The sequence below is a fragment of the Podarcis bocagei genome (assembly GCF_964188305.1).
Source record: "Podarcis bocagei genome assembly, chromosome: 1".
Classification (NCBI taxonomy): Eukaryota; Metazoa; Chordata; class Lepidosauria; order Squamata; family Lacertidae; genus Podarcis; species Podarcis bocagei.
Genome location: NC_138125.1, coordinates 36986953 through 37059041, shown reverse-complemented (window position 1 = coordinate 37059041; position 72089 = coordinate 36986953). Strand labels below are relative to the sequence as shown.

At 41.6% G+C, this 72089-nt stretch overlaps 1 protein-coding gene across 2 annotated transcripts; it reads left to right on the top strand.

Annotated features, from left to right (window-relative positions):
• The first annotated feature begins 12580 nt into the window (after positions 1-12580).
• On the top strand, positions 12581-48809 carry ARHGAP5 (Rho GTPase activating protein 5). Of its 2 annotated transcripts, none has more exons than XM_081207828.1 (7): positions 12581-12718; positions 30058-33932; positions 37058-37205; positions 41897-41974; positions 43799-43930; positions 46039-46144; positions 46927-48809. In XM_081207828.1, the coding sequence occupies exons 2-7, from the start codon at positions 30231-30233 to the stop codon at positions 47255-47257; spliced, it is 4497 nt and encodes a 1498-aa protein (XP_081063954.1). In that variant the 5' UTR covers positions 12581-12718; positions 30058-30230; the 3' UTR covers positions 47258-48809. The 2 variants fall into 2 exon arrangements, with proteins under 2 accessions (XP_081063954.1, XP_081063953.1); XM_081207827.1 differs by lacking the exon at positions 12581-12718 and adding an exon at positions 12982-13136.
• Positions 48810-72089: the final 23280 nt, after the last annotated feature.

Below are 72089 nucleotides of genomic sequence, written 5' to 3'. Positions count from 1 at the left end.
TGGGAATTTTAATGTAAATTATTACCAAAAGAATAATTTGCTTCAAAATAATTTTGTCAAAGGAAGAAACTTAACTGGACTTTGCATCTTGATGTAAAGCTAAAGTCTCTATGCAGTGGTTTAAATTCGTACATTTAAACATCACAGAAAGTTTCCAGCCACATCATTTTTGGATGTCACTGGCCATGTACAGTAACAGAGCGCAACAGTGGTGGCATGTTGGCCGGACCATTGGGAAGAAGCTGGGAAAGCGGTCTGAATGTTAACTGATGCTAAGGAAAGAGGGGGGTTTGCCCTGCCCCTTGTTGGGTTGAATTGCTGCTATAAAGATGAATGTATTGCCCAAAATGCTGTTTTTGTTTCAGACCCTACAGATTGTGGATAAGGTGGAGTGTTTCAGGAGGTGGCAGAGAGACATCTATAAATTTGTCTGGCAGGGCAAAAAGCCCAGAATAAAATTTAAAATATTAACTGATGCTAAGGAAAGAGGGGGGTTTGCCCTGCCAGACTTAAGGTTGTATTATGAATCAGCAGCGTTCTGCTGGCTGAAAGATTGGCTGCTTCTTGAGAACACTGATATCTTGGATTTGGAGGGGTTTAACAATGCTTTTGGATGGCATGCATATTTGTGGTACGACAAGGTAAAAGTCCATAGAGCTTTTAAGAACCATATTGTCAGGAAGGCAGTGTTTAATGTCTGGATAAAATACAAAGACTTACTAGAAAATAAGACCCCAAGGTGGTTGTCACCAATGGAAGCTAAGGCTCAGAAAAGACTCAATATGGAGGCCAAATGGCCGAAATATTGGGAAATATTAGAAAAAGATGGAGATACTTGGAGATTGCAGAGTTTTGAGAAATTAAAGGACAAAGTGCGAGATTGGTTACACTATGCTCAGATCAGGGAGGTTTTCAATCTGGACAAAAAAATAGGTTTCCAGGTGGAAAAATCAAAATTAGAAACAGAACTGTTAGAACCTAAGACCAAGGTACTTTCAAAAATGTACAACTTGCTGTTAAAATGGAACACTCAAGATGAAACGGTTAAATCAGCTATGATAAAATGGGCACAGGACATTGGGTACAATATTATGTTTGCTGACTGGGAAAGGTTATGGACCACCGGTGTGAGGTTCATGGCATGTAATGCCTTGAAAGAAAACATTATGAAAATGATATATAGGTGGTACATGACCCCAGTCAAGCTTGCAAAAATATACCATTTGCCAGACAATAAATGTTGGAAATGTAAGGGAACTGAAGGAACATTCTTTCACCTCTGGTGGACTTGCCCAAGGGTTAAGGCTTTCTGGGAAATGATCTATAATGAGTTTTAAAAGGTATTTAAGTATACCTTCCCTAAGAAACCAGAGGCCTTCCTTCTGGGCATTGTCGGCCAAAGGGTGCTAAAGAAGGAACAAACTTTCTTTATGTATGCAACAACAGCATCAAGAATACTCATCGCAAAACATTGGAAGACTCAAGATTTGCCCACTCTGGAAGAATGGCAGATGCAACTGATAGACTATATGGAATTGGCAGAAATGACTGGCAGAATCCGAGACTTGGGAGAAGAGACAGTGGAAGAGGACTGGAAAAAGTTTAAGGACTATTTACAAAAATATTGTAAACTGTATGAATGTTAAGAAGATGCAGGATAGAAAACAACATGGCATCAGTAATTTAGTTGAAAGAAGTATGAAAATAAGTGATATATAAGAACAAAGATGAAATTTTGATTAATATTATGTCAAATTTAAACATCTAAGTATTTGATAAAAATATTTAAAATTGGAGACATAATAGTTGAAAACTATAAAATAAGAGTCGAAAGAAGGTGATGAATTGCTGTTTATAACTTTATAACTGGGAACGCAGGGAAGGGAGATGTGAGGAAGTCCGAAAGGTTATGGAAATATGGTTTTTTGACACTTGATTATGTTGTATCTTTTTTATTCTGTGTTAACTTTTTTGCTTTTTGCTTTTTTGTTTGCTCTATGTTGGTGATGGTGTTTTATGTGTCTGGTGATCTATTGTTTAAAACCTCTAATAAATATCTTTTTTAAAAAAATGAATGTTCTCTTTGTACAGCAGAATTCTATGATTGCTTGGGAAAATTGAATCTGGCTAAATGGAGCGGGATTTAACTCCAAGCAAATACACATAGGATCGCAGCATGTATTCCAACACATTCTGATCAATTACCAGGCAAGTCTGAAAACGTTACATCCCTTGAAACCCAGGACGTGAAGTTCATGTCATTACATCAGCCTACACTTCAGCAATTCCTGGGACGGAGTCTGGGCTGTGGAAACTCCCTTCCCACACTTGAAGCAGCCTCAAATTGGGGAAGAAAGACTTGCTGTGGCAGAAAGTCTGAAAAGTGAAAATGGAACAAGTTATACATGCGTGGGACTGTTCCCTTGCTTTATAGAAGTGCTGATTGGGGAAAGAATATCTGATTTAATCTAGGCATTTCATCAAAGACAAAACCAATGTTTTGCACATTTTACCTTTTTTTTCCGTTTTCCGGGGAACTGAGAGGCCGGAGGGGAGGGAGAGAGAGTTACTCATTCCATGACCTATCAGGGAGAAACAGAAAGAATGCTGAACATCTGGCCAGCTCCAGCACTTCTCCACTTAAAAAGAATAGTGATGCCTCCATGCTGGGCAGCATGCTTTTGGTCTTATGGCCAGGCATTTTCTAAGGCCTCCAAGCTTCTTAAATAAAGATATGATGTAATGGTGCCTAAAACGCTTAATAGCTCAATCCTAAACACATTTAGTTGGAAAGCAGTCCCGCTGAGTGCAGTGGAGCCGCCTTCCAAATTATTGTGGTCTGGCAGCCTAGCAGACAGAGAGAACCTGTGCTCAGGTTATGCTCACGTGCGAGACAGGACCACTTCCACAACTCCATGCATCACTGAAGCACAACACTCTGCTGAAGAGGAAGAAATGATCAGCATAGCAATACTGTTGAGCTGCCAAGACTCCACCAGCTCAAGGGGCAAATCAGCCAGACTTGGGTTGTGGCAAGGAAGTAGCATAGTTAAAAGTCTCTGCGCACACAGGGCTGGTTCTGCCTCTAATGACAGCATGTTAATCCTGTAAAGGATAGAACATTGTTTTAACATTTCCAAACAAATGGACGGCTTGAGTCCCGAGTTGCCCTTTTGTGAACGTGTTATGTACCGAGTTGAATAGGATCCAAAATGCAAGAGTCTGATTGTCCCTAGAACAATAGGATCCAAAATGCAGCAGTCTGATTGGTCCTAGAACAATAGGATTCAGAATGCAGAAGTCTGATTGGTTCTAGAACAATGCAGCAGTATGATTGGTCCGCAGGAGCCACCCAATCCAGCTCCAGGTGGAAGTGAATCCACAACCTGATTGGCCTACAGGAGAATCCCGGAATCAGCCAGTCACATGCAGCCCATTGTGTAAATAATGTATATAAAGCAGATATTGTGGGGGAACTTTCATTCCTCCTCACCACTAGGAGCTGAATAAAGAGCATGAAATCCACTCTCAACCCCGAGTATATTTCAGAACAGAAGAAGTTCTTCTGTTCAAGGAATGGGCACCAGCCCAATAGATGCTTCCATTGGTGGGAGGTGGAGGAAATTTCTGCTAATTCCCCCTGCAGCCCCCATGTTGCTCTGGAGGGTTCCCTGCAGAAGATTTTTGGAGGAATGGGGACTGCAGGGCTCAAGGGATGTTAGGGTCCAAGCTCTTGAAGATTCCTACACATTCCCTCTCATCCTTCTCCACCCAAGTTGGCTGCATTGGAGTATAAGATTGGCCTCTCCTCTGGAGGAGGACCAGCAGGAAGGGAGGGGTCCCCAATATTCAACGTATTTCTGACCCTTTCCTTCTGGTTACTGTAGGTATGATGAGCCAAAATCAAGTGGAGTGGAGCAGGGAAAATTGATATGTTTTGAGGCAGTAACCACTGGAAACTGGGAATTATCCTAATGAACATAAGGGCCTGTGGCTGAATGGTATAAAAGAAGTTGACGATACAAACCCTTTGAATTTTGGACCTCGTATGTGAAAGTGGTACTATTCCACTGAGCTATGATTCCACATTACTTCCCTTGGAGCTGGGCTATATATCTGAAGTCCTTCCATAAAGGAACAGGGAGGGAGAGAAGTGAGTGTGTGGGATAGGGACTTGGTCCCTGGGAGACTATAATACAGAGATTCTGCCTCTGGATTCTCAATGCAGGCCTCAGATCTGTAGCAGTTTGTGCAGGTAGGAAGGTGTTTCGGTCTCCTTTCTGGCAGCATGGTTGTGCATTGTGTCAGTGTGTATTTTTGGTTAGATGATAGCAGGAGGTTCCTCGGCTGTTGCTGTGCATTGAGGCCAGTGCTTTCTGTGTGTGGCAATTACATGTATTGTTGGTGTGCAATGCTGTGATTAATTGGTGGTACCAGGTTTGCCAGATGCTACATTAGCTTTGGTTTCAATAGCTTTTGTTGTACCGTTAACTTTGCTACTGATTGGGCAGAAGATCATAACTAGGATTGTGATGCTGCTGTGATATGATAGGGAAACTAAGGTGACGTTTAGCCTTCTCCTTAGCTCCAAAATGTGAAATTGCAAAATTTAACCTTGAAAAATCATTCCAATTATGGTCAAATTGATTTAATTTCAATTGAAAAGAGATAAGTGAAAATGGTATGTTTGCTAATTCAGGGAATTTTGATGTTGTTTAGTCCATAAACATGCAGTTTACTGAGAGATCCTGCTCAGTTCAGTGGTGCAGATTCCACAAAGTCCTGTTGCAAGTGGAGCACCTCAATATCAGCGAAGAAAATCCTCATGTTGTTTTTCTCAGTGCTCCAAAACAACCCCTCACATAAAACATGCAACCCTTAACCTATTGAATAGCTGATTGTGTAACTTTTTATTATTAAAAAAAAAAAACACCACAGGAAAATACTCAAATCAAACTTATATTAACATATTTGTGTGTGTGTGTGTGTGTGTGTGTGTGTGTGTGTGTGTATTCTTTTTATGTCTGGCAAACTTCCAGCTGCCAACAAATTCTCATAAATTCTAAAGATCCCCCTTCAAGTTTATGCAGATTTTTAATCCACAAAGTGTGTGTCAAATTGAGGAATTTTTGTCACCATGGACGCTTACTAATGTTAGATACACTTGTTGCTGCTTCATATTGTTTGCAATCATCTTCACTAGTGTCAAAATATTTTTCACCACTTCTGCCAAGACGTTTCGCACCTTTCCCTTTTAGAAAGAGAAATCTATTGTAGCCTTAAAATAACCAGGAATTTGCTTTCTCTCTCTCCCCCATTTTCCATACTCTCGAATATCCCTGAGGCATCTGGCGCTGAAGTGTTCTGGCACCGTCCAATTATTTTACAAAAAGCCATCATAGAAATAATCTCCTCCCCAACCTCTCCCCTCGGTGCTGCCCCAAGCAGATCAATGCATTTCAAAGCAGAATGGCTTGAGAGCAGTGAGGGAAGGAGGAGCATGAATGGTAACAGGCGCAGCACCAGTCAGCCTCCTCCTTCATGCTCTATCTCCAAGACTTTTTGCTGGCATCTGCCTCTCACAAGCCCCTTTTGTGTTCATGTGATAAATCTAATCTCCCCTCTAGCAGCTCCCATAGTGCCTCATTGATTGATTCAATAACAAATGAAAGGTTTATTTACAAAGCTTTCTGCCTCTGAGACTATTCTCTCTATAAAAATTAGTACACCTAGCATATTTATGAGTTTGCATCCAAATAATTGCAGGTCTCCGCAAGAGGCCTTTGCAAGGTTTTGGTAAAGATGCATGACTCTGCTGATATATGAGTGATCTAACGTTGGGTGAGCAAATGTCTTACATGCATACAACTTTACTGTGCTCAAGGATCTTCCTGTTCCCAGATTACAAGGCTGTTGCTGTTGGGATTTCCTTATGCTAACACGACTGCAAGGTCTCCAGTTTAATTGATATTAATGCATCGTCACTGCCACACCCGTGTTTGGCTTGCACGTCTATTCCTTTTCAGGGTAATGAGGCTACATGAAATGAAAAGTCCTTCCCACAGGTGTGCCTCTGTTTTCCTGTTCTTAGCCCTCACACAGCAAATTGGCATTGCTAAGACTGAATGCGAATGCAATTCTCTCCTCAACCCAGTGCCTCTGCTGCTGCTAAAATGCTATCTGTACATGGCCGCAGGCATGTATTGGATAGTGCCCATGCTGTCACTGACGAAAGACACAACGTGCACTTGCCATGCCTGTACATCTCTGGTATATAAAAGGAGTTTTAAGATTTGATTTTAAACTGGTTTAGTTCTTCATATAGTTCTTTGAAAGAAAGCTGCTATTGCAAGCTAGGCTACCACTCCCCCCTCCCGCAGCAGCGCCCCACCATTTCCATAGGTTTTTTGTTTTTTACTTCTGTTTCTCCCCACCTATACCCCCAATAGCAAGGCTATCTCCTTCGCCTCCATCACTTTGAACAGTTTTAACACAATTGCTGTAAGATCAAAGCTACAGCTATGGTAGTGTTTTGGGAAAAGGGATTATCTGTACAAGCCCTGCTTAGGGGGCAGGAGGGCATTACACAATCGTAAAGGGCCATTCTAGTTCCTGTAAAATTTACAAAATCTGAATGACAAATGTGTAATAACTTCTCCAATTTAATTCTTTCGTGTATTGGCTGGATATGTCATAACATTTGGCAGCCTGCCCACAGGAAGTTGTTTTACGTTCCCAAGGGCTTAGCATGAGGAATGGAGTGCTACTTCTGTGGGGCTGGCTGAGTCCAATTGCGTTTTCACCAAGTGGTTGGAAAGAATGCTTCGGATGCCCCGTGAACTATTAGCATATGCTTAGATGCAGCTGTATCTGGAAAGTAGGGCTGTAAATCTCCATGTGATCACTCTTATGTCCTCAACACACACCTTTTCTCGGAAGCCTTTGGATCATTCCCCAATTCCGTATTGTAACTAAGCCAAAGTATGTGTAGCTGAGGTAATTCCTCCCCTGCCGACCTATCCATGCCTCTGTTTCTTTCCTTCCTCCATTTATATGCTTCCTGGGGGAGAGATCTGTTGAGCCTGTTGTTGTTTTTTGTCAAGTGCCATGTGCATAGATATCACTACATAAATAAAGAAAATAATCCTCTGCTCAATAGATCTGGTAGAAGCTTAGTACAGTGCTACCTCTGGTTATGTACTTAATTCGTTCCGGAGGTCCGTTCTTAACCTGAAACTGTTCTTAACCTGAAGCACCACTTTAGCTAATGGGGCCTCCTGCTGCCGCCACGCCGCCAGAGCACGATTTCTGTTCTCATCCTGAAGCAAAGTTCTTAACCCGAGGTACTATTTCTGGGTTAGCGGAGTCTGTAACCTGAAGCGTATGTAACCTGAGGTACCACAGTAGCACACAATCGAGGAACTCCATCAAGAGCTCTGACTGGCAGCAGAATCTAGTCTAGACAGAGTCGTAAAATAATTGAATGGTTCTGTTACTTCATATTCTGGGCTTTGATAGCAGAGACCTCTAATAAGTGGTGGAATACCAGCATGAGGTCAGTAATACAGTTTTGCTGCAACCATAATCCATGCCTGAGAATCAGCAGTACAGGTGAACTTTTCTTTATACCATTTAGCATTTTGTCTGAACCTCCATAAAACTGAAGTTGCTTTTTTCAGACACTTTCTTTCCATCCTTTCATTTTCTGTGTTGAAGTGTGCCTCCACACCACTGATGCCTAAATAAGGTTACAGCCATGGGTTTTATCTGAGCAAATATTGACTCTTCTTCTAGAAAGATTAATGATGGAGAAAGAGTGATCATCATTCTGTTATCACAGTTGCCAAAATCATTGTGAAGCAGTACATTGGAAAAGTAAATCATTCAGTGATTAAATGATGGCAGTGATCTTCTCTTGTAAATCACTGTTATGAAGCAAGGTGTATATTGCATATTTTCCTGTGCTATAAATGGTGAAAGGTATTCTCCTGACCTATGCCCTCAACAGTGTTAGGTCAAAATATGAGAAAGATAACTTTATTCAAAAAATTCAGCACCTTACAGTCTGATCTGGAGCTCTGCTGGGTCAGATCAAAGGCCTATCTAGTCCAGTATTCTGTTCTTGCAGTGTCCAACCAGAAGCCGCCAAGCAGGGCCTGAGTGTAACCACGCTCCCCTTTTATGATAGCCAGCTACTGCTATTAAGAGACATACTACCTCTGACAAGTGATGGACACTAATCATGGATAGCCTTATCCTCTACAAATTTGTCTAATTTCCTTTTAAAACCAAGTTGGTGGCAATCATATCTTATGGGAACAAATTTCAAGCTGTACGAAGTACTGAATCAGCCAACATTCAGCTTTATTGGCAGCTTTTTCTTAGTATTATGAGGGGTCCCTATGTACTTTTTCCACAACATGTAGAATCTTGTACACCTGTATCATTTTACTTTTCCCTCTAAACTAAATGCCACAACCTTTCCTTATAATTGAATTGTTCCTGTCTCATGATCATTTAGCTTGCCCTTTTCTGAACCTTTTCTGACTCTACAATATTTTTTGAGGAGACCAGAACTGCATACAGTATTCCAAGTGGAGCTGTACCATAGATAACGGTGTTATGATATAGGTAGTTTTATGGGGATGCGGGTGGTGCTGTGGTCTAAACCACTGAGGTTTGAATCCACACAACAGGGTGATCTCCCATTGCTCTCTCCCAGCTTCTGCCAACCTGGCAGTTTGAAAGCACAACAGTGTGAGTAGATAAATAGGTACTGCTGCGGCAGGAAGGTAAACGGTGTTTTGTGTGCTCTAGCACTTGTCACAGTGTCCCATTGTGCCAGAGGTGGTTGAGTCATGCTGGCCACATGACCCAGAAAGCTGTCTGTGGACAAGTGCCAGATCCCTTGGCCTGAGAAGCGAGATGAGCACCGCACACCAGTCACCTTTGACTGGACTTAACCATCCGGGGTCTTTTATCTTTAACTTCCCATAGGAAGTTTTATTTTCAATCCCTTTTCTAATGATCCCTAGCACGACATTATACTTTTTCAAAGCTGCCACACACTGGGTTGGCATCTTCATTTATCTGTCCTCTATGAACCGACAGTCTTTTTCCTAGTCAGCCTTCACATCCAAGTAGTGTATGTTTATTTATTTTTTATTTATTTTTTTGCCCTATTGCATTGTGCACCCTTTTCACTTGCTTACATTGAATTGCATTTACCACTTTACTAAGAGAACTTTATGGAGTTCTTCACCAGCAAGCTTGGCTACATCACTAGTCATCTCTAGCTCTAGATTGTGAATAAGCAAGCTAAAAAGCATGGATCCCAATACTATTCATTTGGGAAGTCCATCTAAAATATGTGCTACTAAGATTATTCTTGGACCTTTGCATCTTTCAACCTATCTAGTCAAGATCCTATAATATGCTCTCATATGGTCAGTGTTGGCCATTCAAATTGTATTCTCTCCTTGGTGTTCAGGGGCCTTTCCCCATAGATTGGAAGAGCAGTGAAGGAACTCGGGGCCCACCGTAATAATGCTGGGAGAATGCCAAGGTGACATTGTAGATCAATCCCATCAATATTGCATTGATTTCCCTACACACTGCAGAGAAGGGTATCATTGCACATAACACTTTGATGTTGTGGGGTGGTGTCTGCATGGCTGTGGATTGTGATCACTGTTTTCTCTGTGGAGATATGCCCTGATGTTAGCTCCATGTGTCTGGAGTTGCCAATTGAATTTTTGGCAAACATCCTTTCATGGGAGCAAATGCTACCAGTATTCTATAGTATTCCATCCTCTCCCTTCCAGCCTTGCCTGTCTCCTACACGGCAACTAAGGCCTTGCCCATTGCACTTGAGTAGCTTGTACCCAGCTAGTTATACTTCCACACCTCCATCATGTGCAATGCTGGCACTGACTAGGTAGCACCAGTTCCAGAGATAATTATCCTATCCCACTGGTGCACCCCTGGATTTAATTGTTTACATTATTTGTATCTCATACCTTCAAGAGAACACTCTTCCTGCAGCAACTTACAATTAAAATGAAAATACAAAGTAAATAAATCAAAAACAGTAGAACAAACAGGTAAAGGACACAGCCCATGCAACTGAAGGAAGCACAATAGAATAACATTGGTGTTACAAATAATGGATAGGGAATTTCAAATTTATTCTGCACCATCTTTGAAGCACATTAAATAAACACATTAATCTAATTTTAATTATGACTGCTGTTGCAAACATTTCACCATGAATTGTCACATCTTTCTCAGAGACAGGGTGGTCCTACCATTAGGCAGAATGAGGCAGCAATTATGCATGTCATGAAATGTCAGCAAATTGTTAATTTGTTATTACTGCATTTTTACTGGTGGTGGGGGCAGTAACATCAGGAAACATCTCCACTTACATACCTCTAGTATTTTTTTGCCCTAGGTTCCAAAATAATGCGGCTGGGTACTGTCACTTACCCTTCACAGAACTACAATTCCCAGCACCCTTAACACACTTCAGTTCCCATGATTCTTTGTGGGAGGGAAATGTACTTTCAATGCATGGTATGTAAGCAGCTGGTGGAGGGGACAGGGTGCCATGTGCTATTTTGCCTCTGGCAGCAAAGGGAACAACACATATTTCCCATTGATCAGTTTTATTTCAATAATCTAATGGCGATTTAGCAAAAGAAATCTGCAAGTGAAGGTGTTTTGTATTGGTTTCTCTGTTCATACATAGTTGATACATATCAACTCCACTTCCTTGAATCCAGAACTAAGATGTGTATACACAGGACTCTAGTATCCAATGCACTTATTATTATATTGTAGTTCCAATAATGCTGGGTGGTGGAGGGACTTTTTAAAGAATTTTTCTTCCATCTCTCCCTGGGAAACAAGCTGACAACACCAACCATCTAGTTGAAGGAGAACTTTGCATGCTACTCTCTGGCACGCAGGAAGACCTGTTGCTTATAAATGTACATTTAATGTATTTGAACATTCTGTCATGTTAAATATTATCTGCACATGAGAAGTTAGTGTGTCAGGAGAAGGCTAGGCTGAAACACTCTCCATGGAATGCAGTTATTCCACCTAATATTCTATTTCTGATCTTCAGGAGACAGTGTCAGTGCTTATGTAGCCAAAACAACACTATGGCAACACAAGGGGGATTGACAGACTCTGAGGAACGACAAGGTTTGCAGAAGTACAAAAAACATAAGCAGGAAAACCCTAAGGTAGAACCCTCCCCCCCCCAACTGAGCATGCATGCTCAGTGAGCATGAAATGTAGAGTAACTGTGGGTGGCGGGTGGGAATGTAATAGCATGTCAAGAAAATGAAAGAGGAAGAAACACAAATATAAAATGGGAAGAAAGAACTCTCTCACTGTTTGGATAGGTTACTGTGGTTCACAGACAGAAGTTTTTTGTTTTTTTTTAATGGCCACAAGAAAGGAAGTGAAAGCCAATGCATAGAAATCAGCGGAGAAATCCAAGAATTTAATGTGCAAGAAAATTTACAAATTAATTGTTATCTGCCTAGGAACCATATACTCTCAGTGGGAGATTAGTGGCCAAGTAGGTGTTACTTGTATTAGACATGGCATTGGGCTCCAGAATTAATTGGAAGTTTGTGGGTGGCAAATGCCTACAGGGCAACACAGGGGGCTTTCCCTGTTGCTCTCCTTGCAAGTTAAATCACACATACTGTACAGTCTTGGGGCACGCAGTTTCAGAACAGAACTGCTTAAGAATGCACACATCCTGGCCACCTGGTACCACATGGCACACTGCTGACTCTATGGGCGTAATCTAGGGGGGGCAGGTGCCCCCCAAATAACAAAATCATTAAAAATATAAAGCTGAGGTTATGCCCCCCTCAATCCTGGCTATGCCCATGGCTGACTCCACCTCCTCTTCCTGCCAGGTTAATATGCCACCCCCCATAAAGGAGGGGAGCTGCCAGAGGGCACTTTGCCCAAAGTCCTCATACACTTGTTGCTAACCTTTCTCGGGCTCAGCTCAAATGGGAAGGTTCAACTCCCCTTTCCATTTTGGTTACAGTTTATCGGCTAGCCTTGTTTAAGTCACTTCTCTCGTTGCAGTTGCTGTCCTGAACCCTTGGGTGGATGGCTAGATTAATAATAATAAAAAAGGTATTAATTCGGAGCAACTGGAGTTTCAAGTATGGAGTTTTAGTTAACTGCCCACTTGGATTTTTCTCTCTTCTCTTCAGTCGCGGGCACATTTCGCAGGCGATGTGATCGCCCACTCCGTCCCTTAAAAAGAGCCGAGGATGCCACCACAGGTTTTCCAAGGACCACGGCTAGGGGCACAAAGCGCGCGCGCGGTGTGTGTGCATGTCCCAAAATGTTCCTTCTTCACTTCCACACACTCCTTTAAAAATCCCAGGGGCTGAGGAGGGGACTATGGACCGCCTCCTTTCTCCCTTCCTCCTCCTCCTGACGGCGCTTTCGGCCAGCAGAAGGGAAAGGGAAGAAGGAAAACACAGACACACACACACATACAACCCGGCCAGGCTCGCGCCCGAGAGGCTGCTGTGTCGCGCGCATGGCGGCGGCAGCGGCGGTGGCGCGTGGGCAGGGCTTCACCGGAGGAGCCTCGCGACGTCCGCCCCGTGGAAGGAACGGAAACGTTTCTCTCTACACAAGGTCCTTCTGCCGCGCACGCGCAAAAGCCCGGGTAAGGCCTCGGGGGCGCGCGCGCTGAGCCGCGGCAGCGGGGCGAGAACTGGGAGGAGGGGGGAGGGAGGGAAAGGCAGGGAAAAGCTGCTGAGGTAAAGTTAGAGGTGGGGGCGGGGGAAACAAGGGCGCGAGGGAAGGAGGGGGGGCGGCGGCGGCGGAGCGTAAGCGCGGGCGGGCGGGCGAGCGGCTCCGTCGGCGAAGCCAGTGCCGGGGAGGCTCGGCCGCCGCCATTACTAAGCCCAGATCACCGGGGAGGGAGGGAGGGAGGAGGAGGGAAGAGGAGGAGGAGAGATGGGGCCAGGCCGCCGGGAGTTCTTCTGAGGGAGCTGCGGGTCCGGGAAAGGGACGACGACGACGAGCCGCCGGCGCTAAGCGAGAGTCCCGGGAATGGTGCCGCGGGAGAGCCGGAGACTGAGGTGAGGAGGAAGAAACCGCTCCTCCTTCCCAACTCCCACCCCCCCCTCCCCACACACAACTACACCCAGCCCCATCAGCTGCCGCACCGCCGCCGTCGCCGCCAGCAGCAGCGCTGGGGCTCGGGAGTCGGGGCGGTTGCTACTGCTGCTGCTGCAGCCGCCGGAGAGGTGGAGGCTGCCGCCAGTTCCGAGGAGGGATGGGGCCGCCGCCAGCAGCAGCAGCAGGAACTGCTGAGTGAGTGAGTGAACTGGGAAGACCGGAGCTGCCTTTTCTTTTCTCCTTCCTCGCTTCCTTCCTTCCTGCCTCGTCCGAGTCTGCTCCATACCTACACACCCCGCGGAGGAGGAGGGGGAGGGGAAATAGCCGGACGCCTCCCCTGCTTGCTTGCTTTGGTCCCAGACAGGTGATGAAGGCCTGAGCCGGCGGGGAGGATCGGAGCCTGCTCTACCAGGCTCTGGTGGTGGTGGCGGCGGCGGCTGCTGCCAGCTGGTCACGGCCCCCCCCCCAGCGAGGGAGGAGGAGATGAGGCGGCAAGGAAAGGGGCAACCTACCTCCTCCTTTCTTTCTTTCTCTGTCTGACCCCCCCTTCCATTATTTCTGCTTTTTTAAAAATAATAATAACCGTAGGTCTTCCGTTCTTGCCTTTCTCTCCAGCACCCCACCCCCCGTTTCTCTTCTTTCTGGTCGTCTCTCTCTTTCTCCCTCTTCCTCCCCCCCCCCCATCTCGTCATAGCAAACTTTCCTCTCAGGCGCGAGTGGCCTGCTCCTCTTCCCCCTCCAACCCATCCCAACTCCATAGGGTGGATAGGAGGACTTTTGGAAACGACGGTAGGAGGCGGGGGCTGAGTGTGTTGCTGGTTGCAGTTCTTTCGTGTTCTTTCTTTCCTCTGTAAAAACCAAAAAACAAAAAAAAAACCCACCCCCCACCCCGGATTTCCTCTTGTCAAGGAAAAGCTCTAGATGGGAGTCTGGGAGTGACAGTTCGACGTGGGAAAGATGCACAATAACTTCAGTGGGAGGGAGAAGAGAAGGGGAAAGTGTGGAAACCTTCCCATATGTCCTTTTGTGCATGAGGTTTTTCAGCAACTCCAGTGCCGCAGATTTGCCCGAAAAGTAGGTGGGAAATGTTTTAAATCCAGACTAAAAATAGGCCAGTGGGTGGGTGTGCATGTTAAGTTTAGGCTTTTGGAGATAATTAGTGTATTTTCCCCCTTGCTTAGATACTGCAATTGGCAGAGATTTCTTAAGTCTACGCTGCACAATAAAAAAGGCAGTACAATTGATCCAAACATTTGTGGATCAATTGCGCATTCATTTTAGCTGCCTGTTTAGACAGTTTTCATTGAAAGGAATTATGGAATTCATATTTGTGATCACCATTTAAAAATGAATGGAGAGTTCATAATAGAATCTCTCTGGCATGGCCAACTATGTATTTTTTTACAACCGAGTATATGTATTTATTTTCTTTTATGTAGTATATATTTGTTGCAGAATATTAACGATTTTAGTCCACAAGTTTTTAATTGGTAAAGTTCGTTGTGAGTACCTTATAAAGACTATTGCCTGTGAAAGTTAGTGCCATGATACATCACTTATAGTGCAAGCCTAAGCATGGTTTCTACAAAGTCCCATTGAGTTAAAAAAATCTTAAGAATGCTTGGGATTGCTCCCTTGTAATGCAATCCTGTAATGTTTACTCAGAAGTCACACTAAATTCAATGGAACTTACTTTCAGGCAAGTATGTGTAGGTTTGTAGCCTTCAACTCTTAAAATGCTACTCTGTCATATGCCCCAAATTTGGAGTAAACACTAGTTAATTCTAAGCTTCACTAGTTAATTCTAACTTAATGTTAAAAATCATTAGCTGTTTGGCATGTAATGAGCTAAGTAAATGGTTATTATGAGTGATAATTAATCGTGTTCATTCACTAGCAGAGTGGACTTCCGCTTGTGCAAGAGGACCTATTCCTCCCCTCCCTCCTGCAGCCCTCTGCTCACTATCAAAATCCACTTCCAGAATTGAGGAGCAGATTGAAGAAAGTGGGGCTGTTGGGGAGAGGAAGAGGTCTCGCTGCATTAGTGATCTACCTGGGCAACATTAGATTTCACATTTTTAGAGGAAATAGTTGTTTTTACATATACATACATATATAAGTATGATTTAAAGCTTAATCCAGGTATTCAGCCTTCATTTGTGGATTGGTTTGCAAATGCTATTTACAACTTGCAAGACCATTTTAGCATTTTTCTTTGTACAAGATTTTCCTTCTGTGAGTTCTAGTAAGGTAAAGGTAAAGGGACCCCTGATCATTAGGTCCAGTCGTGACCGACTCTGGGGTTGCGGCGCTCATCTCGCTCTATGGGCCGAGGGAGCCGGCGTTTGTCCGCAGACAGCTTCCGGGTCATGTGGCCAGCACCGCTTCTGGCGAACCAGAGCAGCACACGGAAACACCGTTTACCTTCCCGCCAGAGCGGTTCCTATTTATCTACTTGCACTTTGATGTGCTTTCGAACTGCTAGGTTGGCAGGAGCTGGGACCGAGCAACGGGAGCTCACCCCGTCACAGGGATTCGAACCGCCGACCTTCTTATCGGCAAGTCCTAGGCTCTGTGGTTTAACCCACAGCGCCACCTGTTTCCCTGTGAGTTCTAGTAGAGTAGTGCAAATACAACCATTCAGCATCTTAAATATGTTTCAAGAATTTATTCAATCTCCAGGTTGTAAAATTTTATTGAATTCTTTTGCTTCTTTTCTGTTTATAACTCATCACATCTTTCCCCCCACTGAGCCTATTTTAATCAGTAATAATATACTCTGTAGTCCATAAACCACTAACTTCAGAACAGTTTAGCGAAAGACCTGTATTGAAGATTCAGTATTGTTATTTCTAGATGAGTTCTTTATTTTTAGTTTGCTAATAGTCTAGTGTGACTTTTTAACAGATCATGATCTTAAGGAATGTAATAAGATTTCACTCCCTAAGCATGTGCATGTTTTATATATAATGTACATGTACACACACATACACACAAAGCTTCATCAAAAAGTTCTTAAATAGTTGTTCTGGTGTATTTACTAAGGATTTGTTGCATTGCTTCTCTGATGCTATTGGAAGTCTGTACACTTTATGGAACACTGGTATAAGTAAAGTTTGTGATGGGTTTGTGAAACACCTTGGAACCTTGCTGTTCATGTTCACTTCTAATATCTGTTTCATTAGAAGATAGGTTTGAAATAGTCAGGCTTACCAAAATTTATTTAATATTATCAAATGAGCTGGCCCATTATTTAAGTTAGCTGGTGTTTGTAATATGAGGTGTTTAATATTTATAACTTAGTTGGTTGCCTTAATTATTTTAAACCCTAACTTTATGAAAGGAGAAGGAAATAACTACTTTGATTCTTTGTATATTTGACAACTATGTATATATATCCACAGTAAATCAAATGACACAACAAATTTCTCCAGGGAGTACTTATATTGTTGGAAAGACTTTGACAATGTGTTATGAAATATTTAATAGGACAATGTGCTCAAACATTTTACATTGGCAATATGTAGTCATTGAAACTGATAATATTTATTTTGAAAATCTACTTTTAATCCAAATAATTCATTTGTTGATTTTTATTTTTTTACTTGATATAAGCAAAACATTTGAAACTATACTAATTGTCAGTATCTTTGAACATATGGACTGCTTATTTTAAGAGTTGATTCAAACTTTTAAAAAGCAAAAAAACTCCCATAATATTTGCACAACACTATTAATCATGTGTGGCTCACACATGATTAAGTGACCTGGTTTCCCTGCATTAGATATGGAAGCAATAGTTGGGAAAGGATTGAGTCTTTTCCACTGTGAATCTGCTGTACAAATATTTTGAAGCTTAGAAACTGAGTAATGAAATCTGTAACCTGTTGAGGTCACAGAAGTCAGTGTGTGAGCTTGAGTATTTTGTCTTTTTGGGGCATTCTGCACTGTAGACTTGTCAGGATTTTACTTCCCAGCATGTTGTTAGGCTTTCTCCTTGCTACTTCCAACTTTCATCAATATCTAGTGTGAAGAAGGATATGATTATTCTTGCTAGGCTTAGGTGGAAGGTTGGAAAAAGCAAGAGCAACTCAAACAGAGGGGGTTTTTTTTAGTTGTTTTTAAACCCAAAGCCTGATAAGTGAAAGATGAGACTACCCCCTCCTAAATTCTCTGTGGAAAAACACATGGAGTAGGGTAGGCTGGGTTCTCATGCCAGACACAAAATTTCTCCCTTCAAGTTACCTTCATTGCAGGGGAAAGTTTGAAAAGAGTGAGGGGCTGTCTCATCTTGTGCAGTGCATTCAGAAAATGGATGAGCAGCCAGCAAATTACCAGTAGTGGTTAGCCCTGATGGACCTGGGAACAACATTTTGGATCCCAACATTACTGTGTACAAACATATTTAGTCATATATGTGCTCATGAACTGCTCATGAATTGCAGCAGTTACTGCAGTTCATTAACTTTGGCTGTGGTCTGCATCATTAGTTAACTCTGACTCTGTTCTGCATGTACTTGCTGTCAAAAACTGTGTCTGTACACTAGGTGTGTTCAGACATTTGCCTCAACAGGTGAATGCTGTATGTGTAGATAGAGAGCAAGGGCATGCAAACCCTGCTCCCAGTGTTCCAGCAGCCCTTGGTGCTCTGTTTCTATCTTCCTCCATGTTAAATGGGCAAGATATGTGAGGATTTCTTTTTAGGCTTGCTTAAATGCCTTGCATGAATAAGGATCCTGCTTTACCAGGCTCCCTCATAGTGTGAGATATTCTTCTTGCATTTAAACAAATGTGAATATAAGCCCACAGACCTCCACACAGGGAAGAAAATACGAAGAGCCCTACTTGATCAGGTCAAAGGCCCATGAATGCATTTGTTAATGATAGACATTTTATTATGCTTGATGGCAATTATGTTCAATGTGTACATACTGCTTAGGCCAGGGGTTAGGAACCTGTCACCTTTCAGATGTGCAGGACTCCGATCAGCCCTAGCCAACATGACCAAAGGTCAGGGCTGATCAAAGCAATGTCTGGAGGGTGACAGGTTCCCCATCTCTGATTTAGGCCCTTCACACCTATAAGCCTTGGGCTTCTCATATCAGAAATACGCTACATTCTTGGTGGGAGTCAGCATCCTGCAGCACCTTTCTTCTCCCTGCTTCTTATTCCCCTACCAACTCTCTGTGATAGGAGGACACCAAATAGAAATAGAGAAGGGTGGCAAGAAAAGTCCCCTGCTCTACAGCTCTTGACCCAGACACAGTATGCTGTGTAGTGGGCCTGTTTGGCTCTGTCATCCTGTCATCTTCTTAACCAGCACAAGTTCTAGGAGTGGGATGGGATGGGGGCTTGCACAGTGGAAGGCAGCCACAGCTGATTACTAAGGAAATGGAATATGTTACAGTCAAATCTTACATCAGGTATAGCCAGCATTTCCTTAAATCACACATAAAGTGATTTATGTGTGTGACTAACTCCCCACCTTTCCCTGTTCTGGCTGTGAGGCATCACCACTTGTTGGCAAAGATGTGGAAGTGCCAATGCGTGGCCTGGGTTCCCACTGGGTCATATCATTCGTTAGTCTCTCTGCTGCCTCCCCCCACCCCACTCCTCCATGTATGAGCCTAGAGAGCTCCTCTCTGGCTGGGGGAAAGAGCTTTCCTCAAGGGGAAGAATCCAGGAAATGATAAAAAAGCAACAAGGAAGAAGAGGCAGTGGGGCGGGGGGAGGGAGTTGAAGGCTGGCAGGTCCTAGAGATGAGAAGAAAAGGGTTGGAATGGACCTTTGGATGGGTGGATGGGATCCTAGCAGAGGGCTAGAGGAATAAGGAAAACAAAAGGGTTCCTTGCCACTCTTGCAGGAACGACAGATGTTCTGCTGTGGAGTTGAACTTGCACAAACTAAATAAACACATAATGCCACTCAGCCGTATTGCTGGTGGGGGTATGGTGTTGTCCATAGGTGTCACGAGCAAGGATTCACAATGTAACACTGGGGGAATGCTTCATTGCTGTGCAAACAGGAGGAACGAAACTACATGACCCAGCATGCAGCGAAGCCAAGAACCCAGCTTCCATCAAGGGTTTTTTTCTTTTTGCGATCGGGGTGGTGGGGAGACTGTAATCCCAAGCTACTCAAACAGGCAACTGGGAATCAGTAGTAAAAGCCCTAGATGATTTTATGGCTATATCCACAACTTAAAAGTTGCATTCTTCCTTTCAATGGAAACCTGACAACTATATTTTGATGTAGGGAGATTTTGATTAAGACAGAGGCCTGTTGGATCAGACCAAAGACGCAACTAGTCCAGCATACTGTTCTGATAGTGGCCAACCAGACGCCTATGGGAAGTCTGCAGGCAAGAGAGCACTCTCCCTATTTTTCAGTTTTCAGGAATTAGTATTCAAAGGAACACTGCTTCTGACCGTGGAGGTAGACCATGGTCATCATTGATAGCTCTATTCTCCATGAATTGGTCTAATATTTTAAAACTGCCAAAATTGGTGGCCATCACTTAATCTCATTGGAGTGAATCCATAGTGCTTCTTTGAAGAAGTATTTTCTTAGTTCTGTCTTGAATGTTTCAACTTTCACCTTCATAGGATGGCCCCAGGTTCTAGTATTAGAATCATGCATAATTTTAAACACCTTTATTAAGTCTATTACTTAGGAGTCTTTGGTGAGGCGCTTTATCAAAAGCTTTTTGAAAGTCTTAAGTACAGTACACAGTATCAATGGGCTCACTGCTGTCTATAGAACTCTAAAAATGATGCAGAGCTTTTCCTTGCAGAAGCCATCCTAGTTCTGCTTTAGCATGACTTGTTCTTTGATATGCCTGGTAACTCTATAATTATGCTTTACATATTTGTTTCTTGGAACAGATGTTAAGATACCTGGATTGTAATTTCCTGCATCCTCTTTTATAAAAAGAGTTAAATTATACACTCTTCAGTCCTCTGGTGTGGAGGCTGATATAGGGGACAAGTCACATATTTTTGTTAGAAGATCAGCAATTTCACATTTGAGTTCTTTAAGGTGAATGCCATTCAGACATGGTGATTTGTAAGTTTGTAATTTAACATTAAGGCCAGGAACATGTATATTGTCACCACCCTTGGCCTCAGTTCTTCGGATTCCATTCCTATAAAAAGTTAGTTGAGGCACAGAGATCTGTCCTCCATCTTCTGCTGTGAGGACTGTTGCAAAGAATTCATTCAGCTTCTCTGCAGAGAATTAAGCATTAAGAGTTGATGCAGTTGGGTTTGTTAGGGATGGGACTTGCATGTGTGCCCTTGTCTATTGATACAGAGTTTGCATGCCTGAACGTGGCTGTTGTTTCATTTGAAAACTGAATGTTTGAAATACCCAGCAGCTCAAATATGGGTCATTCATCTTAGAATAAAAGAGTAGCTTCTGATTAAGCTATCCGGTTAAATATTGTGGTGCTTGATTCAGAGGAAGTTAGTCACGTTTTAGTTTTATTAAAATCAATGGGACAAGTTAGTTATAACAAACTTAAACACCATTGATTTCTGTGAGACTAAACCATGACCCAATTTAATCTGGGTCTAGCCATTCATATTCTCCCTGTTAAGCCAATAAAACTTTATTTAATACAAAGCAAAAATCATCAGCATATTTATAAATGCAAAATGCCTGTTTCCCAAACTGCATTTTTTGACACTAGAACTCTGCTATCAATCATGTTAATGCCTGAAAAAGTTAACATGGATCGGTCAGTATTTGTGGTCTGCTTGAATAAAACATACAGTAATGTCTTAGTATGTAGATCTACATCTTGGGTTAAGAAGGAATCTGGTTAGTCTTCTTCACAGCTAACATTGCTGCTGATATAATGATTAACTGTGGTTAAGCTTGGTAGGGAAAAATTGTTCTTCAGAAGAGTAGGATAAGTGAAACAGCATGCAGTTCTGCAGTTTCCTTCCAATTGCTTAGGCTTCATTAAGCACCATATTTGCAATAGCTGTATACCTGAGTCCTTGTACCTGGTTGCTAACTTATACCTAGGAATTATTTAGTGGCATCTAAGGTGTTTTTTTTAAAAAAAATATCAGTGTTGGTGAACAATTAATGTCACTCTGATTGATAAATTCTAAGAAATTATTCCCTATTTTACTCAGTAAGTAATGCATAGGAGGAAGATGGTTAGTGAAGTATGTGATCATTTCAACAATTTATATTCTTGGCTTCTTTCTAGCATGGTTGCCACAGGGCCACTTAAATACTGGCTCCTTGCTGCTGCTTTGCTCCTTCGCTTGTGCAGCTGGCGAAACAAACCAAGAAAGTTGGCTTGCAAATCTTCTTTAGAAGCCATTAACCATAATTCCTGCTACTCATGTAACAGGAAGCTCTGGTTAACTCTGGCCTCCTAGTCTGCTTTGCAGCTTGTGTGAAGAGAAAAGCTGCAGCAAAGGGGCAGGTAGCAGGGCTTTGATTGTCTGAGTGCAGCTTTAATGTACAAGTTTTTCACTTGCTCATGGTGGTCTTTGCATGAATTTACATTTATGGGTGGAATTCAGTGTCACACTCTTCCAGCCTTTCTGCCTATGCAAGCAACATCACAGCTTTCCAGATGGAAGGATCCTACTCTCCTCCCCTTGCATGCAGTTCTCGGGGTTCTGACCTCCCCCGAGGAACTGGGCAATTAGTATTCATATATCACACTTCTTTTCTTGTGAAGGTGATGTTGCCCTAAGTTTTATATGGTCAGTTTAAAATATGGCTAGAGTTTGGTTAGAAAACAATTTTTGCATCAGCTATCATATTCAGATAATTGTTGCAACTCTCATCAACTTGCAGTATATCATAAGGAAAGGGGGGATTTTTTAATTAGTGACTGAATTATCTATGACAATTAATTTCTTTAGATTTCTACAGGTCACCTTGGATGGAGGATCAGTAACTTTTTTTCAGAAGGATTCAATCAATAAAGGCTCCTAAGGAAACTGGCCTTTGGAAAGCCTTTGACCTGTTCTCAGTGGATGCTGCTTCCTTGCTAACTATGATTGTGCTCATATGCTCATCCTACATTACTAACAACTGAGACTTATTTTAGAGACCTTGAATGTCAGGAGTTGGGAATTTAACAAGTGGCTTCTGTAAAACTCCATTGGCAACCAAGACGACAAATTCTAGTGTAGCATCTCCTGTTAATGAGCAAAGTGACATTCTCACCAAACTAGCTAAGTTACAGTCCAGGTTGATCCAAATACAACAGCATGGGCAACAAAATGTTGATGAAACAATTGATAATCAAGCCTTTCGCCCATAAACTGTTTCTCCAAAATGTATGGTTAGAAAGAGGGCTACCAGAGGAAATTTTAAGTGTATAGATGCAGAGCTGCAAACTCAACCCCCCTTGGGATATGATAAGGTGAGGGACAATCCTGCCCTAAATCATGTGGATGAATCTTGCACCACTTTCACTAGGTTTCAGGTATCGGATGATTCTGCCTCCCACTTGTTGTTGTTTAGTCGTGTCCGACTCTTCGTGACCCCATGGACCAGAGCACGCTAGGCACTGCAATCCTATAAAACAGCCCACAATGTTTGGTAGCCCCTTCCCAAATTTACAGATGAGGCAGATCAGGGGGTTACAGGGAGAAGAAGAGGTGGGGAAAGGTCAGTTTCATGACCTTGCCCTTCTGCTCGCATAACATTAGATACACTCATATGGGTTTAAAAGCTAGTGACATTAATAACTGGTATTTTGATAACACCTTTTCATCTAGTCCAGATGAAGTAATTGTTGTTCTAATCTGATGTCTGAGGTCACTGTTGAACTGGATTTGGGTGAATAAACTGAAACTCAGTCCAGAGAAGTTGAATATATTGATGATGGGGAGGTCTGTTGACTCTGTAGTTGATGTCCTTTCTGGATTAGATAAACACTTGCTTTTAACAATCAGTTAAATATTTAGGAGTACTCCTAGATCGAGCTCTCTTATTGGATGCATAGCTGATTTGCCATTGTCACCCATGTCTTGCTAATGTTTATTGCAAGCCAACTTTCTTGGTTTGTTTCGCCAGCTGCACAAGGGAAGGAGCAAAGCAGCAGCAAGGATCCAGTATTTAAGTGGCCCTGTGTCAACCATGATAGAAAGAAGATTATTGCAATGTACTTGGGGTTGGGGTTGTTGAAAAGTATTGAAAAATTGCATTTTATCCAAAATAACTGCTACCTGCTGTTTTGGGAACATAAGAGAAGTGCTTGAACATCACTTCCAGTTGGTTTCTGTGCTGTTGAGAGTAAATAGAACCTTTGGTGGCAAATATCAGTCAGGAGCAGGGATAACAGTTGGTAGGAAACAGTGATGGGCCCTGATTCAAATGATGACTGCTTTTCATTCAGAAAAAGCAGAATTGTTACCTATTTTAAAAGTGATTAGTTTATGGTTTAGACTACAGACTTTTTGTTCTGTATCCCTGTTGTGTATTCCTCACTCAAGATGCCCAGTCTTGGAGCTTTACTACCGACTTTACTCTCTTTTTGCCTCATCTATATCTGCTTTTTTCAAACATCATTCTACTGATTACTCATGCTGGAATATGCCATCCTTCATGACTTCTTTCTATTTCTGTACCTATATCTCACAAGAGAATAGTCTCCAACACATTTTCAGTACCAGTGTGCTGCTTGACATGTTGATTATATGCCTGTCTTTCTTGTCCCCAAAGCTGCCTTTACATGCTGTAATAGTGCCTCCTGAAGGACATGCTGTGGTGTTTTTTTGTTTTTTGTGAAAGTGCCCTCTTGTGGTCACAAGTAGTCTCATTGTCTGCACTGGTGAAAGCCACATTGAGATTTTTTGCTGCAGCAAAAAACCCCCAAAATGTTATAAAATAAATTGAAATCTAAACCAGCCAAGCATCTACATCATGGTTTAAATTATCACAAATGAGCCATGGTGAGTCTTAGAGTCACATTCCTTCTCCCTCTCTAGGCATAAGAGAAAAGAGCAAAAAAATCGGCTTTCATTTCAGAATTGATTTCATCTAAAGTTTCATGTTATGTATGAAATTACAGTTTATTTTAGCTGTACTTAGTCAAACCAAGATATCCGACTCTTCTTTGCTGGGTGATATGCCACTACCGCCCCATCCTTAAACTTGTGTTTTCTTGCGTATTTCAGCCTTATTACTAGTCTACAAAAGATTTTACACGCCTACTTTTTACTCATAAGAGAAGCTGACAAAGGATGGACCAAGTGCTTCATCCCTCCTTTGCCAAATCCTTCTTATGAGTAAAAAACAGGCTAGAAAAACATTTTGAAGGTTAGAAACCCAGTAGGCTAGGAAATGAAACTCACTCCTTCACCAGCCCCATTTTTATGGTTGATAGACAGCACCTGGTTTGATAGTGTCTTGGGCAAGGTTCCCTAGTAGTTTCCCTAGAACATTCCCCTTACTATAAAGACTTATTGGGGTAGATGGGTACCAATGATGTGATGTCTGTGACCAGCACCTAGTGCTGGAGTAGAACAAGAGGGGGAGATGGAGCTTGCTCAGGACTTATTATACTAGGAAGAATGTAGGAGAGATGGAGATAATTATAGTTATTTATACATACATACATGTATATACCATCTTTTCTCCAAAGAGCTTATGTGGCACTGATATGACACTTTCCCTCCTTTCCATTTTAACCTCCCAACAACCCTCTGAGGTAGGTTAGGCTGAGAAACAGCAGCTGGCCCAAAGTCACCCAGTGGGCTTCATGGTTGAGTGAGGATTTGAACCCTGATCTTCCAGGTCCTAGTTTAGCATTCTGACCACTACTCTACACTGATTCTCATTTCCTCGTTATATTTTACATCCTCATTACCAGTCCGTTTTCACAGACTTCTGCTAGATTATTGCTCTCAGGTAAATCTTCTTTGACCCTCCTCCTGGCAGTCAAATGTGCACTCTTACTCTGGACTTCGCATTGGGTCCACTGCTGACTTTGCTGTTCAGCTTGTGGTGGAGAATGAAAGACAGGATTTGGATGTGATTGGAGGGGTTGCCAGAGGCCCAGGAGAGATGTCCATAGTACTTGAAATTTTGGACTCTCTTATGACTGTGGGGCTCATCCTAGTCCAGGCATAGGCAAACTCGGCCCTCCAGATGTTTTGGGACTACAACTCCCATCATCCCTGACCCCTGGTCCTGTTAGCTAGGGATGATGGGAGATGTAGTCCCAAAACATCTAGAGGGCCGAGTTTGCCTATGCCTGTCCTAGTCCCTAGCTGTGCTGGATTTCTCCATGGAGTTCCATGTTTCTTCTTCCAAGAAAGTCTCCCCTGGATCTTGGTTAGGCCCTGATGGGTGACCAATAGCATTGGCAAACAGCACAGGGGACTGGTGTTGGCAAGTAGCAAGGGCAGCCATTCTAACTACCTGGTACTCCCTCAGGAGCCCAGCAGTAATTGTGAGGCAGATTCAGCTGGCACTCATTTCCTTATTCTCAGTTCTTCTGGGCCTTGTCCTTGAGATATAAAAAATAAGGACATGAGTTGCTGCTTTAGTTGTACCCTGTTCTGTAAATAGAACACTGTATGTGAGACAGCTGCCACTTGAGTGTCAGTTTTTCTGATTAAGAATAAGGAAATGTGTGATGGTTGTGTGTCCCAGCTTGCTTCTTTACAGTACTGGATGTGAGGCAGATACATCTACTGCCTCTTCTTTATGCCCAGTGCCTCTGGGCTCTCCCCACAACATGTGTATAGAGGGCAAGGCCCAAACAAATTGAGAAATGAAAGGGAGTAGCAGCTGCGTCACACTAGACTGGCCAAAGAGGATGCTTGCTAAAGGAGCAAATCATGGGTCATAGTTAAAGGATATTTGCATTTTTTATGTTACCAAGTTTGGGGTGGTATATATGGAGCATCCCTTAAGCTTTCAAGGTCAGAGGGTTAAGAAGAAAACTGCATATCACAACTGTGCCAGACTGGAATGCTTTCAGATATTCTGAGCAGATTAACCAACATAATCCAGATTGTGTGCTACAACAGGAGAGCAGGAATGAGTAAATTATGCCTTGCTGGAGGCTGAGGAATATGTTTCAGTAAAAACACTCCATTCTACAGAGGAAGACAAAACAGTCCTCCGTGGTCACCAGGCCGTCTGTCACGCAGGAAACTACATCTGTCCTTCCTCACTACAAATATGGCAATTAGTCTCTGAACCATGAAAACACAATATCAAGCAAGTTTCTCTAGGAAAAAAAATGATTTCAAATGTAGATTCAAGCAGAACAGTAACTGTTCTCCAAATATTTGTTTCAGAAGAAAAAAAAGCCTTTGAGTACCCCAGTAGACAACTGCTGAGGCACTAGATTAAAATTAACCATGTATATCATTAATACAAAGGATAGGCTTGATTGCAAACTATTATTATGCCAGTGACTCAGTATATTTTAGGAGAGGAGAGAATGAACCAAAATGTGGGTCACATAAAGGCCCCAATCAAAAGAAGTTACATGTTTGTGCAGATGAGCGCTGAGTACTCATTAGTGTATGTTTTCTGTGCAGTGGTTTATGCAGCCACTGAGGCAAGATGGTTTTTAAACTGAGCAATATTTTCCTGCCTTGGCAGTGGGAATTGCTGTGGTGAAATTAAAGAAAACTTGAGATACATATTGAATTCTTGACTCTAGCTTTATTGTATTGCAGGCAAAATATTTACAGTTTAGGACATTGGTTTTGATGGGTGTATGCTCTCAGTCAATTAGAGACTTGCTCTAAGTTTTTGTTTATGGCATATATGCATAGGTACCGTATATTATTGGAGTCAGGTTACCAAATTAAAACCCCAATTTGGTGTTTCAATCTTACGACTTATCTTTGCTTATGTCCACTATAAGTAATTAACACATGTACTAAATTAAACTTAAAAAACAACAACTCCTTGGGTTGGATGCTGAGGTACCATGTGTGATCAGAAAAGTATTTCTACTTGTGCAGGGGGACTCTTGAATTCTGCTGATTCCCTTCCTTCCACTGCAGCATCCCATGTTCTGTCCAGAAGGTCCACTGATTCTTAAATTCAGATAGCTGTGAAACATGGGAGTCTACAACAGGGAAAGGATTGGAAGAGCTCTGCGTGTACTTTTCTGGATCCTATCGTATGTGGATGCTCAGCATTTTTTTTTTAATTTTAATTTAAAAGTCACACATGAAGATTCTTCTAAGGTCGCTCAAAGCTGCTAAGCATAGAGGGTTGGATTTAGGGTTGCCCTTTGCAAATGGAAGGGACCAGTAGCCCCCTCCCCCCAACATACTGGCACCACTCCTCACACTTTTCTGGAGTGTCTCCGAACCTTCCGGAGAAGATTTTCAGGAGATACAGAGGACTCTAGGGGGAAAGAGGAATATGCAAGGTGTACCAGTTGGAGTGCCGTGTGAATGGAATCTTGCTCATGGGAACTGGGGTCCATTGGACCCACTGATATATTAAGCAGTGCTTGGTTGTTTATTCATTCTCTTATCTCTGGTGCATTATAATAAAATCAGCAGATAGAACAGATTATTTGGGTATGGGTTTCCATAATTGAGTCATGAATGATCAGTTTTAATAAAAGAATGAGCTAGTTGGCCCTCAGCAGGGTTAGTAAAAGTTGAATAGTGGCTCTCTTTGCAGCTGCCTTGGGGAGCAGTCACTGTCCTTCAGTCTCTCATTCAACCTTCAATGCTATGGCTGTATTATAGGAATCTACATTGAGTAATGTTTTGAATGCTAAAACTTCTCAGATTTGTCCCTTTCTCTGTCACTAACAGTACCTATCCTCTGCTTAGAATAATTTCACCCCTTTTCTTGTCCCCTTTGTGTTCATTCTTTTGCATTTAGAGTGCAGTACAGCTGCATCAGAATGCAGAGGAGCCTGAATTTTAATTAGGAAGAAGCTTGGAATAGTTGTCAAGTGCCATTACATAGGTTCTGTGATTAGTAAGAGCAAGCAAACTAGGATAGTGGTCTACAGTACAATAGTTTTAAAATTTGCTGCTCTGTGCTATTATAAATACTTCCTTGTAATTGTTTTCAGTGATATGGAAAGGTAAAGGTAAAGGGATCCCTGACCATTAGGTCCAGTCGTGACCGACTCTGGGGTTGCGCGCTCATCTCACTCTATAGGCCGAGGGAGCCAGCGTTTGTCCTCAGACAGCTTCCAGGTCATGTGGCTAGCATGACTAAGCCGCTTCTGGTGAACCAGAGCAGCACATGGAAACACCGTTTACTTTCCCACTTCCTACCTTCCTACCTATTTATCTACTTGCACTTTGACATGCTTTCGAACTGCTAGGTTGGCAGGAGCAGGGACCGAGCAACGGGAGCTCACCCCGTTGCGGGGATTCGAACCTCCAACCTTCTGATCAGCAAATCCTAGGCTCTGTGGTTTAACCCACAGCGCCACCCGCGTCCCTGTGATATGGAAAATATTTATTGCTAATTCATATAAGCATCCTATATATTAATTATTCTCTACATTGCATATTAGTTAACTTTTCTTTTTAAGGGTAGAGGAGCAGGAAAGAGAAAACATTTCTTGAGAACTATTTACAGAAAATTGTAATATCTTCTGAATTTATGGGGGAAAGGACTGACAATCTGATTATTACCTTAAATATAGTTTGGAGAAGCAATTCAATGAACAGTAGAGCTTCTCAAATGTCATTGTTGACAAGGGGCCCCTGTGTAAACACACGATGTGGATTGTGCCAGTATGTGGAAACAGTTACCACTTAGATGAATATACACACTGAGGTATTGGATATCATTATCAATATTAGCATCTTCATTCCATAAACATCAGAATCTTTTAATAATCTGTTATTTATGGAGTCAGTTATGTGAGGTCTTGCAGAGGCACATGGGGATGGGAGTAGAATGGCAGTAGGTGGGCTGAGGTGTTAACAAGGTTTATGGTATCACCATCTCCACCCAGAGTTCCCCCAACCTTGTGTCCGCGTTTTCCTGCCCTGTCCGCGTTTTCCTGCCCTGTTAATGTAGCACCACTGCTAGGAGGTTATCAGTGCAACTCCATTCCCCTCACACACTTCCTGTGGAGGTTTATACTTTGATCAAATGATGTCATTGGTCATCATACTGTTTATTTGGTAACACTTGGAAGTTAGATTTATTAAATGTTTGTAGTTATTCATATATTCCCCAGGTTTCTGTTTGAAGTGTTTTTTTAAAAAATAATAATTTTATTTTGCTAACTTTCTGCCTTTTGAAACCTCATTGTTTGGAAAGGAGAGAAAAATCACCCATGCTGAAACATATGCGTTTTAAACATATTTTAGGTTCCGTTTCTAAATGCCGTTAATTAGAAATAAGTTCAGTTGAAATCAGTGCAATATTGCAGTAGAAAGAGCTTTGTGTGTTGAAACTGTCTGCATTCATTCTGCTTTATGTGACTATCTTCCCAGACAAGTTCATAGTGGATGGTTAGCTTTACATTGGTTATCTAATTATTGGAGGATAGGGTTCATGTTATTATTGTATAAGCATTATAAGTGCACTGATGAGTATTGACTGCTCTTTCTGAGCAGCAGAATCCTACTTGGACCCCAGTACACTGGACCACATATAATTGCATGTATGTTTCCTTGGATTGCCTTTGTTTGATCAGGGATCTTAACTGGAAGCAAGTGCCATTGATGTTGATGGAACATGTTCTTCATGTAAATGTGCTTAAAATAAGAGCACTAAATGCATGTAAGGTGCATTTAAGTGTGGACATGTGAGCTACATACCCATTTTTATATATCTAACTTGGTTAAAAGCATCAGGTGTGTGTGTTTGAATTTATTGAAACATTGAAAGTAGACTTATAGGTAACTGTAATTAACAGAGTGTTTCTTCTTTCCCTTTCAGAAATATGCACCACTTGATCTGAACATATAAGTTTATTGCAAGCATGAGAATCCAAGAAGAGCTGAAAATACCTTTAAAAAATTGGAGATAAATTTTTAGTGTGTAGAAGCACTTTTAAGAATGAACACTACAGCTGGTTGTGTTGGTAACTACAGAAGGATGAGAAGAACACTATGATGGCAAAGAACAAAGAGCCTCGTCCCCCTTCCTATGCTATTAGTGTGATTGGACTTTCGGGGACTGAAAAGGATAAGGGGAACTGTGGAGTTGGGAAATCGTGTTTGTGCAATAGATTTGTGCGTTCAAAAGCAGATGAATATTACCCCGAACATACCTCTGTGCTTAGCACAATTGACTTTGGTGGACGAGTTGTTAATAATGATCACTTTTTGTACTGGGGTGACGTAATACAATGTGGAGAGGATGGAATAGATTGCAAGATTCATGTTATTGAACAGACTGAGTTCATTGATGATCAGACTTTTCTGCCTCATCGGAGTACGAACTTACAACCATATATAAAGCGTGCAGCTGCAACCAAATTGCAGTCAGCAGAAAAACTTATGTATATTTGCACAGATCAGCTTGGATTGGAGCAAGACTTTGAGCAAAAGCAAATGCCTGAAGGGAAGCTAAACATTGATGGATTTTTATTATGCATTGATGTAAGTCAAGGATGCAATAGGAAGTTTGATGACCAACTTAAATTTGTGAATAACCTCTATGTTCAGCTATCAAAATCTAAAAAGCCTATAATAATAGCAGCAACTAAATGTGATGAATGTGTGGAACACTATTTACGAGAGGTTCAGGCATTTGCTTCAAATAAGAAGAACCTTATGGTAGTAGAAACATCAGCAAGATTCAATGTCAATGTTGAGACGTGTTTTACTGCACTGGTACAAATGATGGATAAAACCCGGGGTAAGCCTAAAATAATTCCCTATCTGGATGCCTATAAAACACAGAGGCAACTTGTTGTGACTTCAACAGATAAATTTGAGAAACTTGTTCAGACTGTGAGAGACTATCATGCCACTTGGAAAACGGTTAGTAATAAACTGAAAAATCACCCAGATTATGAAGAATACATTAATTTAGAGGGAACAAAAAAGGCCAAAAATACATTTTCAAAACACATAGAGCAGCTTAAGCAAGAGCATATAAGAAAAAGAAGAGATGAATACATCAATACATTACCAAGAGCTTTTAACACACTTCTGTCAAATCTTGAAGAGATTGAGCATTTGAGCTGGTCTGAAGCTTTGAAATTAATGGAAAAAAGGCCAGATTTCCAACTATGTTTTGTGGTGCTGGAGAAAACACCCTGGGATGAAACTGATCACATAGATAAAGTGAATGACAGGAGAATTCCATTTGACCTTTTGAGCACGCTAGAAGCGGAAAAAGTCTATCAAAACCACGTGCAGCATCTAATATCAGAAAAAAGGAGAGTTGAAATGAAGGAGAAGTTCAAAAAAACACTTGAAAAAATACAGTTCATTTCTCCTGGGCAACCCTGGGAAGAAGTTATGTGTTTTGTAATGGAGGATGAAGCTTTTAAATATATTACGGAGGCAGATAGTAGAGAAGTATATAGTAGACATCAACGGGAAATTGTTGAAAAAGCCAAAGAGGAATTTCAGGAAATGCTTTTTGAGCATTCAGAACTGTTTTATGACCTGGATTTGAATGCAACACCTAGTTCTGATAAAATGAGTGAAATTCATGCAGTTCTGAGTGAAGAGCCTAGATACAAAGCTTTACAGAAACTTGCACCTGATAGAGAATCTCTTCTATTAAAACACATAGGGTTTGTGTATCATCCCACTAAAGAAACCTGTCTCAGTGGCCAAAACTGTATGGACATTAAAGTAGAACAGTTGCTTGCCAGAAGTCTCTTGCAATTGGACCACGGCCGCTTAAATTTGTATCACGATAGTGCCAATATTGATAAAGTTAATATTTTCATTTTGGGTAAAGATGGTCTGGCGCAAGAGCTGGCAAATGAGATTCGGACTCAATCCACGGATGACGAGTATGCCTTAGATGGAAAGATATATGAACTTGATCTGAGGCCAGTTGATGCAAAGTCACCTTATCTTCTAAGTCACTTATGGACTTCTGCCTTCAAACCACATGGATGTTTCTGTGTGTTTAATTCAATTGAATCACTCGCTTTTATTGGAGAGTCGATCACTAAAATCAGGACCGAAGCATCTCAGATAAGAAGAGACAAATATATGGCCAGTCTTCCATTTACATTAATACTGGCTAATCAAAGAGACAGTGCTAGCAAGCACTTGCCGATTCTGAGACACCAAGGACAGCAATTGGCAAACAAGTTGCAGTGTCCTTTTATAGATGTGCCTGCTGGTACTTACCCACGCAAATTTAATGAGGCTCAAATAAAACAAGCTTTGCGGGGAGTTTTGGAAGCAGTTAAACACAATTTTGATGTTGTAAGTCCCGTTCCTACAATTAAAGACCTTTCGGAAGCTGATTTGAGAATTGTCATGTGTGCCATGTGTGGAGATCCATTCAGTGTAGATCTTATTCTTTCACCCTTTCTTGACTCTCATTCCTGTAGTGCTGCTCAGGCTGGCCAGAATAATTCCCTCATGCTGGATAAAATTATAGGTGAAAAACGGAGGCGAATACAGATAACAATATTATCATATCATTCTTCAATCGGTGTAAGAAAAGATGAACTTGTTCATGGGTATATACTAGTTTACTCTGCTAAACGGAAGGCATCTATGGGAATGCTTCGAGCATTTCTTTCAGAAGTACAAGATACGATTCCTGTCCAATTGGTGGCTGTTACTGATAGTCAGGCAGACTTTTTTGAGATTGAGGCTATCAAAGAATTAATGACGGAAGGTGAACATATAGCTACTGAGATTACAGCTAAATTTACAGCTCTGTATTCTTTGTCTCAATATCATCGTCAGACTGAGGTTTTCACATTGTTCTTTAGTGATGTTTTAGAGAAGAAAAACATGATTGAAAATTCTTATATGTCTGATAGTACAAGAGAGGCAACACATACAAGTGAGGATGTTTTCCTGCATTCTCCCAGAGGAGGTGCTCTTACGTACAATTACTATCCAGATTCAGAAGATGATACTGAAGCCCCACCTCCTTACAGCCCTATGGGGGATGATGTACAGCTTATCCCAAAAGATCGATTCGATTTGGAAGGTAATGAATACCCTGTTCATAGCACACCACTTAACTGTCACGATCATGAACGCAACCATAAAGTGCCTCCTCCAATAAAGCCAAAACCAGTTGCACTCAAGCCCAATGTGAAAAAACTAGATCCAAACCTGTTAAAAACTATTGAGGCAGGTATTGGCAAACCAAGAAAAACTAGAACAACTCTGGCACCATCTGATGATCTAGATCAATCTGATAATTATGCAGAACCTATAGACACCATTTTCAAGCACAGAGGTGTTACTGATGATATCTACGCAATTCCAGATGATAGTCAGAATCGCATGATTAAAATTCGAAACTCATTTACTATAAATAATACCCAAGGAGATGAAGAAAATGGATTTCCTGACAGAATGTCAAAGACCCACGGCGAAAGAAGACCTTCAAAATACAAATACAAATCTAAAACACTGTTCATCAAAGCCAAATCTTATTATAGGAGAGCACATTCAGATGCAAGTGATGATGAAGCTTTTACAACATCTAAAACTAAAAGAAAAGGAAGACATCGTGGCAGTGAAGAAGATCCCCTTCTGTCCCCAGTGGAAACATGGAAAGGTGGCATTGATAACCCTGCTATTACATCAGATCAAGAGTTAGATGACAAAAAGATGAAGAAGAAAACTCAGAAAGTAAAAGAAGACAAAAAAGTAAGACATTTTTTAAACTAACTTTTTTATTTTAAGTATGCATTAAGTTCTTTTTGGAGTTGTGCAAGTTGGCCTTATCAAATGTTGATTGCATTGTCTGGCTGGGAAAAGGCCCCAAGGAAAATTGGATGGAGGGATATTGCATCAAAGGGACACAAGATTCCTCAGTCTGATTGGGGGTGATTTCCCTTCTCTTCCTTGGATGATTCAGAGTTCTTTGTTTGGTAGGTCCCCTTGATGCCTGAAGAAGCTTTTCAGAGGTATAAAGGGGAGTGGGGAGGAGGGATAGATTGTTTCAGCTCATGCAGTTTTGGTTACAACCCAATGCCTTTGTTTCATATCGCAGAATGAAATGTCAGCTATATTTCTGGTTAGATTTGACAAATTTATATAGAAGGCGATTCAGACTGGCATATTTTAGTGACTAGGATAATGTTACTCCTATTGGTGAATGCACTGCTGTTGTTGGGCTCAGGTTTTTGATTTGTTTTTTAATTAGAAAGCGGCATGTATTCAGTGCACAGCAGGTTTAGCATAGTCAGTGCTTTATTACTGGCCATTGTAAAGATAATAAATATGTAGCGTTTCAGATGTCAGTGAGGTCAACATTTGAAATAACTGTTTTGTGAACTTTGTGTGTTGAATGTGGAAAGGGTGGGAGGAGAAATTGTTCCCTTCAAATTGTAATACAGTTATTTGTGAATTATCAGCTATTGCTTTATGGTCTTGTGCTGTGTTAGATCAGATCTAGTCCAGTGTTGCGTTGTCCTGGCAGTGGCCAGCTGTGAGTCTTCTACATAACCAGGATACAGTGTTGTTATATAGATGTATATTGTCATTGGGCATAGTAGGTTGTTGTGCAATCTTTGGGCAATCAACTTGTGAAACTCTTCTGTGATTGCACTTTTGGAAAGAGTGTTGTATGCAAAAGAGTACTGTGCAGGGAGGAACCCCTGCATCAAAACCTGCCTATGACACTATTTAGCTTTCTCTTCAGATAATTATTTGACACAGGCAGTTGAAGAACTTTACTGAATAAAAGTGTGCATTGCAGATAAAGCGTTTTGCCAGCTTTCTACATGTTTTAGTAGCTTGTATGGTTAGTTTTGAAAAGATATTGGCCCTGAAGGACTTTCGTGGGGATTAGTTCTGGTTTTTCTAATATTTCCTGTGCACGGAGAAGCAGTTTAAAAAAGATTAAATATTGTTTAGGGTAATAATTCTAAAAGTATATATAGTGCAGGCAAACTGTCAGATTTTAGAATTGCTTTATAGAATTGCTATGTCTTGGTACTGATTATGTCTTTATATAAAAGAAGTTATTTGGGCAAAGTTTTCTGGGCAGCATTGATAGAGTAGGAGATACTAGAAGGACATCTGTATAAAATACTGAGTAAGCAAGAAATTAACCTTTACAGCTGTTACACTACTTGCAGAAATTGCTTCAGCTCAAGCAGTGGAAAAAGCAGCCACTGGTTATTGGCTGCCTAAGAAATGGAGTCAACCTGGTGTATTACTACTTCCTTGTAAACTTTCACATTTTAAAAAGCCAATGTGAGCTGGTGAATAGCATGTTGGCCTAAATGCAAGGCATCATTTATTAACCTCAGATCTGTGCAATGGATATAGTGTTGGCTTGCTTTATAGTATTATTATAGAGAACGCAGGAAATTTTGTAAATAGTTTTTTGCTCTAAAATAGCTATCATTGTGGTTAACTATAAACAGCTTAATATTGCCTTGTCATTTTGTTAATTTGTTTGAGGACACTTAATTTTGTACAGTGTGGGAAAGAAAAAATGTGGAACCATAGTTAATCTTCACCAGTTTAAAGTATTTCCTGTCTGAATGGAGCTATCACACCTCATAGAAACATACTATTTAGTGTTTTGCATTGTAGGTCTTGAGAAATAGGAGCTTGGATCCAAAGGCACACAAGTGAAGTTCTGCTTGCACAAGGGGAGATTCCCCACTGTTGCTTGTTTGTGTCCTGAAAGGCCATGCCAGAGCATGCCACAGAAGGAAAGATATGTCATAAACATCTTAAGAAGTGGCCTGTTGGGCTTCAGTTGGAAATGGAAACTGGCAAAAAATGGATTGCGACTTGATATTTAAGCCACAGTTGTATAAACCCTTAAGTTTAATATGGTATTCCAAACCATATAGTGCTATGTGTTGTGGATGTTCAGTTGAGCAGTTAGGCTCAGCACAGGAAGAAACTGTGTAATTGAGATTGCTTTTACTGGGCAAACACACACATGCACATGATATACACACACTATTTGCAGTTGCTATAAGATGTTTTCACTCTCTGAGCCCAGAGATGGTTCCAGTTTACAAAGTCCTTAGTGAAACAAAGTCCACGTAGCAAGTGCAAAGTCCAGTTTCTAACAGAATCCTGCAAGTGCCAGAGTTCTCCAAGCCCAGAAGTCTTGGAAGTTATCCAGCTTCCCTCAAGCGAGCTCTTCACAAAGTGTTCCACATTTTCACAGGATTGTTCCTATAGTCTTTTCCATGGTTCGCACAGATTCTCCTGTACTGTTCAACAATGAATGCTGTAATCTGAGATTGAGCCCTTTTCTACCTAGTGTTACCTGCTAGGTTGCCCAGCAACTTAGATAAGACAGTCATGAGATGCCTGCAGCTAGAGGGTGGGGGCATTTCTGCCTACTCTTGGACATTTAATTTACCCTTTATTGTTTTATTGTTTTCTTATTAAAAGAAGAAAATACTTACATTGAACCATAATATAGAAATTTACCAGTCTTCCCATATATATATATATATATATATATATATATATATATATATATATATATATGTAATATTCCATATATTACAAAGGAGCTTTTAAAAAAAGGAATTTCAGAAAACAACACAATCAAAGATAGCCTCCCATATGTTGCTTAACTTTTTATCATGTTATATGAATTTGAGTGCAGAAAGATTTTAACAATGTTGAAAAGCTTGTTTGCTCTCTTTATTGAATAAATATAAATTAATATATTCAAAATTAGTTCTGTTACTAAGATTCTTTTGTTACAGGTATGATTTTATGTAGATATCATTAATTTTTTACTTTCATTAGTGACATACTTGGCTAAGAATGCTGTTGTTTTCTTGTAGCAAAAAAAGAAGACCAAGACATTTAATCCACCAACTCGTAGAAATTGGGAAAGTAATTACTTTGGAATGCCCCTGCAGGATCTGGTTACACCTGAAAAACCTATACCACTCTTTGTTGAGAAGTGTGTGGATTTCATTGAAGACACAGGTAGGACACAAGTTGGAGCATCAAAAACATTTTACTATTTCTTGGTAGCTAACTATAAAAATCTTGTTAGCTTCTCATCATTTTATACTATGTGGTAACAGAAATAACAAGTGTGCGCTGAGGACTGTATACTTTCACATATTTACCAAAGCAAACCCTTGAAGGATCAGTGCTTTTTAATTTGTTCATAAATATTGTAGAGTTGAGGTAAGGAATGTGGTAGCCAAGTTTGCTAATGCTACTGAATTGTCACTAAAACAATTTTAGGGTCACTAAAACAAAAATAAAGATCGTGGAGTGCTCCAAACTCAGGGAATGGGTGGTAAAATGGGAAATGCAATTTATTGTAAACAAGTGTAAAGTGATACATATCTGGACTTAAAAAACAACAACCCCTTAATTTCACATATACGCTCATGGGGTCTGAAATCATATTGACTCTGGACAGGACTTTGGGGTTAGAGTAGATAGCTTTATGAAGATGTTCACCCAGTGTGCAACAGATGTAAAAAATGACAAATTTGATGCTAGGGATCATAGGAAAGGAATTGAAAATAAAACTGCCAATATAACAATGCTGTTGTGCAAACCTACTATGCGACTGTTTAGAATACTGTGTACAGTTCTAGTTGCCTCATCACAAACTGGATATTGCACATTTGGAAAAGGTTCAGAAAAGGCCAACCAAAATGATCAAGGATTTGATTGGAGCAGCAGTGGGTAAAATTATGCATGGCATAGGGAAAGTGGATAGAGAATATTAAATGCAGTACATTTCTTATGCAGTACATTATGGACATTAGCTCTACTGGGGGCAGTGATGGTCACCAGCGTGGATGACTTTAAAAGAGGATAAGGCAAATTCATGAAAAATAACCTGAACTAAATCTGATACTTTTTGCCTCCACTATTGGTGGCAGTGTGCTTCTGTCCCACTTGTATGCTTCCCTTAGGCATCTGGTTGGCCACTGTGAGAGCAGGATGTTAAACGGGACGGGCCATGGGCCTCATCCAGCAGGATTGTCTAATGTTCTTATGACGCCTGGAATATGGAACTGGGAGGAGAGCAGATTTCTTCTACTCCTGTACATGCTGCTGATGGTCTTTTCTCTGTTGTCTTGTGGTCTCCTCTCCCTACCTGACTACATTTCCCTGACTTTACTCAGTTGGCCTCAACCACAGACTTAGGTTTGCTGAAAAAACTGAAATCTAACATACAGAAAAATCACTTTTAAAACATGTTGTTAATGCAAATGTAAGCATGCAAGATTCCAACGAAACTTGAATTGGGATCTATAGGGTTAGTATGATTTCTATCTTCTGCCTACCTTTGTTCTAAAGTGCTATATAAAAGCTAAATAATGTGAAATGAAGAGATGTTACTGATTAACTTTTTGATCCTGCTCTGCATGCATTTCCATTGAAAAACAACAAAAATAATGCAATTCAGCCCCACTTCATGAAGCAGCAGCTTCCCCCACCCTTTGTGCTGCAGCCCAGATCTTTCCCGAGTATTCCCCAAAACCTAAGAAAGGCTGGGGGGGGGGGCAGGACAGTATGCTAAAGTTGGACAAGGGGTGGCAAGCCCCAATGCACAAACAGCATTCCCCCTTTGTGCAACCCTGCTTAATAAATTATATCAGTACTGTACAATGCCTTCAAGACTGAAGCAGGTGCTGCAGGTTTGAAAAAATTCAGCTGAAATAATCTTTTAAGTGGCTTAGATTTTGTTCCCTCCCAACCCCCATTTATTTCATATATAAACATTCAATACATTTATAGATACCAGTATACAGACCTACCTAGAAGTAAGTCTCATTGAACTCAATAGGACTTACTTCAGAGTAAACATGTATGGAATTGTGATGTGAATGTCTACATCAAATTAAACAATACCTTCTCTAAGAATAACAGAGGCCAAAATGAACAAACTTAACATCCCTCTTTCAGTCACAGCTCATTCCATTGATTGTAAACCTTGGTAGGAAACTGTTTTAGGAAGTAAAGCAGACCCAGCATGTCTTGCCTTGTTGCCAGTAAAAGGGAATTGCTTCAATGACTCGTTTAATAAGTGTTGCTGAAATAGTTTCCTTTAGCTGGCAGTAAACCTGAGTACGCTGCATTGTGCACTCGTTAAATGTTACGTTTGAATAACTGAATGAGTGGGCAGCTCAACTATTTCTGTGTACAGGAGCAAAGATTGTACACTTGTTGTATGTAATATATTACACTACTCATAGGTAGCATGATTTATACAGCCCAGGACTCAGTTTGTTGGCTTCTAGGCCTGAGCAAAAAGTAACCCAGTGATTCTAATAGTGTTCTGTAGGATCAGTTTTCATTTGGGATTAAGCTGTAGTCATCAATTGACCCAGGTGCTAATTTAGATTTTGAGAATTTAAGCTGCTTAGGTGCTGATCGCACTTTGTTGGTTTTGGACAAGATTTCCTTGCAAAGTTTTTCAATTTGATAGCATATACTAACTTATGTGGGGGACGCGGGTGGCGCTGTGGGTTAAACCACAGAGCCTAGGACTTGCTGATCAGAAGGTTGGCAGTTCGAATCCCCTTGACGGGGTGAGCTCCCGTTGCTCGGTCCCTGCTCCTGCCAACCTAGCAGTTCAAAAGCATGTCAAAGTGCAAGTAGATAAATAGGTACCGCTCCGGCAGGAAAGTAAGCGGCGTTTCCATGCGCTGCTCTGGTTCTCCAGAAGTGGCTTAGTCATGCTGGCCATATGACCCGGAAGCTGTACGCTGGCTCCCTCGGCCAATAAAGCGAGATGAGTGCCGCAACCCCAGAGTCAGTCACAACTGGACCTAATGGTCAGGGGTCCCTTTACCTTTACCTTTTTACTAACTTATGTAGCAGTGTTTTAACAGCAACCTTTATCTCCATTGTTTTATTTTTAAGTAGAGTCAGTAATTTTAATAACATTCAGAATGCATGAAAACTAGCATTTATATTATTACACTTGCAATAATAGCTAACATTTAAATAACTACCAATTCTGAAGTTTTCTAAGGATGATATACCAAGTAATGCATTCCATTTGTGGAAGAATTTAGTCTTGTTCAGTGGAATGCCCCCCATCTCCTTCCAATGCTAGGAGTTCCCTCCACTCTCAGGGGTTAGACTAGATGATCATTGGGATCCTTCCCAACTCTACAGTTCTATAATACTGTGACTCAAATTAGAGGTTAACTATCTGGCAAACATTTTTATATCTGGAATATTTCACCTAGTAATTATTTAAGAAAAGTCTTTTTTAAAAAGCATCTTTTTATCTATCCTGTGTTCAGTTTTTGACAGCTTTTCTTCCCCATGAAGCTTGTATTTCCTTTTGTGATTCAGTGCATATGATATGTGTTGAGTTAGGAGCATTTGTAAAGTGAGGTGGCTTATTCTTTGAGTAGTTCTTTTAATTAATAGAATTTTTCAAAATGAAGCATAGCCAAATACAGTTAAACAAGACAAACAAAATCATTATAAACCAATACAACATATTATTTGTGTACAAGGGAGAGAATGTGAAGTGTGGGGCAGAAAAGTTGGTGGTCCAGACCAACACGGTGCTCAGACATTTCAGATATCAGAGAATTTCCCATCTTATGTTTATAGAAGGCCACTTTCTCATAGACACTATCTGTGACTTCTTCCAGTATTGAAACATTAGACATTTAGCCACCATATTGTCTGTTTGTCAGTATCCAAAGGACCGGTACACATGATTCAGTAGAACATTAACATCTGTAATTTGCAAGGAGGCATCAAAAACCATATTTATGTGGCTGCTGACCTCTGACCAAAAGACTGTGGCTTTAGGAGAAGACCAAATCATGTGACAAGAGTGTTGCTTGTGGGGCATTGCAATGCCAGCACCTGTCAGTGCTAATTAAGTTTTTGCTAAAAAGACTTTGTAGATTCTAGTAAATGCTGACAATTATTTTTTCTTGTATCAAACCTTTGACTAGGTTTATATGAGTGAGGGTGTGGGTGGGATTGAAGAAGTGAAGAGGGATTATGGGAATTCAGATCACATACATTGGCATGAGGGCTTATTCATAACAGTTGTTAAGATTATGTAAGATTATGTAATTATGTATGCATTTCCTTTTTTAATGGTGATTAAAATATAAAACTTTGTGAGAGCAAGTAGTAGTGCATGTTTTGTTTTTAAAAGAGTGATGATTAATCGCACTATGAATTAGAATTAGCTTACTATTTTTACAACCATTGTTTACTCTGAAGTAATGCCCACTGAATTGAAGCTGAGGGTTGCTTTCCTTAAAGCATTCTTAGGATTGCAAATAAACAAGAAATCAAACCATATTAATTGAAGAAATCAATAGTGCAAATCTTTTTTAAGCCCTAGCCTGTTAGCTGCAGGCAACAAGGAATTACATGCAAATATGAAGATGGAGTTTCATACAGGCATAGAGTGCTCTAAGAGGGATGGAGTGTTCTATCTCTCATCTACATCTGGCATAATAACCAAATGGACCCCTCCTCTGTATCAGAATAGGAAGGCTGCTCTATAGCAGAGGCCGTCTAGTAAAGCATTCGGCAGGCTACTTGTTGAACTTGTGTTCAAGAGTGTGATAGATATTTTAATACGAATTTTGCTTATGCTTAAATAATAACTTTTTGTTTGCAAAATATAACCATGTGATATTTGCTTTCCACCCCCAAAGGTCTATGTACTGAAGGTCTCTATCGTGTTAGTGGGAATAAAACTGATCAAGACAACATTCAGAAGCAATTTGATCAAGGTAATGGGAGATATGATGCATATCACAAATAATTTTTGGTGTATCAAACCCTGCAGTCTAATTTTTCCATTCCAAACAGATAATCATAGAAGCTGGAGAGTGTGCATTTGTATAGTTATATGAAGTACAAATTACGATTTGCGTGTTAATGTCTTGAGAACATGCAGTGGTAAGCAGTGTGGTAATTGTATAATTTGTTCATTTACTGTTTAGATCAGTAGCCTGCTTTTCTACAAGTTGATTACAGTAAAGTTGATTACAGTAAAATTAGCCAATTCAATTTGAAAGTCACAATAATTTATCAAAAACAACAACATCTAAATAAAACCCCGCCCCTTCCGTTTCCTACTTGTTCCCCCAAAATTCTGAGTGGTTGATCTGTAACTGAGCTGTATAGGTAGTAAAGCATAATTTTACTGTAACAACTGTCAATTTGGTTCTAACAGTGAAGCGGATTCATTCTTTGGAAATGAGATTTCCAAACTTTCAGACAGGAGTTTTCCCCAGGCCTCTCAAAATGCCAGAAATTGGGCATGGAACCTTCTGCATTCAAACCATTGTTCTCTGTTACTGAGCTCAGAAGATTAGGAAGACTTTCTGCTTCCGAGTGCCTACAAAACTTAACATGACATTAGATTTGTTTTGAACTTTATTTAAGTGTTTCAGTCAAAACTTCCACCCTTGAATATGGAGTGGGGCAGAGTTTTTAGTTAATACAAATCATAGTTGGCCGTCGGGGACATTTAATTTGTGGACTCCTGATTTGATGAGAAAATCAGTAATTTATTCCAGATTTTCCATTTTACCAAAAAATTATAATTCTTTCATGTTGTCTCAAAACCTTGCACTTCTGCTAATGATGCACAGGTTTGTGGTTTAACTCTCCTGCAAATATGTGTATCCTAAATATTTTACTTTGCTGATGCAACAGTTCTGGTATAAAAAAAATTGTAACTTAGTGTCACATTTTAAAAAAGTGATTTTTTTTGTAATTTAGCACAAATATACTTTTTGTAATGCTTGCAAAGGAGAAGGTTTGAATTGGAGAGAAGGCAGTGCTTTAGTCTTGTATACTTTATTATTTATTTAAAAGTTATCCTATAACTTTGGAATATGTGGGTTCCTCCTCCTTAACCAGTTTTAAGTGTGAAGGTGGATGATGTGATAAATAATCCATTGCTACCTTAACACAAGGTTTTTCTTCTCAAGTACCAGGTTAGAGTTTACTTGCACAATAAATAAATTGTGTAACTTTGGAAATAAATTAGGCTAACACCCAGTGGTGTCCATGCCTCAGCAAATGAACTTCTGCTCATGTGATGGGAGTTTGTGTTCCTCTCTGCCTCCCTCCCATGCCCCCTCCCCACAAAATTAGATCCAGTAGGGTTGTGGAACAGCAATCTATATGCAAAGTACCATTGCTTAAGCAGATGTCTGTTTGCACAACGTTGGATTTCAGCCTTAGTCTGTACAGTTCTCTTGCAAGGAATAATCTTGGCTGCTGATAGCATGGTATAAGAATATATAGTCCCCATTCCTAACTGTGAAAGTGGATAAATTCTGATAATGCTGATTATGGTTGGTGTGTGAGTGTATAAAACCCCAGGGCAGTCTGTCATTTTCATAACATCTGAATAGATGATTTATAATATTGATAATTATGATCAGTGCTTATGGCAGACAAGTCTACAATAGCCCATTATTCCAGGGTAATTTAAATTGAGTGGTCAATGGCTGATTTGTATTTATAGTTCAGTACGTCATTTTCAGAAAGGTGTAGTTATGGCTCTCATTAATAAAATACTGTTTTGTGTTGTTTTACAGATCATAATATCAGTCTGGAATCTATGGATGTGACAGTAAATGCTGTGGCAGGAGCTCTGAAAGCTTTCTTTGCAGATCTACCAGATCCTTTAATTCCTTATTCACTACATCCAGAATTAGTTGAAGCATCAAGTAAGCAATTCTTTTTTTTTCTTTTGTGGCACATAGAAGTCAGGAGATTTATTTTTGCTGATTTCTATTCGCTTGGCAGCCTTCCAAGCCATCTTCCATGTTGTTCCAAAGGCCCCCACCCCACTGCAGAGCAGATTTTTTACTTCTGTGGGTGCAAGTAGCTCATGAGGGAAACAAAAATTGGTTAAAATGGTCTTTCCATTAGCAGGAGTGTTCAGTGAGTGGAACCCACTCCCAGTCTTCTGGAATATATTTTGTTTCTGAATATCTTTGGAAAATTCCAATAAATAGGAAAATCTGCTTATAGTGATAAATATTGAAGTAAAATTCATTGGTGATAGTTGTCTGTCTATTATGGCTATATACCACATAGTTGCTGCACTTCAGAAAACCATAAGCATGTAACATTCCCAGCTGTCTTCTCTGAAAAGCAAAGATTGGTGCTTGTGAATATATGTGAAAACTTCTGCCACCCATGCAAAAAACCATGCATGCTGTTTAAAAGCACAGATCTTTGCCATTTTATAGCTAAATGTAGAATTACATGAGGAAGCAACATCCTTTATAACTTACTGCTGACTTCACTTCCCAGGGATTTTACTGAAAACAAGTTAGTAAAACTCATCCTACTAAAGCATTTAAAAATATTGCTAGCAGCTCTTCCACAAAGCTGAATTTTACAGTTCCCTGTAATTTATCTGTAAAGATAACTTATACCGCCATTTTATAATAGTGAGTGTGGTAATTAGAGAGATTTCTAATAGGCTTTGTAGGGTTTATCATCTGAACAAATTAATACATTCATCTATGAATAAGAATCACATTTGTGGAACTTTCCACTGTGAATAAGTGTTCTAAAATTCTGTACACATAGTTTCAAACTTTATGAAACTTGCCTGCCCCCTTGCCTGGATATACCCACAAAAACCTATCAACATTATTTGGAGTACCAGTTGAGCATCTTCTTTCTCAGCCCCACCAATCCCTAGGCAAGAACCCAGGTTGCTACCTGCATTTGAGAATCCACTCGCTTGTCTATATGCTTGTTCTCTAAAAAATATGCTGTAAGAATATTTTGTGGCTTCAGTACTGCCTTCCTATAAATCAATAAAAGCATTTAATACATGTTCATTCATGCATTTGTAATCTCCAGATTGACTACTGTAATGCTCTTTATGTGGGACTATCCTTGTATCTTTTACAGAAGCTGCAGCTAGTGCAGAATGTAGCAGCCAGACTGCACACAGGAGGAGGCAATTGGCAACATGTTACCCAGTTGCTGAGAGAGCTGCACTGGTTGCCAGTTTCCTACTGGGCCAGGTTCAGAGTTCTTGTGTTAATGCACAAAACCCCAAACAACTTGGGCCCAAAATACTTTTAAGGACCTATAATGTGGCAGGCCCTGTACTGTCAAACTCCCTGCTAGTACAGATTCAACAGGAATCATTCCTGCCTTTATTTAAGAAATCACCTAAAAACAGTGTTGTTTAGTAGATATGCCTTTGAAAAGTGAATTTATTTTACAGCAACCAGTACTTAAGGATTTTTAAAATGTTTTATTGATATTTTTATTTCATTGTATCCTCTGTATGGTGTACACTGCTTTGCTGTGTTTTTAGAAGTCTCTGAGAGAGGGACTCTACTTTTGAGCATTTTCAAATTGAAACAGTCCCTAGCATTTCTTGCTGCCTCTCTTTCTCTCTCAACTTTCTCAAAATTAGCCTATACAATGGTACCTCAGTTTACAAACTTAATCCGTTCCGGAAGTCGGTTCTTAAACTGAAACCGTTCCTAAACCGAGGCGCACTTCCCCTAATGAGGCCTCCCGCTGCTGGTGCCCTTCCACCATTTGGCTTCCGTTCATAGACCAAGGTAAAGTTCACTAACCGGACCACTATTTCTGGTTTTGCAGAGCTCATATACCGAATAGTTCGTAAATAGGGCTGTTCTTAAACCGAGGTACCACTGTATGAGGAAGGAGGGTGAGAAGCTGACAGCACAGAATACTTGATCAACAGAGGGCCATTGTTTAACTTCACAGTTTTGTTAATACTGTTCACATTCAAAGCCTTTTTCAATATTTGGCAAAAAAATCCTTTCTTCTGCAGAAATCCTTGATAAAACAGAGAGGCTCTATGAATTAAAAGAAATTGTGAAGAAATTCCATCCAGTGAACTACGATGTCTTCAGATATGTAATAACTCATCTGAACAGGTATTTGTTTTTCAAATTATCCATTTAAATGATTGGTAATAGAATTAAGGCTGCAATCCTATACACGTATACCTTGTTGTGAATCCCATTGGCCTTAGCATACCTTACTTTTGAATATACATGCAGAGGATTTCACTGTTTGTTAATATTTATAAGGAATAGTTAGTTATACCATTTTGCCCTGTTTAAACTGCTGTTCTGTGATATGTACAATGGTATTTATGCCAATGACACCCATGACCACATGCAACATTGGTTTGAAAACTGATAACGCCACTAGAAAGCTTTGTCTGCAGTATTCCTTTAACACATTGTTAGTGTCTAGTGTTCTGTATGGATGTATGTGGATGCATATTGTAGTAAGTAAATGTTACTTCTATTTTTGAACTATGGGTTTTGATGGGTAAATTTAACATGCATGATAAAAACATTCCCATGTTTTATTAACACCAACCCATTCTTTCTGGGTAGATGTTAATAGATCTCTGCGATCTAGCAATCCATGCAGATACAAAGCAGATCCATGGAGTTCTTGTATAAAACTGTATGTGGTAGTAATGTTCACTTGGGGAGAATGGGTGTGGGTAGACACAAGTCCAAGACTAATTCTCTTTCATCCTGCATTCTGGATGTAATGTTTAACCAGATCCTGTATCTAAAAGTTGCTGTTGCTGGATGTTTTAAAGAAATTGTGTGGAGTATTTTCAAATGCACTTACTTTTATCTTCTTAATTTTGATTTATGAACGATTAATGCTTTCAACATTTTTATTCTTGTTGTAGGGTTAGTCAACAAAGCAGAACCAATCTTATGACTGCAGATAACTTATCTATCTGTTTCTGGCCAACATTAATGAGACCTGATTTTGAAAACAGAGAGTTTCTATCAACCACCAAGATCCTTCAATCCGTAATAGAGACATTCATTCAACAGTGCCAGTTTTTCTTCTATAATGGAGAAATTTTAGAAACCTCTGACAGTGTGGCACACCAGCCTCCACCTTCCAACCCAGTGCAGATGGTGGATCCCATCATACCACTACAGTTACCGCCACCTCTACAACCTCAGTTGATACAACCCCAGTTGCAAGCAGATCCTCTTGGGATTATTTAAATATAACAACTGATAGCAAAAAGAAGATGATTGTAGGCAGCTTGGCATTGGATAGAAAAGGAAAACTAGACATGCATGTTTCAAGATACAAAAGCAACGATAGTACTTATGACAACATCTGGATTCAAGCTCAGACCTTTCTGTTATAGTCATACTATACTCCTTGTTTCTTAAACACTGCAGGTCAAAATTATCTGATTAGCATGACTGGAGCGGTTTAATTTAAAAAAACAGAACCAGAAATAACTAAAGTGCAAAGCTGCTGTTGCATGAACATTTATTGCAATCACTATCATTCCTGTGACGGTTTGTCACAATATATTGTGAATAAAACTTTTCTATAGAAATGTAATGATTAAATAAATCATTTATGGAACATTCAATGCTTACAGCCTGCTTTAGGGCTGTTTTTGTTATTTAATGTCCTTTTTTCCTGGCAGTTTCATTCCCATTTAACCCTTTGCTGTGGACAGCTAAAATAGAGTTGTATCTTATTTGTAAATTTCAAACTACTTATGCTACAGTACAATTTGTTTCAGAAAGAACATAAGCTGTACTGTTATAAATACCACACTCTTGTACCTTCCATTTCTCTTCAAGAAACCTGTGGACATTTTTGTTTGAGGGGTTGATAAAATTATTTTTTCTTACAGCACAATACCAAGGACATGCTTATTGTAAAAGTGAGTTTAACCATTGTGCAAAAATGTTGCTATTACCTATTTTTCCCTTATTTTGTAATACTGTTAATTCTGTAAACAGCTGCATGTTTGAAAGATCACTGATGGTCTTGTAAACCTAATCTAATATATTTTAGAAATTTTAATTTTTCCCATTGGGAATTCATCTAGTATATAGAAAATAGTTTGACATTTTCATATAAGGCTATATAACTTTTCATACATAAATGAAAATTTTGTTGTAGTGTAAACTTGCTAAACCAAACGATTTAGGACTTAAATTTAACATATACGCTATATATATTTTTCTGTGGCCCTTTAAAGGTATAAAAAAGCATTGCTAATATATAGCAATAAATACTTTGGGTACTGAAGCATCTTAATATGTACATAAAATGATACTTGTATTCATGTGGTTTTCTTTCTGTGATCTGTTGTACTAAAATTCAAAATTACTGTTTTTGCACCATTTTAAAATTATTTTTCTTTTACATTGGTACAAGTTTTGCTGTAAAAGAATGCTGCTTAATTTAAACATCCTTGGTTAATCTTTGGTGTTCAGTAAATGTGATAGAAGGCTAATTATCATGCAACAAATTATTGCAGATCCTAAAATTATTTTTTGAGTTTCTTTCTTGCTCAAAAAATCAACAACCCCTGATTTCTTCAGCTGCTGAGATATCTTGAGTAGATGGGAAAACCTTGTAGACACTATTGTAATTTTCATTCAGTTTGCTATCTAATATAGCAAGTAGAACAATTTTGAATTTCAACCTTCTTAAGAATTGTTCTGCATTTTCATTTTAAGAATTAAGTTTCTTAAGAGTTTTGCTCCATTTCTCAAAAATAAAAATTGCCTTTTTCAATTGTTATGTCCTAGGTATTGTACTTCCAATTATGACTTGGCTTATCATTCTAGCTAAGATTCCTTAAACAGGCTGCTGTTAAGTATTTGTATATTATAAATTATCTTGATATTTGTGTTATATTCTTGCAACTATCTTTTTTAAATAACAACCACAAAAACCCCCTATTCAAACTCAAAGCACACAGGATATAAATACAAGAATAAAATTTCGTCCTATAAACGTAGTAGCATTAACTTGTTTTACATTACATCTGTTGTCTAAATAGCTTTTATTTATAGCTATCAGTTTAACATAGGCATGTTAAGAAAAAAATTAAACTTCAAGAGTTTTATAAACTGTTTCTAGGTTGCTAAAGAATTTATTTTTCTACTATAGATGGTTTAAACAAAAGCATCAAACTGTACAGAAAAAGCTTATTTCTATTTCAAGTAGGCTTACATTTTTCATTCATATCCATTTAAAGAATTTGTCTAACAGAATGAGAGTTGAGATTCGTTTTTCCACTTAGAATTCCATTTTTTTGTAAGCTAGTGTATTTTAGTTCACCGTGTTGATAAACTATTTTATTACCTATCAGATAGGTTTGCAGAACTTGTTTTCAAGTCGTTATAGACAACTATTTGAAACAACCTATTTTTGTTAGGAACTTCTGCTTATCCTATAACCAGTTAGATTGCTGTTCTTTAGTTGGCCTAGAATATGATCCACCGTTATGGCTGTCACATCAAAGCAGCCTTTCACAACCTTGTGCCTGCCAGGATGTTTTGGGTTCCAGTTTCCATCAGCTCCATCCAGCACGATGAGGGATGGTGGGTGCTCGCTGTAGTCCAAAATACCTGCAGGGCATTGGGGTGGAGAAGGCAGCCTTACAGCAATGCACAGGGCATACAACAATGCACAAGTATGTCTGTATCTGCATATCCCATAATCTGAAGGCAACTTTAGCACTCCCTGCTGCTACGTAAAACTCAATGGTACTTGCATGTGTCACCTACTTGCTCCTTCTGTGATCTTTACGTTGAAATTAAAGCACTACAGATGCTACTCAGAAGGCTTTCAGCAACCCACTTTTCTTTTGCCTGTCGTTTTTTTTGCTTTAGCAGCTTTTCAGACACACATACCCGCTTAAAACATTTGGTTGTTAAGTGAAAACAGGAGGCAAATCAGACACACGTGGTCTTTGGAGGCCAAGTGCCCCTCATAATCTGTGAGAATCCTATGCATGTCATAGATGTTACAAACAGCTGTCCTACACAGAATGATTACTCATCCCGCAGTTTGGCTTGCTCATTTTGGCTAGTGAAACAATCCTTTATCGCTTACTCCCTGCCCCCATGTTTCAGGTCCTAGACAATTTGTTGATATTGTGAATTTGGTCAGTTACGGTAATGTGAACAGTGCTCAACAGTTGTCAGTTTGATTTCCTCATGCTTCATACTGACCTTTGTTATTTTCTGTGTGTTTCTGAAATAAACAGTTTAGGCTGCAGTCCTTGAGCAAATTCCATTGAGAATCAGTGACATGGATTATAGCCTTAGTCTATGATCCTGAGCTTAGTTACTAGGGAGTCAGGCCCATTGAAGTTGGTGGGACTTATTTCTAAATAGCTGTGCTTAGCATCATGCTGTTGTGTGTCTAATGCGTATTTGAACATTTTATGAGTATGTTTAGTCTCACACATAATACATTATAAGTGGTATTTTATATTAAATGATGTTTTACAGATTATTTTTACATTACACTCAACTTTAAGGATTTTAACATAGTGTAAATAGGTATACAACTTTAATGAAGAGCAACAATTTTTCTCATTGTATGTTTTCTGCATTACTTGAATACTGGTCGCTAGAAACTACCATTGACTTGTTTATTTTTGAGGTACTGGAGTTTAGTTTCTAATCTCTTTAAAATGATAAAGAAATGAACTAATTGGAGAACTTTAAAAATTAGGCCTTAGCTTCCATTGTGATCTTTTTTTTTTTTTACAGTAACTGTGATGCTATATCAGCTGAATATATATATACTTTTAAAGTTCTTTATAATTCATGTAATCTTGTCACACCACCTACAGAATGCTACAGTGAATTAAATATCGGTGAAGCTTATCTGTATGCAGAATGCAATGAATAAAACATTAAGATGCCTACTGTGTATAATGTTTAGTTGCATATTCAACTTCTGAAGGGCAAACAATGGTGAAATTCTGCAATGGGTGTTTTTGAAATTTACTTTTAACAAATTGTAAAGCATTTCCAATACAGTTTTAGGCTACCTTATTTAAATGTAGTATGACAATTTGGGAGAAAGGAACATTTACTTTTTAATATAGATGAGCAAGATTTATATGTACATTGATGAAGAGGAGAACACAGTGGAGTGGATCCAGACTTGCCCTTCCACAAATAAAAGCATTTGAGATCTAGTGGATCTTCCTGCCGCTGGAGGAAAGGGGCTGCTTTTTGTGAAATCACTTCCCTATAGCAGCTATCAGCACCATCTCACATACTTTCTTGAATGTTCCCCAACCCTCCATAGCAGGCTTTTGGCAGATAGAAGGCCCCTGCAGAACAGCCAGAAAATAGCATTTGACCCACAGAAACACCTGTTTCGCTCTATGCAAGTCTGGATCCAACCCAATAGGTTACAGGCTAAATATGATTTATTTTTGGTTATATGCCTCCCTGATAACTTGTTGAAAAAACATGACAGACATAAATCCTTTAAATTTGCCATTCTTGTTAACTAAGATAGGACTTCTATGCATGTGTTTCTTACACTTCTACTGAAACTTCACATTGCTGAAGATTTGTTTTCTGTTAAGGCTGCAATATGTGAGGTGCCCACCAAAAAGAAATTATTTCCACTCTTTTAATTTTAATTTGTGAAATAACCATGTTACAAAAATCAGCAGACTTTTGAAGATAATTTGACTTTTATAATTGAATTTTTTATACACAAAGCAAGTAGTGGCTCCATTGATAGATACGTAAACCAAAAGTGTCATTTTTTAAATTTGTTGTCGGAGCTCATGGGCTTATAAGCTTTTGCATGTTTGGCCACTATTTATTTATTTTTCTCTGGCATTCTGTGTTAGCCTAACTCATGCTATTTCCCCCAAATTTTCATGGCAGAAATGCACTTGTCTTGGGCAGCTTTCCCTTCTCTGGACTTAGGAAACTGCAAATTGTGTACAGTGGTACCTCTGGTTAAGAACTTAATTCGTTCTGGAGGTCCATTCTTAACCTGAAACTGTTCTTAACCTGAGGTACCACTTTAGCTAATGGGGCCTGCCGCGCCGCCACCACACAATTTTTGTTCTCATCCTGAAGCAAAGTTCTTAACCAAGGTACTATTTCTGGGTTAGCAGAGTCTGTAACCTGAAGCGTTTGTAACCTGAGGTACCACTGTACAGATGTTCACAAAAATGTGTGAGCAGCCATTACTGAAAAAAAGATTGGCTGCTACTTTCCAATCTAAAAAACTCATAGATATTGGCTGAACTACTAAGATGTGATATAATTCTCAAACCCTTTTTCTTAATGAAAACGTGTCGATAGTGGCTAGAATGTCAGTGCACTCAGAATTTTGTTGATCTGCATCTTCACATACATTGAACTTACACGTAATGCTTTATACAAGACAGCTATTGTGGTTTAGAGTCTTGGACAGACAATGGAGACCAAGGTTCAAATCCTCCATGGGGATCACTAGTTGCACTCTGCCTCAACTACCGTACAGGTTTATTGTGAGAATAAGATAGGGAACACGATCTATGCTGCTTTGAGTGTCTTCAGGGGAAATCCCACCCCATATGTTCACTCCCTCATGTCCCCTTAAGGTGCTTGGAATGCCATTTTAGCCTTACCAAGAGAAATCTTGATTCTTCCATGCTTCTACCTTAGTTTGCTTTCATGCTGCTGTTCTAGGTTTTTTTGTGTGTGTGAAATTTAATTGTAATTTTTGCTTCCTTGTAAGATGCCCTGGGAATTGATTGAAAAGTGTGGTATAAATCTCAATACTGTGGTACCTTGGTTCTCAAAATCTGTTCCAGAAGTCCGTTCTAAGGCTAAAGCGTTCCAAAACCAAGGTGCGCTTTCCCATAGAAAGTAATACAAAATGGATTAATCCGTTACAGACTTTTAAAAACAACCCCTAAAACAGCAATTTTAGCATGATTTGTACTATCTAACAAGACCATTTCTGGGTTAGGGTTAGGGTTAATTTTAGGATTGGGTTAGTGTTAGTGTTAGGGTAAGGATTAGAATTAGGGTTAGGGTCAGAGTTGTTTTATGCTTTGTGATTTTGATTCATTTGCGCTTGGTTTGCTTTTTTCAATTTGTTGGGTTGCTTCTTTTCATGAGTTGCAAGTTCGTTGCCTTTGTGGTTTTCTGGATAGTTTCAATTTTAATTTTGAATACTCAGCTGGGGAGCGCTAAGCCTCCGCTTCCCAGCTGAGAGATCCCAGCCAGCTCCTGCTTGCATGGGAGTAGGAGCTGGATGGGGCAGCTCATCTGGGAGAGGTGCAGGCTCCCTCACACTTTCCATTGAGGGGTCTGGGGCTGCACTCCTCTCAAGGGAGAAGTTTAAAGGAACCTCTACCTCAGCACCAGAGCCCCTGCACCACCTGAAGGCAGCCAGGTGGCATAGTTGCTGGGGTGGTGAAGGTGGAGACAGGCTGGCAGCTGCATTTGAGAGCCCCTAAACTGCTGCTGAGGCAGCTGTCGAGCTGTCTCAAAATTGCCATGCTATGCTCCTTTAAACTTCTCTGTTGAGGTGAACGCAGCTATGCACCCCGCAGTGGAAAAGTGCAAGCAGGAGCAGGGGCACTCAAAACGGAAGTGTGCCCCTGGAAAAGGAAGTGTAACACTCAAACCGGATACGTCTGGATTCCGAAAAAAGTTTGCAAACCGGGACACCTAGTTCTGGGTTTGCGTTGTTGGAATTCCAAGTTGTTCGTGAACTAAGCTGTTTGAAAACCGTGGTACCACTGTATTGTGTAAATACCCACCCTGGGACCTTAGAGTAAAGTGGTGGGTGATAAATAACAAACAAACAAACAGAAGAGCCTCGTGGTTGATTGGGCACCTATGTCCAGCTTTTCAGCCCTACTGCACCACAGTGGCCTTGGAAAAGTGGGCATAAGATGTTTCGACTCCAATTGCAGTTATAAATATGCACTGAATTGGTTTGAGCAATTTATTATTTGGAACTGTTTGGTCATTCCTGGACAAGAAATTGCAACTCAGCTGCTCCGAAGTACAGCTGGTCAGGACACCTGAAGGTATTATGTGGATGAGGCTCTCTGATCTATAGTTTCGTAGGATACATTCTGTGGTGACAGATGTAATGTTGAAATTGGCTGGTGAAAATAATGAATAACCATGCAATTGCATATTGCTGCTGATGGCTACCATATTAAGGAATTGGCATGTAAAAGGCACAGTCTGTTCCAGGAATATGTTGTGTAATTCTACTAATATTGATATAACTAATTGGCCAGGTTCTGGTCATATTTGCAGATTGTGTCCTCTTGAGTTTTTGCACAAGACTTCAAGGTGCTAGATGATTGTAAGATTTTTATAAAATGTGGCAACTTTGACAGTAACTGTCCCCTGACTGCTGATTTTTGCCTTTTCCTTCAAAAGGTGTGAATAGTGGTTACTATAGAAAGCATTATGGCTTCCCAATCTATTGAGATGCCATGCCAAAACATTCTAATAATATATATAGCATAACAAATTGGCTACTGTAAACAAGCAGTTATGAAAGTCTTCACTTGACTAGCAAGTATTATGAACTGTCTGGCTTTGGTAGGTCAATGCAAAACAACAAACACACAATTAAATTTCGCTTGGGAAGAGGATGAATGCTTGTGCTCTTTGCAATCATTGATCTGCCAGCACCTCACCCTGATACAGTATATCAGCAAGCGCAGTGGAGCAATGCTGCCTTCAGGATTAACGTTGTTTTACAGGCCAAAATAAGACAACTTGGCGGGAGAAGGGTTCCTCAAATTAAAATATTATTGTAGGTCTGAGACTGAGTGTGTGTGGAAATGGAGCAGGATTTAGTCCGTTTCAGAAAAAGGGATATGGCTTCAGATTTTCACAAGGACCAATTTGAAATTGGTGATATGTGGAGAGCGTTTGTTTAAAGGAGCGAACGGCACACTGCTGATAGACTCCATATTTACAGCACATGGGCTTGCAGGAAACAGGTTTAAATTGAGATGGCTATATCACAAAACACTAACACAGGTAAGCACTAGCCTGTTTAAGTGAGGTCTAAAACTAACCAAGGTATTAAGTCTGGTGGAACAGATTGTAAGAGAAAGTAAACGTTCTGAGTGTGATGAGTCATCCAGATGAGGAAATCACCACAGAATATATATTGTTTTCTAAATAGTGGCAGATGGTGTAGTGTAGTATAGTATAGCAGCTAATAGAGCTAAAATCTCACTACTGACAAGTCTGAGATGTTTTGGTTTTTTTGCAAGCTTTGTTCTTTCACCCAGCCCTGTGCCATAGGGGGCTTAATACTTAGGTACAATACAGTGTGAGACTTAACAGTGCTCTGTTATTTTTAACTGGACCCTGCTTATCTTTCAGATTCGTTTAACCAGAGTGTCTTAAAACAGTTGTGACAAGTTTTTAATATTTTAGGTTTTTTGGTACTCCCCCCCCCAAAAAAAATTTTTTTTCACATTGCTCAAGTGAGAAAGATGAACCATGTGGAAAATCCTCTCACATTAGCCCAAATTTACTAGCCAGTTTGGTCCTGTGAGAACATCTGTGACTTCAAATACGATGGTCTTCTGAGTACATCCCACATTCCAGATGACCTGCTTACTGAGCATTCAGCCCAATTTGTCAGCAGGGTGATTAGGTGATGTTGCCTATTTAATCAGCATCCACTCTTAATTTCTTTGCAGGGCTATGTTGTGTCAAAGCCAGTGATATCTCACATTGCATTTTCCCATCACTTTCCTTCTTGCAAAAATCCCGGTCTTTTGGGGGAAACAGGCTTGTTGCGTGAGAGCTCCAAATCAGCTTCAATTGTGCAAATGGAATTGGACACTATGACTGAATCCCACACCAAAATAGAAGCTGTCTAGAAATGGCCCAAGCGATAGTAGACCTGTTTCTGTATGGTGCTTCCATTCACCTGCAGTGTGTGGGTGTGGGTATTGGAAATGGCATCATGCCACTCCAATACTTTTCTCCCTGCCTCCTACCACAAAGAAATAATGAGCAGACTACCTACCAGTCTAGTTTTATTTCCACTATGAATTTGTCTTGTCCATGACAGGCATATATTCAATGGATGCAAACTCATGTCATTTCTTCCCAAATGTTCAGTTCTTGCATATGTTCTTTACAGTGACTATATATCCTGTTCAGGAAAGTTTCATTTCTGTAACATCAATAGAATTTCAAGGGAAGTGCTTGGTTTGCAATATTTCTAGCTTCCGTTTTAGTGTGGTAAGGAGCATAAAGGTTAGGTGGACCAAAAATATTGCTGGCATTTTATATTACATTGGATTTCTCTGAAATGGGAACATGAGCCAACATGTCCTCGTCACAAAACGGCCTTTAAAGAACAGCTGGTGCAGGATTGCGACAATTATACCCCGGTATTAAATGGTGGGTTCAAGGCAAACATTTGCATTCTTCCACATTTCGTCCCGTCAAAAATGCATGAGAAATGACATATAGGCTTAATATGTCAAGACACACTGCAGTAACACATTAATGACTCCAGATGCTGGAGATGCTTGAATCAGAACTTCATTTGTTGGGCATTTTTTGGAGTTCATATATTCCTTATGTGATTCTACATATGTAGAGCTAAGACTGATATTAATGTAATGCAACACGGCCAAAAACCGCTGGTGGTGGTGCTGAATTCTTGAAAATGTTCCCATTTTTAAGCAAAAGCTTTCAGTATTGCATATGGGCAATGTATAGCAGACCATCAAAATAAATGTTATGGCTATGGTTAGGGTTACAGTTCTAGCTTCAGCACATTTGCTTTGTGTTCCAGTATTTCAAAACTATGATTTCCTCCACCTCCCCAAGACCTCACTTGCAGTTAGGGTTGAGAAGCTCACTGCGGTAAAATGGATAAATCAGTGAACCTCCACTAACTGCACAGTTAAGGACTAATTAATGCAGTCAAACAGAGGAGGTGAAATTGTTCCAGGTCTGGACTTCATCACACAGTAGGTTGTGGAACTGCGTTGCTGAAAAATAAATTCATAGAATTAGTGTTGGAGTGGGTGAAGACAATTACCAGAGGAGTGGAAACATTGTCTGGCCCACTGGGGGTTCTGGGCTACTTTCAAGTACCACATGCCAGTGGTTGGTGGGTCCAGTGGTAGACTTTTGGCTCTCAAATTTTAGTGGCGCCCTGTGCAGTGCTAAAATTTGGCACCCTTGCCTCTTGCACTCCATTTTACAGCATTGTGGTGTTCCCTGCAGCATGGCACCCCATGCAGCCGCAACACTTGCGCTACCTTAAAACACCACCTTTTGGAAATTTCCCCTGGGCGTCAATCCCTGTACATATGGCAGCCCTGCCTTATCTGAATTGAAGTTCACATTCCAGCCAGGCAAAAGCGCATAGGATATGAAGCATAGCCAGGGAGAGAAATGTGGCCTGGGCCAGATAGAGCTGGAGGACTGGATTCAGCCACCAAGCCTGAGGTTTTCCGCCCTGTTCCCGTCTAACCCTCTGAAATGCAGGCAGTCCAGAGAAGTGATGCCAAAGGAATTTTGGGCAGCAAAAATTTCCTAGAGCACACACTGAGTTACCTCCTACATATGGGGTCTTTTAATGTATGGAATGGTGAGATCACAGCTTAGTTTTTAATAGTGTGCTTATGATAGGGTTCCCCCCCCCCCCCCGCTTCTGGCTGAAGGATCGGGAATTGTGATATATATTCTGCAGCATTTTGGACCCAAGGAGTATCTTAGTGATGCTGTTAAATTTATAAACTGCGATAAGATTTTAAATTTCAGCAAACTCTTAATGGAAGCTTTCGAGGCAAGCACCATTACTCTTTAGCCGTCCAATCCATCAATTAAGGTGTATTTGTTTAGTCTATAACCCCACTTTTCTCTGACAGAAAGGGAGAGTGTTAGCTCTTAAATAGCTCAGGTCAGGAATGCAAAAAATGCATTTACGCCACTTTCCTTTTACTGTTTAAATAGCCCAAGAATTGAGAATGTTTCAGCAAGTCACACCCCTGCCTAAAATGTCACATGGGAATTATTACCACTGATTCCTCCATCCTAGACTGGCTGTGGCTGCCTCCAAGTCAGCTAGCCCTAGATCCTTGGCAGAGGCTGTGGTATTTCAAAAATGTTACTGTAAACCAATTCTTGCTTGTTCTCAGATTGAACAGCTCGGTCAAAATACACTGGTTTCTCAAGTGTGATATTGGACACTTGTCTGTTAAAACACTTGAGAGCAAAGGCCTGCCCATTTCTCAGCCATGCTTCTACATCAGCACCAGCAAACCTGATGACCTCCAGACTACATCTACCCTCATCGCTGACACTTGGCCATGTCAGCAGGGGTTGAGGGGAGTTGGATAACAGCTGGGAGCACCAGGTTGATAAAGGCTGTTCTAACTATAGGAGACAACTTCTAAGGACTGGGGGGTTCTTCACCCCCCCATAAAATATTTGAGGGGCCTGTGCTCCCTCCCCCAGTTGATGGGCATTGCCACTCAAATGGTTGCAGTTGGTGGAGGGCAGCTGAAATGGGAGAGCTGGTCAAAGGGATACTTCCACTTGCCCCTCCCAGTAAGGAGAGTTTGGATTGCTCTGCCAGTGTCGTTCTGGGAATGGTCAGTGGCACAGAAATAATAAAGTCAGAAAATATTATTTTTCCTAGGGAGGCCAGGAGGAAAAAATCCCTCAAATTTTCTGAGCGAAGCAGCTTCTGAGAAATTTCAGCACAATTCTTCTGAGCATACTTTTAATTAATTTTTCTTAATATGCACATAAAGAGTACACAATAGAGAGTGCCATTCAATAACCATGCCCGATATATTTCGCTCATATTCTTAGCCCATTGGGTTTGTAACAGGCACTTTTACTGACTTCTTTTTGCATTTTGGAGCAAATTTGCTCTGTGTGTCTTGCCTTTATGATAAGCTCCAGTAAAAACACGGAGAGGTTATTTGTCTTCTTTTAACAAGTTTGAGGCACCAGCTGTGTGTTTCTCTACCACAATTGATATCAGGGTTGCAGCCAGATAGCTTCTTGGCCCGTGCGCATAGCTACGGATGCCACCTTGCTTTGCACATTAGAATGGAGTTTATGCCTGCCTCGTGATTTTTCGAGCACAAGCAGATGGTGAGTAACTGAGTCTAATGAGGGGATAAGTAGGATCATGATGGCAATGTCAAAGGGGAGATTACTGGACGTCTGCTTTACAGAGACTGAAAATGAAACAAATAAAAATCATTGCAGAAACATATTGTTTTGTTTGTCGGTGTTTCTGATTGACTTACCCATGTTTTTACAGCAGTCCAGGACTCTCTGAGTTATTTTTACCTATTGTCTACAACAAAAGGTTTCTTTCAAGCCTATAAATTGGGGGGGGGGCGGAATGGGGGAACAAGATCCCACAGACACCATGGAAGTGCCCTGTGGGTGCATGTTCCCCATTGGCCATGTTGGCTGGAGCTGAGGGGGGCTGGAGTCCCAACAACATCTGGGGGCTCCTGCCTTAGAAGTTTACTTGTGGGCAGCCCCAGCCCCAGGATTTGAAGGAGTCTTTAGCATGCCATACTCAATAGCTTCAGGGATTCTGTTGGGTTTTTTCCCTTTTGGTTAAAGGAAAACTAGGTAGAAAAATGAAAATCCTGGATGCCAAGATTGGGGCAAGTACTCCTTGGTGAGAGAACCCTGGCAGAGATTTAGAATCGCTCGATGTGCAGCTAAGTAAGGCATGGAAATATAGGCAGCTAGAGCTTTAAAATATCCCTTTCTAAGTTGCTTCCAAAGTTCTCCTCTTCCCTTAGCACAGAAAGAGACCACATGTTTGGTAAGTTAAAAGCACTTTACTTACAAGCTCTTCAAAGGTCAGATTCATGTGCTTTCCCATACAGCAGTCAGAAAACACAGGCAATAAAACTTAGGTTCCAAAGTGGGGAAAGGTTTTAAATTATTTGTATAGAAACACAAACATGGTTTGTAAGCCACACAGTCTGAGCTTGGAAAAACCAACTCAAAATTTTTTACTCGTAGGAGTTCACATGGTAAGGAGGAGTGACCTAGCTAAGACTGACAGGGAGCTTACTCTGTGGTCTTAACCCTTTCATGCATTTAGACTTAAGCAATGTTTGTTATATGAGGCTGGCTATACCACAGATTCTCTCCCTTCCATGCCATTGTTGGTAGCTGCTCCTGCTCCACTATCTCATGATTGTACTTCCTGCTTGTTTTCCAGATACACCCCATGAACAAACAGGTAGTAGCTCCCCACCTTACCACCATTGGTGTTCTTTTGTTCATTCACTCTGGATCAATGCAAGCAACAGGCAAGCAAGCAGGTTGCAATGGTGAAGAAGAGGATCAGGTCCAGGAGGCTCTTGTCCGTGACCCACCCCCCACCATTGGGATGTGGAGCATTGACAAGTGCCTAGCTATATCAGCCCGTGATGCCAAGTTTTAAATATTATTATTCTGATGTGAAAACTTAAGCTGACAACTAGACCACAGGTAACCTGTACTGCTTTGAAAATGACTAGGATTCAGTGGTTCTAGGACGTACCAACCAATCAAATGCAAATTAAATAAAATTAAAAGCATTTGCAATGCGATTTGAACTTTCTACCCTGTTAGCACTTTTTACTGTTATGGGCAACCACTGTTCCAGAAACTGCGGCTTTGAGGTTGCCTTGAACAGATGGTCTTTAATAGTTGCCTTCGAGCAAATGTGTGAAGAGTTCTCATGGTTCTTTGGGTAGAAAATGGGACTGTGTTTTGCAACCAAGCCACATGAAGTTTAAGTTCTAAATTGAGCAGATAGAACTAACTGAAATTAGGGTTGTCATATGTCCGGTGTTGTTTTTGGCGATTTCCCTTAAAAATAGCTTCAAAAACTTTGATTTATTCCAAGATTTTGCAAAACAACTCCCCTCCCCCCGAAAGCTTTTGTGTCCAGATTTTCACTTTTTGAAATATGCCAACCCTGCTGAAGTTCGTTTTATCTTAATGGTGTGTGTGTGGGGGGGGGGGTGATACCAATATGGATGTGTCGAGATTTGAGCATTCTAAGGCAATCCACAAGTGCGTAGCAATGCATTTGTTGAGTAGATGAAAACCAAGAGATTGGGTGATATCCAGTTGTGGCAGGCCCCTTGTGCAATGGACAGCTGGTCTTGCGTGTGTGTGTGTGTGTAACAAACCAACCAACCAATAAATCAATAGAAACCAGCACCAACAACTTAACATAGCAACTTAAGATAACTATGCCCAACTTAAAATAACTGCCAACCCCAACTAAACATTTAACGAACCCCAACCCAACAAAAACAAAACAGAGGAACCAAAATCATAACCATTTAAAGCATTGTAAAACATTTTAGCCAGTTGCCCCAACCCAAAAGGAGTTCCAGCAATGTCCCTGTGGCCTCCCAGGAGCCTTTTAGCTGTTCAGGGTGAGTGTGGGCCCTGCCCCCTAGCCCAGATGGAATTGGGCCTTTCAACAGGGAGCAGGTCTTCCTTCCAGCACCCACAGCAGCAGTGGTGGAGGAAGCTGCTCGGGCGTCTGGGGCAGTGCACCCAGGAGCAGGGCGAGCTGCCTATAGGGGCGGGGTGAAGGTGCGCCAACCCACCCATAGGGATGGGGCGCACTGCGGGGCTTCCAGCGTCTTCCTGCCTCCTCCCACTCAGTCACCCTACAGTTATGGGGGGAGGCAGCGAGCGGACCGTTTGACTAGCGTGGAGGCTGTGCACACCCAAGTCACTGCGTTTCTCCCTGGAGAGTCCCAAAGCCCTGAAATGTTGGGGGACCTTCTGGAGCAAATTTGGGGGGTTGTGGAGTGCTCCAGAGGAGAAAAAGATGTGCCAAAAATGCTTAAACCCAACCCAATTTTTGTTTAAATCTATTCAGATTCTGCCTGCTTTGTTGTACCCATAGTAATCTTACTTAAAGTAGCAAAATCTCATAACATGATGGAATCCTTCATAACAACAGAGAATCATTTTTAAATAAATTTGTGAAAGCCAAAAAGCTAGTCAGCAATAATATTAGGGCTGGCCAGTTTTATCAACTAACGAGAGTGTAACTTTTATCGGAAAAGTAACGAAAATCAGGTGTTTAAGAGGATTCGATTGCTGATGAAAAACAGTGACTTAAATCTATTCTGGCTTTCTTTTCCATTTATATCATAACTAACACAGACAGTGTGTCTATACATGAAAGGCCTGCTGGGCTTTTTCATATATTTTCTCATTGACTTTCAGGTTGTTCAATAAATTATGCTACTTAGCATTTCTAGGAGATTTGGAAGTATTAGTCCTTATCCTGCAGATACCAGAACATCTCAATGGCAAATCAAGTCCAGTGAAGACGGAGAGTCACATTCGTGCAAACCAAATTACTGTTTAAAGTCAGAGGTGTCTTAGGTCCCATCTGCACTATGCATTTAAAGCAATATCACACCACTTTAAACAGTCATAAAAGGTAAAGGGTAAAGGGACCCTGACCATTAGGTCCAGTCGTGTCTGACTCTGGGGTTGCGGTGCTCATCTCGCTTTATTGGCCAAGGGAGCTGGCGTACAGCTTCCGGGTCATGTGGCCAGCATGACTAAGCCACTTCTGGTGAACCAGAGCAGCACACGGAAACACCGTTTACCTTCCCGCTGGAGGTATTTATCTACTTGCACTTTGATGTGTTTTCGAACTGCTAGGTTGGCAGGGGCAGGGACTGAGCAACGGGAGCTCACCCCGTCGCGGGGATTCGAACCGGCGACCTTCTGATCGGCAATTCCTAGGCTCTTTGGTTTAACCCACAGCGCCACGCGCGTCCCTTTTAAACAGTCATAACTTCTCCTGAAGAATTACGGGAACTATAGTTGTTGGGAGTCACCTGTTCCACTTGCAAACTACAATTCCCAGAGTTCCCTGGTCAGAGAGATTGACTATTAAATCACCCTGGAAACATTTTTTCACAGTTTTTTAAAGTGTACGTTTGGAGCACTAAGAACAACTTAAAATGATCTTTGAGATAACTGAGAACGTGTCCTCTGTTCATAAATAGCATATGCAAAAGCACGAGGTGCAGTGCAATCCTATCAGAGGTTTGTCTTACTGTCCAACAGGACTTACTCCCAGGAAAATGTTGTGTTGTAACTTTAAGTAAGCATGCTCCAAAACATAGGCGTAGTCAGGTTTATTTTAGGAGGGCAGGCTCTATGTTGGGGGGCAGAACCAAGTTATCTGCAATGCTGTTGGTCTGTTAGTTAAGTATTTTTATTTACCCTACTTTTCCGTGTATAAGACGAGGGTTCTTTTTACTCTAATGGGGGTCGTTTTATACATGGATAGTGCATAGGAGGAACTGGTGATTGGTTTCAGGAACCTGTCAGCGGTGATTTGGTGGGTGATTGGTGGCTTCTGCAAGGGCTGCTTTGGATTGGCTGCTGCTGTGGTAATTGGGTGGGTGATTGGTTGCTGCGGCAAGGGCCGCTGTAGATTTGCTGCTGCTGTGTCAGTTGGCTGTGTGATTGCCGGCTGCTATGTGCTGGAGGGCACAAAGAGAAGGGGACGGCAGAGGACGAGGGGGTTGGATAGTGTTCTCGAAGCTACCAGCATGAGTTCGACCAAACTGCTGGAGGCAGTGGAAGACAGAAGTGCCTGGCGTGCTCTGGTCCATGGGGTCACGAAGAGTCGGACACGACTAAACAACAACAACAACATGTGCTTTGGATAAGCAAGTGGTTGTCAGCGGTTGTCAATCTGATTTTCGGCATTCCTCCCTAAAGCTCAACCACCTTAGGCAATCCACCCCCCAAAAAACTCAACAACTTTGGGCAATCTTCCCCCCAAAAGTTAAACAACTCCCCCCCCCCATTTTCTTAAATTTGAGTTCCCCAAAATAGGGGGCGTCTTATATATGGGGGCGTCTTATACATGGTAAAATATGGTATTTCCTTGATTGGGGGAACAGCTGCACCCCCCTGGCTACACTCATGCTCTGAAACCAGAGTAAGTTTCATTTTATCAGGAGGTGGTTTTGGGGGGTGTGCAGGGACTATAGCTTGGCGGAGAGGGGAGAAAACCAATTTAGCCATGTTACACAAAGAGAGTCCTTCTCTACATCCATCTCCTGGTTTCTGTGTTAAACAGTACAGTGGTACCTCGGGTTACATACGCTTCAGGTTACAGACGCTTCAGGTTACAGACTCCGCTAACCCAGAAATAGTACCTTGGGTTAAGAACTTTGCTTCAGGATGAGAACAGAAATTGTGTGGTGGCAGCGGGAGGCCCCATTAGCTGAAGTGGTGCTTCAGGTTAAGAACAGTTTCAGGTTAAGAACGGACCTCCGGAACAAATTAAGTACTTAACCCGAGGTACCACTGTATTAGGAAAACCCCGCTGTTCATAGACTTAAAAGTATCTTTTGCTCCAGTTAACAGAGAACAGTTACGGTCCAAGCTGAATAGGCACCATTACTTCAACTTTTGTATGTCATCTTCCTCCCTTATGTTTGCATGGATTCCTTTCATTCTGTTTTCCTGCAGCAAGAAGATATTTGTGTGGGTGTGTTTTCTTTGGAAACCCTGCTGCTAAACATGTGCCAGTAGTTTTTAAACAACAACAACAAATGTCACTATCAAAGACTTTACTCCACAAACTATCCCGCCCAAATCATGACTGGGCTGCTCTTTCAGACACTGATTTTCTGTTTGCTTAATCCTCCCTCTGCTAAGGGCTTGTCTCTTTTTGCCTTTCATTTTTAAAGGGCTTGAAAGCTATGGGAGGTTTAATTTGTGTGCCGATAGACAGGGCTTTTTCACAGGCTTGCTGGCGAGAAACCAAATAGCAAACTGAGAATATGTAATGGATTTCCCTTTTCAATCTGCCTGAGAAAGGAAATTACAATTTCTTTTGTAGGAATCCAAACGTCCCCAATTTCCAAAAGGAGCTGGAAGCCTGGAAAAGTGTGTTGATTTAATCCAGTTTCGTGTTCCCCTCCCTGCAATATGCATAGAACACTCATAATGAGGAAATAATGTACTTCGAACCAGCATTTGGCTGGTGTTTCTGGCCAATGTGACATCATGCTGTTACAGTACAAAATGTATATGTTTTAGCACATTTTTGTAATGGGCGATCTCATTGTGGAAATAACTTTGGTTTTTCTATATGCCAAAGTGGAGGAAATACCTGGAGGCTTTTTCAGTGCTTTGGCTGCCCATTTCCTGCACCTGTTCATTCGTTTATTTGTGAGTTTTTTGGGAGGTCATTCTGGATGGTAACCCGGGTCCCTTCCAATTCTTGGGATCTTGTATCACACCAGTTCCTTTGTCAAGTTAATGGATTTGGTTTATTAGTTAACTACCGTGACTTAGCATAACCAAATAAGTTTCTCTGTGCTGTAGTAGAACAAATGAGAGGGCCTTTCACATGTGAGAGAAAATTCCCCTTTACAGTTCAGTATGGACCAAATTCCCACTCACACCAAATTCCCAATTAGTCAGAGTTTTATTCAGCAATGCCTTACCGGAAAGAGCCCAAAAACGTCTGTGAGAGCATATCCATTAACATACATTCTATATAGGAAATATACCTCAGCTAGGCTGCTTCATCCTCTAGGCAGTCAGCCCAGAAGGAGAGGGAGAAATAAGATGAATTAATATAATTACATTTTTGTGGCATTATGTGCCAGTGGTGAAGCAACAAGGATATTGTCCGAGATTTTTGAGATGGTTCTTGAAGTGAGGACTGAATTTTGGTTTGCACAAAGCTTCAGAGGAGAAGCTAAGCTCTCTGCCAACTTGCCCCAAGTCTGGTGCTCAACCCTACAGGATTTCTCAAGTCCCCAGTGCAGAGGTTTTCAATATTCTTTAGTCTATGGCTCGCTTGACCAACTACATTCTTTCTGTGGCAGCCTTGTGGGGTTCAGGAGCCCAGTTATGTTGCCTCTTGACTGAAGAGCTGGCAACCTCTCACTCATTTTCAAACACCCTGCCTTGTGGAGTGTTCCCTCAGCCTCCTCTCCTCTTCCCACTCCTTGAGAGTTCTCTGTGCAGCAGCAGCTGCTGCTCCCCCCCCCCCCGCTGCCCCAAAGAGAGGTTCCTCCCAGAGGCACCATTTGCCTGTGGAGCTTATAGCCAGGGCTGCTACAATAAACAGCTGTGCAAGGCTTCAGGAGGGAGAGATGTGTGAGGGCATCAGAGGAGGGAGGAAATGAAAGATGGACAGTGTTGCCCACGGCACCCCTGACCATCATTCAAGGCACCCCAGGGTGCCACAGCACACCGGTTGAAAACCACTGCAGCAATGTATTCTCCAATATATTTCAGGATTTCACATCAAAGACCTGGCTTGCCTGAAGCATCAAGTGGCTGGACCTCCCCCCATCAAACAAAAGTTCTTGGTGCTCTAGCCAGTTCTATGATTCTTGGGTGTATCTCAGTTTAGGTAGACTAGTATGTCTGCTGTTTAGTCTGTGCCTGCTAATTAAGTTCTTATGTCAGTGTCCTCCTTGGCCAAAGAAAACCATGCCTCAGTAGCAGTGAGGCTGTAATGCTTAGAAAGCATTTGATCAAAGCGATTTGCAATACTTGGTTTGTATTTTTAGAAGCGTTTGAATTTGCTGTCTTCCTTAACTAAACAGATCAGGTCTGTATCTCATTAACAGATGGCTAAAGTTCAAGGTATTAGTGGATTTCAGAGATCCTTCTCCTTGACAGGATGTTGTCCAAGCCTCTTTTGTATGGTATATTTAGCTACTCTTCTAAAGGTCAGCAAATACATAATGTCCCATAAGGTTAGTTAACAAGCAATTAACTTTTTTCTTTCTCTTTTTATTGCAATTCTGTTGAATAGTCTTATTTATCTATTCTATTTAGCATTTCAGACCACATCAGCTAATGAGATAATAGATGAGGTCAGGCATCTCTACACAGATTTCATGTGTACTACCAAAATAATTTAGTTGGCCTCTTCCTCACCCCCAGATGGCAATCCTGCAGTTCAGAAACTATTTCTAATCAAATATAAGGCTATCAGTGGCTTCTGCTGGTTATGATGACTATATACAACCTACAGGATCAGAGGTAGTGGGCTTCTCATAGGCATCTGGTTGGTCATTGCAGCATCATGAGTTTGGGGCGTCAGTTTGGATGGGACTGTTGGATCCCTTCCAGGCCTGTGATCCTGTATCTGCGAAGGCTTAGAAACTAGTAAGGGAGGTAGCTGAAGCGATCAGACAAGTTTCATTATAAGACAATGGCCTTAGCTGGCTACTTAAGGGTATCTCAGCATCTCAATTAATGAGCTAAGTGATTGTTATCGCCAGGAAAGGAGGTATGCATTTCGTTTTCTCACCTAGCTGGTGGCTTTGTGATATTAGGCAGAAGAACAATAGGCAGAGATGTTATGTTGGTATGAAAGGAAAAGCGGGATGCTGAAAATCAGATACACAGAGACATGTTTTGCTCTGTTCTGAGCTTATGGTGGACTTGGGAAGATTCTCTGGAAACTTAAAGGGGAAACGAAATCTATGAACCTGCTAATGCTGTGAGCATACTATGCTCGGGTTGTATATATGTGCAAATAAAACCAAATAGCTTAAGGACACCCCAGTCTTTGCTGACCTTCATTTTAAGGAAAAAGAGGCCTGGGTAAACTGCTTAGAACCCCTGAAGTCTCTGTCCACTTGAAGATTGGGATGGCATATCACAGTGGGTACAGAATGCTTGGCTAGACCACTTTAACACCATACAATTAAAGCACATGGAGTCCCTCAACACCAGTCTTGAAATACGTACATTGGCTCCCAGTCCATTTCTGAGCACAATTCAAAGTGTTGGTACTGACCTTTAAAGCCCTAAATGGCCTCGGTCCAGTATATCTGAAGGAGCATCTCCTCCCCCATTGTTCAGCCCGGACACTGAGATCCAGTGCCAAGGGCCTTCTGGAGGTTCCCTCACTGCGAGAAGTGAGGTTACAGGGAACCAGGGCCTTCTCGGTTGTGGCACCCACCCTGTGGAACGTCCTCCCACCAGATGTCAGAGAAATAAACAACTATGTGGCATTTAGAAAACATCTGATGGGTGGGGTATAAATAAATTGTTGTTGTTGTTGTTACATTGCATTTCTCCTTCCTTGGGGATTTAACATGGATACCTGGCAGAGGGGGGTGGGGTGAAGTGTGGCTGTTCTGGTGCAGATGTATGCACCCTGGCATTTTCTTTTAATGGCTGATTACTTCCCCCCACCACCTAAAATGGTTTTAGTTTGGCACTGGGGTCTCTCTCTAACAGTATCTGAACACAGGGATTCACACAACCATCTATTTTCACTTCATGTCACTTTCACACTATTATTCATTCCATATTAATCTGCAAATCCTTTGTTAAATTGGCATGAAAATTCACATTTTAAATATTTATTTTAATTGTTTTTCTCTCAACGTAGGTGTTTCCAAATGTATTTTAAAAAATAGATGTTGGTTGTTGTTGTTTTTAACTGAAAACAATGTTACAAACTGCAAAATCAGTCGGGAAAGCTGTATTTCAATCTGCACATAAGCCTGTGAGATTCAGCTGATGTCTGAAGTTACAAATATCAAATTCATCAAACATCACTACCCGAAGATTTCTAATCCACGGGTCTGCAGTGATACTAAAACTTCAATAGAATAAATGTCTTCTGGGTCTGTATCAATGTGATAAAATTGTGCAAGTATTCAAATCAAATCATTCCTAGTTTCTTGTTTTTGTTTCTTTTATTTCAGAATGACATTTTGTCATTGTTTTTAAAGGTACAAGTGCTCTCTCTATGTAGGATTAATAGATTTATTTTACAAATTTCTTCAAAACTCATATATGATATTGTCAGAGCTGCTTCAAGATCCTAGCTCACAGAGGATCACGCTAGCCAGCGGTCATTAAGTAAAAGTCTTTATTGAATTACAGTTTCCATTCTCACGCTGCTGTCTGCAACTCTACGTCTACTAGCTAGATCGGCGAGGCTCCGTCTGAGTCTCCGCCCCGTGCGCACCAACTTAATATCCTAGCCTTGCTCCACCTTTTCCTCCTGACTGTCCTCCTCTGGGTCCCTCTACCCCCCGGGGCTTCTTCCTTCCGGGATTCTTCTGACGCTGACCCGGACCCTTCTGCCTCCTTGCGCCGGGCTTTAGGACCTGGTTCCCTTTCGGGGCTGCTCACTGCGCCGCCTTCCTCTGCATTTGAACTTGGCGCGCGCGCCCAACCTTCCACTTTCCTCTTAACCGTTTCTTCGCTCCCCGATGGAGGTGTGGCCACTCCTGACTCCTGCCCTCCCTCCTGTGGTGAGCTGCCAGCGCTTCCCCCCTGGCTCCTTTCCTCTTCCCTGCTTCCTGGCGGTGACGCTGGTCCCGACTTCCAGCTGCTCCCCCCTGAGTCTCCTCTGGCTCTATCTTCCTGGGGTGCCTCCCTAGACTCCCCCCTTGCCCTGGCCACTGGTGCTCCTTTCTGTGAATCCTCTGATTCACTGGAAAGACTGGGAGATCTCGGGTCGTCGTCATCACTCATCCTTTCCTCTGTCTCCTCCCCTTCGCTCTCTGTTTCCTCCCTTGCCCGTGCCTCTGCACCTAAACCCCTGACATCCATCCCCCCCTCGAAGCCCCCCAGTCCCCCCTCCCCTCCTTCCGGTGCTGGAGCTGGGGGCTGCTGTTGCAAAGGGACGAACGTCGGATATCGGTCGCTTCCCGTGGCAGGCCTCCATCGGAACTCTTCCGGGTCTTCCTCTCTGCTCTCGTTGACGACAGTCACCTCCTCTTCCATCTCTGTGCCGCCGTGCTCGAAACCAGGGTCGTCCCCGAAAATGTCCATGTCCGTCTCTCCCGCACTTCCTCCAGGCGGCGTTGCTCGGCCGGAACATTCCAGCCACTTCCTGCGGAACTGCTCCTCCGGCCTATCGTCCCACCAATACGAGGGTTCTGAGACAGATCCCGAGGGTGACCCCTCCGGGGAACGGACGTCTCGTGTTGGTTCCTCGTCCGAGTCGAACCCCCTGAACGTGCTGTCCGAAAGCGTGGGCGTGAAAAGCCAGTCGTCGAAAAAGTCTGCTGGCATAGGTCTATGTGGGAAGAGGGCATGAAACTCGTCTTTGAGCAGAGGTTCGTCTAAAGCGTAGCCCGGCACCCAGCTGTTCGCACTGGCCGGGGTGCCTTCCCTGGCGAGAAAGTATTCTACTCCCTCTTCCCCCCATCTGGAGTCCAAAATCTCCGTGACTTCGTTGATGCGCTCCTTCTGTGCCACTCCCGCGTGCCCCGTTCCTTCTCTGAGCGGACTCGGCGCCGTTCCGGGTTCCTGGAACCTGTGCGGTGCCTTGTAGGGAGTGAGCACCGATCTGTGGAACACCGGATGCATTCTGGAACCCTCCGGAAGCGCCAGCCTGAAAGCCACCGGGTTGACCTGCTCTTCGACTTGGTATGGCCCCAGTTGTTTATGCCCTAGTTTCTTCTTGGCCAACGACCTGGCCGGCACTGCGTGGGCTGCTAACCAGACCCAGTCTCCCACGTGGAGCTCTTCGCCAACCCTTCTGTGTTTGTCCGCTTGTACCTTGTATGCGTGTTTAGCCAGCTCCAGGTGGCGCCGCAGCTGATCGTGGACTTCCTGCAGCTCCGACGCGAACGCATCTGCTGACTGCGGCTCCCCTTCTCCCCTGCATTCCAGTCCCGGGAAGGTTCTAGGGTGCCGCCCGTTGTTGGCGAAGAACGGCGTGACGCCCGTGGATACGTGCTTCGTGTTGTTGTAGGCAAACTCTGCAAGCGGCAGGTAATCCACCCACGTCGCAGGCTGTTGGTTTGCATAACATCTCAGGTACTGCTGCATGATGGCATTGGCTCGCTCCGCTTGCCCGTTGGTCTGCGGGTGTCTCGCCGACGCCAGATTGATCTTGACGTTTAGGAAGCCCATCAGCTTCTGCCAGAAGTTCGAGATGAACTGCCGCCCGCGGTCGGACAGAATAGACCGTGGCAGACCGTGAACCTTGAACACGTGGTCTATGAACAGTTTGGCGGTTTGCTCTGCCGTGGCCACCTTAGCACACGGAATGAAATGCGCCATCTTGGAGAACAGGTCCACAACCACCAACACTGCCGTCTTGCCCCTTGAGCTGGGCAGATCCGTGACAAAGTCCAGAGCCACCCTTTCCCAAGGTTCGACCGGAGTTTGCAGCGGCTCCAACAGTCCAGCCGGCGGTTTGTGCACCGGCTTTGCCCTCTGGCAGGTGTCACACCTCGCCACGTAGTCTGCGACCTCCCCTCTCATTCCAGGCCACCAGAAATCCCTGGCTACTAATTCTACCGTCTTCTCCTTGCCAAAGTGCCCGGCCGTGGGTGCGTCGTGCAGCTGCTGTAGCACCTTGGCTCGAAGTTCGTCACCCGGCACGTAGATGGCCCCTTTACGGATGAGTAATCCATCTCGTAGCTGGAAACCGTCGGCCGCCGCCTTGCCCCCTCGCACCTCTGCCATCTTCGTTTGTGCGAAGGAGTCCCCCTGCAACGCTCGCCGCACCGCCTCTAGGTCCACGGTCGCCGCGGCGCACGCCCACACTGTCGGTGCAAAGATGTGCATGGCGGCCGCTGGTGTTGCGTCCTCCAGATACTGTGGCTTGCGGGAGAGAGCGTCTGCCATGATGTTGGTGTCCCCCGGGACATACTCTATTCGGAAGTCGAAGTCCGCAAAGAACTCAGCCCAACGTATCTGCCTCTGGTTCAGGAACTGTGCCGTGCGCCAGTGTTCCAGATTCTTGTGGTCCGTGCAAACCTGCACCGTGTGCTTGGCGCCGATCAGAAAGTGCCTCCACGCCTTGAACGCTGCATGAATGGCCAGCAACTCCCTGTCCCATATGGTGTAGTTCTGCTCGGACTTGCTGAGCTTCCTGGAGTAAAACGCTCCCGGCCGCCACACGCCCTGCGGGTCCTTCTGCAGCAGGACCGCCCCCACTGCTCTGTCCGAAGCGTCTGTCTCCACCCTCATCGGCATGCTGGGGTTGACATGAAGCAACTGCTCTTCCGACGCGAAGAGACGCTTGAGGGCCTGA

Coding starts and splice junctions, on each gene's coding strand:
- ARHGAP5 (XM_081207828.1), top strand. CDS start 30,231: ATGATGGCAAAGAACAAAGAGCCTCGTCCCCCTTCCTATGCTATTAGT. Junction 33,933..37,057: donor AAGTAAAAGAAGACAAAAAA/GTAAGACATTTT, acceptor GTTTTCTTGTAG/CAAAAAAAGAAGACCAAGAC. Junction 41,975..43,798: donor TCAGAAGCAATTTGATCAAG/GTAATGGGAGAT, acceptor GTTGTTTTACAG/ATCATAATATCAGTCTGGAA.